Below are 72,089 nucleotides of genomic sequence, written 5' to 3'. Positions count from 1 at the left end.
CCATTTCAACCATTGTAAAATCTTAATCTTAAATGTGTATGCAAAAAATTGTTTATTGTATAAATAAATAGATTTCACTTGTGACTAAAACAGTTTATTATTCAATATTTATCCATCCTTATCTCTTTACTAACAGTTTTGATTTTGTTGGACATACAAGTGATGAGTTACAAAACTACATTTTCTAGCATTTTTTGGTAAATATCTGATATAGTTCTGGCATGTGCCTAACTCCTTAAAAGGAAGCCAGTTCAGCCAGAATGACCCTTTGACCTCTTGTTCTCCCTGGAATATGGTTGGAATATGGTTGTGATATTAGGGCTCTAATAGCCACCTGTCACCATAAAATGAGATGCACATGCTCGATAGCTGAGCAGGGAGACAAAAAGAAACTGAGTCTTTGATGGTATCATGGAGATGTTAAGCCTGATTGCAGTTGCTCATTATGGAATTTTCATTGCTTGAAGAAAACACACACTTATCTGGTTTGTTTGTTGTTTGTTTATTTATTTATTTATTATGTTTTTAATGTTTATTTATTTTTGAGAGAAAGAGAGTGGTGGAGAGCAAGTAGGGGAGGGGCAGAGAGAAGGAGACACAGAACCTGAAGCAGGCTCCAGGCTCTGAGCTGTCAGCACAGAACCTGATGCCAGGCTCAAAGTCACGAACTATGAGATCATGACCCAAGCTGAAGTCAGATGCTTAACTGACTGAGCCGCCCAGGTGCCCCATACTCATCTTGTTTATTAAGCCTCTATTACTTGGGTTTTCTGTTATATATGGGTGAGCTCCATATATTATCCTTATCCTGTGTGTATTGTTCCATTTTCAGGTGACCAAACTGAGGCTCTAGAGCTTAAATGATGTCAATGAGCATCTAGCAAGTCGATTTCAAAGTGGAAGGAGAAATTCTGGTTTTCTGAGTCCCTACCGCTGAACTTGTTTTCACTATAACACAGCTGAAGTGCCTATGGAGTGGTAAGATCTTTGGGAGCAGGAAGTTACCATTATTTTATTTCTTTTAATATATCTTTTGGTGTATGTGCCAGACTCTGTTTTTGGTACTGGATCCCCAGAGTAGAAAAGTCTCTTGTTGGCATGGAGTTTGTATTTCAATGGGTAAATGAATACACGAATGAATGTATGAGTAGCCAATACTTTTTTTTTTTTTCTGAACGACTGACCTACCAGAGATGATCATGATTTATTCATTTTTCACATTTAGAAAAGCACATGAATATGTCTACCCCTTCCCTCCTTCATTGTACCAATGAGTAATTGGAGACCTTCTGACATGCAACAGTTATGCTCAAGGACACAGAGTTCTGGAACAAACTTTGTCATTATGTGACAAGTTGATATTACCATGATCATGAAACAAACACAGTCCATCAGGATTCATGTAGCAAATTGCAGATGGGTCTACTAAGCTCGCTGAAGCTGGAAGCTGAAGGGAAGCAGGGTTTCTACTTCTATACCAGGCACATGGTGGCAAAAGAAATTTTGTATACTCTCTGCAGGCTAATAGGAAACGAAAGCCAACAAAGTAATGATGGTTTCAGAATGTCTGCAAATTGAAGGATCTACACCAAACTGCGCAGAAACAAAATGCTTTCTTTCACATCTGAGCAATAGATAACCACCTGCGACCAAAGGACCAAGCAGAGTCTAAAACAGCAGGTGGATCCACAAAAAAGCAGTAGCTTTTGCAAGAGAGAACACCAAACATCTCTTTGAGATAGTGACTCAGTACACATAGGATCAGCCCTGGGCAAAGTTTCTCCTTTAGAAGTGTCTCTGCAAAGTAACTGCTTTTTGCAGGATAGCTTTGGTTGATGCTGAGTACAAAGAAACTAACCAGAACTGGGATTTAAAAAAGTAGTTAGTCCTTAATGCAATATGTTAACAATTTGGATCAAATCTGGCACTTCTTTGTCATGGGCCAAATAAGATTTACATCAAATATTTCTCAGCTGTTTGAAGAAAATCAATACTATTTACAGTTATAGCAAAACTTAGTGTGGATTGAGACCACGTAGGTACCAAGGATTTTGAATGGAATAATAGGTTTTGCTTTCATTTTTATTTATTTATTTTTTAACTAGTGGAACCAAGTCAGGCTTAATGCATTTTATTGATTTTATGTCACACCATTTTGAATACATGTGTGCCTGGTTGGTACAATGGCATAAAGATATCTTGACCACTTTCAATTGTTTTCTTATCAAATGTATTGTATCAGTCTAGATTTCTAGGCTGTTGTTTTACATATTCCCCAAATTATGACGGAAATGTAAAGGACAGCACGGAATAACTGTGAAAGCCTCCCTGGGAAAACTTGTCCACATGAGGAGAAACTTCCAGAAGATTTACTGCTGGTGTGATATGTTGACTGAATGTTTTGTTTATGTAAAGCAACACTTTACACAGATAGATTAAACTACATTTTAAGCAAGTTCTTCATTTTGTCTCATGGCATGTGCGTGTCGTTTACATGATCACAAAAGGAGGGAAACAGCAGAGTTTGAAGTTTAGGAAGCTGATCTGAAGACATCATTGTTCTTTATGAAAAAACGTAAGATTTTCAGAATTATGAGAACTTGCACATTTTTTTGTACATAGGGCATCTTCTGTCATTTTTATATGAATTTCCATAATTAAAAATTTTGTTACAGTCATTTCATATAAACATGGGAAATGATTATCTTCATATGGAGTCTGATATTAGGTCTACAGTGTAAGCTTTTATATTTGAATCCTGCTTACAAAGTCAGATTGCATTTTGAAAGCCAACCTATTCTGTATAAATGTGAAATTTACCCTTTTAAGAAAGATGTTTATATTTCAGGCTTGTACTTCTGCATCTCCTAGAAATTATTGACCTTTGATAGATGTTAGTCTTTCATATTTAATACATTCTAACTGTGTCACAGATGTCAGCGCCTTGAGAAATATATACGTATAAGGAATACGTGACATAACATATACACATAGTAACACGTCTATGATGTGTATATGAATATATACACATGCTAATTTTAGTAACTATCTTAATCTACATATTCTTTCCCTACTGTGGCATACCCAGGGAAGATGGGTGTGGTCTATCCTTGATATAGGCATTGTCTTTAGATAATTAAAAAAAATAATAAAACCAACTCAAAATCGATATTTTTATCGACATATGTCAATAATTCTAAATACTGTCAATAATAAAACATTATTATTTTTGTTTCCTCCCTGAAAATATCTTTGGTCTGAGTAATAAACAAGTGCTAGAGTCACTGCCAAATTTAATTAATTAAACACACACGTATGTGTGTGTTTGTGTGTGCATATGTATGTGTGTGTGTTTCAAATTAGTACAATTTATTACTTAGCCTCTAACTACCAACTGTCTCATTTTCTGCGAGGCATTTTCTGTATATCCACTGCCTCATTTTCTCTGCTTTCTATCCAACCATCTATGGAATATCAACCCATTTTTAACCTCCAAAAAAATAAATACATAAAATTTACATGCAAATATTTGTGGGTGGGCTTTTCTACTGTTATGCCCAGAATTTGTGATCCCCAAAGACCACCAGGGAGCCGAGTCCGATGCAAAAGCAAAAGAGCCTTTATTCGAGCTAGCTCGAGCTCAATCCCCTACCTGCACCGACGCAGTGGTGAGATACCGGAGAGAGAGCGAGTTTCAAACGCACAAAGGTTTTATTGGGGTCTAGGGGCAGTTGGTGAGGTAATGGCTGTGGCCTCAGCCGATTGGCTGGGGAAGGGTCGTGGCCTCGGCCGATTGGCTGGGGAAGGGTCAGAGTCCTGTTACGCAGGTCACCGGGCGTGTTTTGATCGGGAAGTTTGAACGGGTGAGCGGGAGGTTACTCAAGGGGAGGAGGTGTGGTCTGAGGTTTCTGCGATTTTCCCGGAAAGGGGTCATGTCGGGGACATAGTCACTCAAGGTGGAGGACACAGAACAAGATGGAGTTGGCTGGCATAGGTCCGCCCTTTCACTACCAAAGAGTAAGTTTCTTGCAAACTCCATTCCATTTGCTCTAACATACAAAGAAGTTTAGTTCTTTACTCCTTCTGATTCTACCTTCCCCTAAAGAAGGATCATTAATGTGCTCTGCTCAAAAACAGATAAATTATCTGCTTTAGATCCCATCATTTAGCGGCACAGAAGAAATAGAAGCAGTTTGGGCATTTGCAGAATAAAGATGAATTCCCAGCTCACATGAGCTGTACTACTGCCCTGCCGTTTTGTTATAAATAATATTTCCGCTCCACTATATAGCAATTTAAAGATATTTCATGTTCATAAGAGCAGATTTCAGGACTCTGTGCCTTTGAGAGTAAAGTCAGCCTTGAGAAAAATCATTTAGCTCACTAATATTTAATTTCATTACCTGTAAAAAGGCGAGCTTATTTCAGAATTCCTTGCAAGTTTAAATACTGATGTTGAGGAATCTTGAATGGGACTTCTTATGGCTGCCGTAGTCAAGTGCATAAATCATGTTTTATTTTAAGAGTTTTATAACTACCCAAACAGCCAATGTGATAGTGCTAACAACAACAAAAAGGACATTAATTAAACATTTTCACGCTTTATGTTAAATGCTCTGTATGCATTTCTTCAATTGATCTTGGCCTTTCCAAGTTTTCGGAGGGAATGGAACCGCCCTCCTTTGACTTGTTCAAGCCCTTGAACACTTGATTCTTCTATGTCCTTTACCCCTACATGCAATCTCTCAGCGCCTCCTATCAAGCTCTCGTTGGGACGCCAGCAGTAACCTTGTAATGGTTTTCTGCTATTTCCCCTCCTACAATCCATTTTCTGTAGAGCAGTCAGAGTGAACTTTTAAAAATGCCAATTAGATCATGTTATTGACCTGTTTTAACCTTCCAATGGCTACAGAGTTGCACTAAAATCCATTTTCCTTAGCTGCATTGACCGGAGCCACCCAACGAGAGCCTGCTTGTCCGACCATCTCTGTCACTTCTCTGTACCTCCACTGTAGCCAGCAACTAGTCCTTGTTCTATTTTTCATGAATTCCATGTTCGTTCTCACCTCAGGGGCTTGGCATTTACTGTTCCTTCTTGCCAAGAAAGCTCTGGCCTGAGTGCTTCACACTGTTAGCTCTTTCTTGTTAAATGACACCTCCTCAAAGCCACCTGCTCATGAACGCTTCCTGGAGTATTTTCACAAGGATTCATTGGTTGCTTTTACAACATTATATCTTTTTGGTTTCAAAACCACCTCTCAGATGACATCAGTCCTCCTCAGGTGGATGCCCCGGAGCCATCTGTCATTAGTGCAAAGGACCATGTTGTGTGATTGTGTAAAAAGTGCTGGTTGGAAACAAACGGGTGAATAGATAGCCCTGTATAGTGGGGGGATTTCTCCCAGGGCCTGCTGTACTGTGTAGGGAGAAAATCTGTCACATACATATTTTAGATAAGATATTTTGTTATGCAAAAATCTGGAAATTCAGGATAACTTTCCTTCAGGAGCTCACAAAATATATATTTGAATATGCATCCTTTTACACACATAAAAATACAAAATCATGAATGTGTATCTTGGTCGGTTTTTATTGCATCTACATACCCGTGAACCGGTATCCATATTAAGAAACAGAGCATTGCTGGCTCCTGAGAAACCACACTGTTTTGCACTTCCAGCTACTATTACCTCTCTCCCACTCCCAGGGATAACCATTAGCCTCACTTCTAGGAGATTAGGTTAGTTTTTCTGGCTTTGAACTTTTTGTAAACAGATTTGTGCTGTGTGTACTCATTTGCTTATGGCCTTTCCTCAATTGTATGTTTTTCAAGATTTGTCCATGTTGTGTATAGCTACATATTTGGGGGGATTGCTCCATAGTATTCCACTAATTGAATAGAGCAAGTGTATTCCATTTGGACCATTTCCAGGTTTTGGGTGTATTAAGAACAGGTTGCTATGGACATTCTTGGACATGCCATTTGGCAACCATGTTAGGAGTAGAATTGCTTGGCTGCAGAGTGTGCATTTGTTCACCTCAAGTCAATGTTGACAGATTTTCAAAGTGACCGTACCAACTTTACTTCCAAAAGAAGTGTAGCCTCCTTGGAATATTATTATTTTTTTCACTTTTTATGGAAATAGGTAGGCACAGAATACAACATGTATTTAACTGCAGTCATCTTCTTCAAATTATGGTCATTCTACTATATCAACTAAGTAAGAACTTCAAAAAAAGGGGAATGTTTCCTCTCTGCAGTCATTTCCCAAGGGTTATTGGTTTCAAAACAAGATAGAACTCCAAATCTGATAAGTCAGCAGAATCTTGAGAGACAGGTAATGTGGCATATGGGAAGACCATAGGATTCAGGGCTAAAAGGCTCACACTCCAATTTTGGCTTTTCCTTCTACTGACTCTGGATTGTTCACATCATTCTGTCTCTATTTTTTTAGTTACTAATCCACAAAATGGGAATTAAAGAAATATTTTATATAGCTAAGTTTTTGTGAAGCTTCAAGAAAGCAATGTGTGGGATTATCTCTCCTTACAAAGAAGTAGAATAATCCCTACTTTAGTCAAGAAAAGATTAACAATGTGGATGGAACTAGAGTGTATTATGCTAAGTGAAATAAGTCAGTCAGAAAAAGACAAATATCATAGGATTTCACTCATATGTGGAATTTAAGAAACAAAACACATAAACATAGGGGAAGGGAAGGAAAAATAAGATAAAAACATAGGGGAGGTGAACTGTAAGAGACTCTTAAATACAGAGAACAAACTGAGGGTTGCTGGAAGGGAGGTGTGAGTGAGGGGGTGGGCTAAATGGGTGATGGGCATCAAGGAGGGCACTTGTTGGGATGAGCGCTGGGTGTTCTATGTAAGTGATGAATCACTAAATTCTACTCCTGAAACCAATACTACACGATATGTTAACTAACTTGAATTTAAATAAAAAAAGAAAAAATTAATAAAAAGAAAAAAACGACTACTATATTTGATAACACTTACAAATGCCTCAATAGCATGATTTACCCCCCATTCTCTCCTTTCACAAACTCCTGAATTGCCTTTGGAGATCTGTGTGGTTCTTTAGAAACTGATTCTATCCCTGGTCTTATGCATAGATTTGCAATATGTAGGCTTTGCCAACCCATGCTGTTATTTTCCCGACCACAGGAATTATTTTAGCAGGGAGCACTCCAATTACCTCTGAGATCTCTTCCAAGATTGTGGGAAGCCTTTTCTTCATTTTCATTTTTTATAACAGCTTTATTGAAATATAATTCAGCTATCATATAGTTTACCCATTTAGAATGTACAATTCTATGTTTTTTAATGTATTCAAGGAATTATGGAACCATCTTCACTACCTAATTTCGCAGGACTATTTCATCACCCCCAGAGGAACCCATTGGTGATCACTCCTCATGTTTTTCTAATCCCAGTCCTTTACAGACCAAGGCAGTCGCTAGATTTGCCCATTTTTTATCCTTCATATAAATGAAAAAATATAATACGTGGTCTTTTGTGACTGGCTTCTTTCACTCAGCATAATGTTGTCAAAGTTAATTCATGGTGTAGTTTGATTTTTGGTCTCAGCAGTCGATGGATACTTTGTAATTACTGCTGAGTGATCTGAGAATGCCTCCTAACGTTAGTATGGTTGAAGATCTCCTAGTAGTCTCCTCTCTTATTGGATTATGCTACACTGTTATAAGTCATGCCCTTGTACCCAGCTCTGTAGACGAAGATTTTCCCTATGTCCTAAACATTTATTTCCCGAGCTGCTGGCGACCTAAAACTATACTGGCCTTTCTTCTTTGCCCTTCTTCTCAAGCTCATTGGATATTTATGTCAATCTGAATTTTTGTAGCTTTTTCTTCATGCTGACCTTTTAACTTTGATCACTGAGTTGGTCACAAGTGTTACCGTGAATTCACAAGTTTATCACAGTGTTAATGATTATTGTAGACTCCCTAAGTTACAAAATGTTAACTTTATGTTTTCCCAAACTCTTTCATTTCAATAGTTTAAAGACTACGATGGCATGTATTTGTTTCATGTTTTGAAATTTCCTAAAGATAGGAATAAACCTGGCATTGTCAGTGTGTTCATTGTTTAAGCTTGTGCAATAATTCGAATGCCTTTCTAGACAGCAGCATCCAAGTACTCCCACTTATGGATCATATATATATATACGTATGTATATATATGTATATATACATATATACATTTATATACATATATATGTATGTATATATATGTATATGTATATAAGTATACATGTACGTACATATATGTATATATATACGTATATATGTATATATATATTTGTTGCTGCTCTTGTTATTCAAAACTGATGGTCATTTAATTCACAATGATTTTATTAGCTTTCTACTACTTATACTTACTACTTGTTCAATGGTCTAAAAAGTTTCAATTTGTAATATGAGCTCCCCCAAACTCCACCCTTCAAAAAAACCCCATAACAACGAAGGAGGAGAGGGTGAAAACAATCTACTAGACAGAATGAAAAGGACAAAAAAACCAATTATCTCTTTAATTAGATAAGTGTAGAAAATCACTTCAGATATTGCAATATAAATAAATGTCCCTTCTTCTCCATGATTTATATGGTGTTGGTATGGATTTGGTCAAGACTCATTCAACAAAACACATATAAAGTGTTTACTATAATCATGGCGTGAATGGGCAATAACAAACCAAGCAAAACAGAGGGCTTGTTTCCAAGAATGTTACATTTAGAAGTTTGGACAGTTGCCTGTTGTTCTAATTCACTTTGCCAAGACTAAGAAAAGCTGAATTTAACAACATACAATTCACTAAAAACTTTCATCCCCTCAAAATTAGAGTTAATGTTAAAAATCTCACTTCAACTAAAATTTTCCTTGGATATTGTTTTTTTGTTCTAATTTGATGACAGTAATAATCCCATTTAAGGGCATTTGGATTTGATACAAAAGACAATATTTGAAAGGACAGGCAACATCTTTATTAGAAGCAAACACCACCAAACATACAGCAAAAGGCTAAGTATTTCTCACAGTTTGGGGGTAGCTACTTAAAGGTAACATATCATTCAACTGGGATCATTACTTGAAGATCTCCAGCCAATAACACAGAATGCTTGAGACCCATTCCAGTCGTTGAACGCATGCTGGGCACTGTGCTAAGCAACGTTAACATAGTATTTAATCTAACCCTCAAAGCAACATCAAGAGTTGCTTTTTATTTTTAACCCCATTGCTTAGATTAGAAAACTGAAGTTTAAAGGGATGGGTAATTTATCTGATTGAGGTCATACAATTCGGAAGCTATAGTATTACAGTATCATAATTCAAATTTAGGTCGATTTCCATCATCTGGTGACCATGCTGTTGTAGCATATATTACATCTGGGCAGGAAATGTTTCCAGTTCATATTTCATTTCTTTCCACTTCTTCCAATGCTTTCTTTGATGTGGGTTTCTTTTCGTACACTAGGTTTCCACAGATATAACTGTGGTGTCTATTCAGGTGAAGGTAAATTTGTTGTCAAAGTGTTTTACTTCGTCATATAGAATAGTGTTGTTACTTTAAAGAAAAAAATAATTGTCAGATAATTTGTAGAAGTATATAAAATTAGGAAATAAATAGTGTAATAATTCATTGTTTAAACTTATTTTATCATAGAGCCATAGAACAGTGGAAAAGAGTGAGTGTGTACAAATAGTTTTACTTTTTCCCACTCATTTGTTTTTGGGAAAGGTTGAGATCCAAAGATTTAAAAGTTGTTTGGAGTCAAGATGCAAATAACCCACAACAGAACCAGGTCTCAATTCTTTTGACTCGAATTTCAATGATTTTTAGAAATTAATTTAATTTAATTCGACATTTAAAAATATTTTCCGGGGCACCTGGGTGGCTCAGTCGGTTGAACATCTAACTTCAGCTCAGGTCATGATCTTACAGTCCGTGAGTTCAAGCCCTGCATCAGGCTCTATGCTGTTGGCTCAGAGCCTAGAGCCTGCTTCAGATTCTGTGTCTCCCTCTCTCTCTGACCCTTCCCTGCTCACACTCTGTCTCTGTCTCTCAAAAATAAATAAACATTGCCAAGTTTGATGCCTTTGATTTCCTTTTGTTGTCTGATTGCTGATGCTAGACCTTCCAACACTATGTTAAACAACAGTGGTGAGAGTGGACATCCCTGTCGTGCTCCTGATCTCAGGGGGAAAGCTCTCAGTTTTTCCCCATTGAGGATGATGTTAGCTGTGGGCTTTTCATAAATGGCTTTTATGATGTTTAAGTATGTTCCTTCTACCCCGAGTTTCTTGGGTTTTTATGAAGAAAGGATGCTGAGTTTTGTCAAATGTTTTTTCTGCATCGATCGACAGGATCATATGTTTCTTATCTTTTCTTTTATTAATGTGATGTATCACATGGATTGATTTGCGAATGTTGAACCAGCCCTGCAGCCCAGGAATGAATCCCACTTGTTCATGGTGAATAATTCTTTTTATATTCTGTTGAATTCGGTTTGCTAGTATCTTACTGAGAATTTCTGCATCCATATTCACTTTTTGCAGATGACATGATATTATACATGGAAAACCCGACAGACTCCACCAAAAGTCTGTTAGAACTGATACATGAATTCAGCAAAGTCGCAGGATACAAAATCAATGTAGAGAAATCAGCTGCATTCTTATACACTAATAATGAGGCAACAGAAAGACAAATAAAGAAACTGATCTCATTCACAATTGCACCAAGAATCATAAAATACCTAGGAATAAACCTAACCAGAGATGTAAAAGATCTGTATGCTGAAAACTATAGAAAGCTTATGAAGGAAATTAAAGAAGATACAAAGAAATGGAAAAACATTCTGTGCTCATGGATTGGAAGAATGAATGTTGTTAAAATGTCAATACTACCCAAAGCTATGTACACATTCAATGCAATCCCAATCAAAATTGCACCAGCATTCTTCTCGAAGCTAGGACAAGCAATCCTAAAATTTGTATAGAACCACAAAAGACCCCAAATAGCCAAAGTAATATTGAAGAAGAAGACCAAAGCAGGAGGCATCACAATCCCAGACTTTAGCCTCTACTACAAAGCTGTAATCACCAAGACAGTATGGTATTGACAAAAAAACAGACACATAGACCAATGGAATAGAGAAGAGACTCCAGAATTGGACCCACAAAAGTATGTCCAACTAATCCTTGACAAAGCAGGAAAGAACATCCAATGGAAAAAAGACAGTCTCTTTAACAAATGGTGCTGGGAGAACTGGACAGCAACATGCAGAAGAATGAAACTAGATCACTTTCTCACACCATTTACAAAAATAAACTCAAAATAGATGAAGGACCTGAATGTGAGACAGGAAACCATCAAAACCCTAGAGGAGAAAGCAGGAAAAAACCTCTCTGACCTCAGCCACAGCAATTTCTTACTTGACACATCTCCAAAGGCAAGGGAATTAAAAGCAAAAATGAACTATTGGGACCTCATGAAGATAAAAAGCTTCTGCACTGCAAAGGAAACAACCAACAAAACTAAAAAGCAACCAACGGAATGGGAAAAGATATTTGCAAATGACATATAGGACAAAGGGCTAGTATCCAAATCTATAAAGAACTCACCAAACTCCACACCCGAAAAACAAATAATCCACTGAAGAAATGGGCAGAAAACATGAATAGACGCTTCTCTAAAGAAGACATCCAGATGGCCAACAGGCACATGAAAAGATGCTCAACGTCACTTCTCATCAGGGAAATACAAACCAAAACCACACTGAGATATCACCTCATGCCAGTCAGAGTGGCCAAAATGAACAAATCAGGAGACTATAGATGCTGGAGAGGATGTGGAGAAACAGGAACTGTTGCACTGTTGATGGGAATGCAAACTGGTGCCGCCGCTCTGGAAAACAGTGTGGAGGTTCCTGAAAAAATTAAAAATAGACCTACCCTATGACCCAGCAGTAGCACTGCTAGGAATTTACCCAAGGGATACAGGAGTACTGATGCATAGGGGCACTTGTACCCCAATGTTTATAGCAGCACTCTCAACAATAGCCAAATTATGGAAAGAGCCTAAATGTTCATCAACTGATGAATGGATAAAGAAATTGTGGTTTATATACACAATGGAGTACTACGTGGCAGTGAGAAAGAATGAAATATGGCCCTTTGTAGCAACGTGGATGGAACTGGAGAGTGTGATGCTAAGTGAAATAAGCCATACAGAGGAAGACAGATACCATATGTTTTCACTCTTATGTGGATCCTGAGAAACTTAACAGAAGACCATGGGGGAGGGGAAGGAAAAAAAAAGTTAGAGAGGAAGGGAGCCAAACCATAAGAGACTCTTAAAAACTGAGAATAAACTGAGGGTTGATGGGGGAGTGGGAGGGTGGGGAGGGTGGGTAATGGATATTGAGGAGGGCACTTGTTGGGATGAGCACTGGGTGTTGTATGGATACCAATTTGACAATAAATTTCATATCAACAAAAATTAAATAAAAAATAAAACTCTTTAAGAAAGTTTAAATAAATAAATAAATATTAAAAGCATTTAAAAAATAAATAAAAATAAAAATATTTTCCTCTTCTGAGCATGTCCTACATACAGAGAAAATGTGAAAATATTTTCATAATAAGGTAGAGAAATTGAGACCTAAAAGTTCTATTTAACATCATCATTTAGATCATTTTTTTTTTTATTTTTTTTCAACGTTTATTTATTTTTGGGACAGAGAGAGACAGAGCATGAACGGGGGAGGGGCAGAGAGAGAGGGAGACACAGAATCGGAAACAGGCTCCAGGCTCTGAGCCATCAGCCCAGAGCCCGACGCGGGGCTTGAACTCACGGACCGCGAGATCGTGACCTGGCTGAAGTCGGACGCTTAACCGACTGCGCCACCTAGGCGCCCCTAGATCATTTTTATTACATCACCCATAAAACTTGTTTCATAAAGTCAAGGGATGAAATTATAAGCTAAATGTAAACATCTTAATGGAGACTTTTTGAATGATGCTTTAAAAATACACTATTTGCATGTCTCAGCATAATTGACATGTTAGAATTTAATAATAAATCTTTACTCCTTTTCTTCTATATTCTTAACATGGATTAGAATGATTGTCTTTGTTCCTGCTGTTTTAGAAAAATGCTTCAGTTGTTGTTTGGGGTAAGTGCTTTAATTCTAAAAGAACAATTTACATTTCTAACTCTAACGTTTAAAAAATGATGTGTAAAATGGCAGATATTAAGAAGAGAAATTCAGTTTTGACAGCCTTTCTTTAATTAAGGTCCATTAAATGAATCTACTTATAAGAATGTTTAATCAGCTGAGTTTCTCCTGACTTAAAAGCCACGTGCTTAGGAAATATCAAGTTAGAACAAAAGAGAAAATTCTGCATGCCCTTTTGGTTGGACCTATATCAATACTTTAAAAGCTTTTTCCTGCTTTGAAACACAGCATTGGTTTCCTGACAATGATTTATGTACTAATATCCCCAGCATATTGCCTCTTTTTCATAATCATAAAACTGTTCAAGTTTGGATACTAGAGGTAAACATGACAATATAAAACACGCTGACCCTAAAAGAGGTGTTTCTCTCACATTCAAACATAGAATACATAATAATAAATGGTAGAGGTTAAAAAAAATGGAAAGACAAAATCTTTGAGCCCTTTAAAAGCTTTTTTTGTGGGGGTAGGAAATAACAATATTTTAAATTAATATTTTTGGACTAAGGGGATTAAATGTATGGGCGCTGTAGGAATATTAATAATTGGGTGCCTCACACAAGCCAAGTAAGATGCCATCCTTCTAAACACAAGTTAGACTGTTTTTGTCCTAGAGGCTGAGGCCAAGGCAGAATGGCAGGACCCATGGAGATAGAATCAGTGGTTTCCTATATTGTAACTAAGAAATTAGTTCTGTCTGAGAAGTTGCATGCTTTTTTTCAAGAAAGAACTTGAATATAATGGGACTCATCTTTCTCGAAAGACCGTTTAGTGTCCATCTGTTATTGTTCAAGAATGGTCCATGGGATTCTCATTAACCTCCACTCTGACCCTACATGATTTATCAATATCTTCCTTTCAGCTACATCCAATATTCTGCTTAAGATGAGTTTTGGTAAGCCCACTGTTGTCCATCCTACTACACTCCAGGGTCTGTGTCCATTTCCTTCCAGCTTGGTATAATTTGGTGGAAGGGGTGACACTCTTATTATCACTGAATTTTCTCACTTTTACCCCCCTTTGACTCCAGTGGAAAGTGTGAAAAGGTACATTAGGGGAGCCTTGTTCAAAAATATTTGAGAAGCAAAGCCTTGGAGAGTGATACTACAAAGGTCACCTTGGCATTAATAGTCTTTTTCAAGGCATAGGGAATCACTACTTTATATTTTCTTTAAACTATGTAGTTCTAAGACAGCTTCTGTTTCAATTACCTTAATATCTGTGATTTAAATATTAACATTTGGTACCAGCCTTATTTAATCATCTGTAGTAATTTCATGAAAATCTCCAATAATGTAAAACAGAGAGAAAAATAGACTTAAAAATATTTTTTATTCCACAATGGGAAAATCCATAAAGCTTTTCATAGGAACTTCAAATTCAGTATAACTTTCTTTCCCTCAAACTCTCACTAAAACTCAAACCAAACTTATATCCATTTTATATTTCTAATCTTGTTAACATTGTCCTTTCATTAGTTCTTCTTCATCAGAAGAACTTGATCCTAGATTTCTCCTCTTCGTTACCTTCCAGAGTCAGTAACTTGGCACTTTCTCAGTCTTAAAAATCTCTCTTCTTGGTCCCCTCCTCTTCATCCTCACTGTACCTACCTACCCTAATTCTCTTCCTTTATTCTTCTCAGTTGATTAATTGTATTGCTCTCCTTAATTATCTTCTTTTTCTCAGGGCGCCTGGGTGGCTCAGTTGGTTAAGTATCCAACTTTGGCTCAGGTCATGATTTCATGGTTCATGGGTTTGTCGGATGCTCTGTGCTGACAGCTCAGAGCCTGGAGTCCGCTTCGGATTCTGTGTCTCCCCCTCTCTCTGCTCTGCTCATGCTCTCTCTTCCTAAAAAATAAACTTAAAAAACATTAAAAAATTTTAAATTATCTTTCTTTCTCTATGCTTATATTTCTCTAGTCCATGCTCGATATCATCTCCAAGATGATCTCTCCAACACAGATATCTGACTGGTCAACTAAGAATGGAAATATAATTTTGGAAAACTTAATTAGAGAATAATCTGATGTTTTGCAAAATATATCAAATTTTTCTTAGCATGAGGCTTCCTTAAATGTTTTATCTCAACTGATTCAACATTCCATTTTCCCCTTCTGAATTACTTAGTGTTCACAGACCTTGTCAAACTCATGCTTTCATACCTGATATTCCTTTCATCTGTCATGTCTGCTGCTGATTGTCACCCAAGTGCCTCTTCATCCTGTCAGTCTTAGCTCAAGGCTCCTCTGCTCCTTAAATACATCTTGGATTCTCTCAGATAACAATCAGCAATCTGCCTTAAGTTCTTCCTGCATCTGGCATATAACTTTAATATAGCAAGAATACATTGCATAATAATTTTGGTCAATGTGCCTATACTTTCTATCTCCATCCTATAAAGTCCTAGAAGGTAGAGGCCAATCCTGCCCCCCCATATTTGTGTCCTGAGTACCTAATATACAGCTTGAATGGAGTAGAACAGGTACAAATTTGTACAAATAAAACAAACTTGTACAGTACAAATAAACAAATTTGCCAAATAATCTCTTGTATGGCTCCAAAAATATAAAAAGACATTATAGGTTTTCCAAAGTGTGATTAATATTAAATAATTCCTCATTCATAACTGCATTATGATCCCTAGCTCTTAAAATGATTTGTTTGTTTGTTTTTTTCAAGAAACAAAGTACAACAGAATGCTGAGATTTCCACAATTTTTGCCAATGGTGATAAACAGTAATAAGGGAATTGCTCCCCACTGGTTGTGAGACCATCAGGTAGAAAATCTTATCTATTAAAATGTAGAAATCCTAAATTCAAATATTTATACTTGTTCTGTGACACCCAAATTGTAGTAGAAACGTACATTTTATCTCCCTAAGGCATTAAATGAATGATAAGATACTCATCTCTGTTTTCCCCTGCAAGGAATAGGACAAGATATGTATCAATTTCAAAAACATAGATTTTGATTATAGCAGGTGGATAGTGAATTTCCTGATGAGATAACATAGAGTTAGGTGGTTGTTAGGGATGTAAAAGTGAGCATCGTTTTATGCATCCTTCTATTAGTTTTGTTAATAAATATGAAACTTGAATTTCTTTTATTTGAAGTGGCAAATTTCACCAACATTTTAATACAAAGTGATAGTGTCAACTAACTATGACTTGAAGATTCCTCACCTGACAAATTGCCTCTTTTGCTAATTGTTATCATCCTCCTGATAAACTAAATCTATGCATACATAGGAGAAATATCATTAAAATAATTTACTCTTGGATCTTTCCTGATCCAGAGAATATTTTAAAAAATTTCTTATGTACCACCCAATGCAAAAACAAAGTTAAGTTAGTTTTAAAAAGCCTAAAGCCATCACATATCTTTAACATACACATATCTTTAAGTATAGACACATAAATGTAATTATAGTCAAGATTAAAATAAGAGGATGGGTGTTTGAGAAGTAGTATGAGTAAGATTAAATTGGATACTAAATTTTTACAAAAACTTTCAGAGTTCAAGCACACATGCTGGCTTAGGTGTAGTCATATGTGAAAATGATTCTCCCAAACAGTTGCATTTAGTTTATATGTTTAGAGATTCCCTTTCCTTGTCTAGGCACTGACATCACCAGCCATGTTCACTCTTATGCTTCTCCCCAGTGTTTCACGTTGACAAATTAGAAGGAAACATATACTATATTTCCCATTCAATAGTCATTTGGAGTGACATGAAGTATGTTGGAGGGACCAGAACGCCTAGATAGGAGACATATTTCCCAGGAAGTGGGAGGGAATCCGTGGACAACTTACCATATTCTCACAGTAGACAGAAGTAAGACTCTCTTGACCCCTTGCTTCTTCTAGCTGGAAGGAGGAAGAGGGAGAAGGAGGAGAAGAAGAAAGAGAAGTGTCAAAGAGCTTCCCCCCCATCCCCTTCTGCCTTCAGCAGACCCAAGGAGTGGGAGGGAGTAATTGTGCATTTTAGAAAAATGTGGAGTTTGGTTATTACTCTGCCCGAACACAACAGTTACTGAAATGGATCATTTGCATCCATTGGAGCCATTAATGTGACAGGAGGCTTTTATAAAGCAGATAATGGCTGGAAAAGTTATGGGCTCTGCTTGAGGATTCATCCAGAAAAGGAGAAAATTAAACCTCACTGAAAGGGTGTGTACGAAGAGCGGAAGAAAAGTAAATAAATTTCATGATGGCATCTGAGAGTCAGACTTGTGTGGTGTTCCAGGTGGAAACTATGGCTGGCAGCAGCCTCAGACATGGCTGCAGTGAGGAAGAAGGGAATTTTGTTTTTACCCGAGTTTATACAATTCTCTGCATGTGGAGCAAACTAGTAGTTACGAAAACAATTCCAAGCATTGGTTTTATTTATTTATTTTCCCCCAAGCATTGGTTTTCAATGCGGATAAACAATTTACTGTTGTACATAGGAGATGCTAATGTGGTCCTTTTATTCGTCTGGATCTTTAGTGAGGTCAATTGTAAGATTGGTATATTTTTGAAATCTGTGTTTCAGCTAATATTTACAATGCATTTTAAAATGCAACATTTCGTCCCTAAGATGTTTATATTTGTGGAATATCGGGGATTTGGGGGTAATTTCCATTAAAATTTTATTATATTCATCTATAATTTATAGGGCTGTTATGAAGCTCAAATAAGATAATAATGTACAGTACAAGCCCTTGACAACTTAAAAAATGTTGGATATTATAAATACTATTATTACATTAGTACTAACAATTACTTTACATTTATGACACAAAATACTTTAATTTTATGCCTTTTTAGCATTAAGAATATTAAGACATAAAGTTATAAAAGCATCAATTTATTAGGCTGTATTATTCTGTTTTGAATTTTAAAAGCCATTTGGTAATGGCTTTTATATTTGAATAAGTATAGAAATCGAAATCTAACCATAACACAAAAGGTTACTAGTTTTACCACACTGCTTGACATCTTTTATTTAAATATTTCACAATTTAAAATGGTCTATTGAAAAAGTGGTAATACATGTTTCAGTATATGATAAAATAATGGCACACAGAGAAAGATACAGAAGGTACATTATATGAATAATGGTTAAAAAAGTCAGTCTTTATTTTTTTTAAATTTTTTTTTTCAAAGTTTATTTTTGGGACAGAGAGAGACAGAGCATGAACGGGGGAGGGGCAGAGAGAGAGGGAGACACAGAATTGGAAACAGGCTCCAGGCTCTGAGCCATCAGCCCAGAGCCCGACGCGGGGCTCGAACTCACGGACCGCGAGATCGTGACCTGGCTGATGTCGGGCGCTTAACCGACTGCGCCACCCAGGCGCCCCAAAAAAGTCAGTCTTTATGATTATCGCTTCCCTTTCCCACAATTAGTCAGTTTTGTATGATAGAAACATGGCTTATAAATAACTTAATTTATACAATAGAATCATTCTTAACCTACCATTCTGTGATTGGCCCTTCATTTTATGTTTACTGGTCACTTATTACAATCAGCTTTTTGTGCCTTTTCATGTCAATTTACCATATTTTTCTTAATCCCTTGCATAATACTCCATTGTACAGCTTTATAGTAATATACTAGATCTGTCTCCTACTTCTTGATATTAACATTGTCAGTTGAATTTTCAAATATTTTTATCTTTGAGAAAGCTGTTGGGTATTTCCTTATAGTGGGCTTGTGGATGTGTTGATTTGCAATATGAATTTTTGTATCTATACTTCTAAATTGCTTTCCAAAAATAGACATTTCCATCTATAAAAATGACAATACCTATTCTGTCATAGCTTCACTAACATAAGATCTTATAAAATATTTTGTCTGGTATCATTTTGGCAGTTTGGAAATGGGGTATTGTTGCTGTTTGATAGTATATATTTTTTTGTGTGTGTATGTGTGTGAATGATCTGACCGTTTCTAAATTTATTCCCATCTTGTTTTTATTTTTTGTGAAATTGTTATTCATATAATTTGCATTTTCTTTAAATGAGATTTAAGAAATATTATTGATTAGTAAGAGTAGTTTAATAATAGATTAGTCCTATTACTCAAGCTCTCCTTTTGTATAGGCAAGAGTTGTCAACATTGCAAAACTATACATAATTTTCTACATTAGAATAATTTTTTACTGAAATATGCTCATATTCAAAATATCTCCTTACATGAAATGACCATAAAAAATAAGAAATAAACATGTGAATTCAGGAGAACAGAGAGAATGGTACTAGGTAATTAAAACAGAATGCTAAAAAGTAAAATGACAGAGAGGCACTTGGGTGGCTCAGTCAGTTAAGCGTCCGACTTCAGCTTAGGTCATGATCTTGTGGTTTGTGAGTTCGAGCACCACGTTGCGCTCTATGCTGACAGCTCAGAGCCTAGAGCCTGCTTAGGATTCTGTGTCTCCCTCTCTTTCTCTGCCCCTTCCCCACTCACACTGGCGCGCGTGCTCTCTCTCTCTCTCTCTCTCTCTCTCTCTCAAAAATAAACATTGAAAGAAGTTAAAAAAATAAAATGACAGATCAAGAGATTAGGATACAAAGCCCAGGGGTAGCCTATGTTTATCATAACATTGGATAAGTGTGTCATTTGGAGTCAATAGGGATATTATGGGCTGTTTTATTTTATTTTATTTTATTTTATTTTATTTTATTTTATTTTATTTTATTTTATTTTATTTTATTTTGTTTTGCTTTGTTTTGCTTCATTTCATTTTACTTTATTTTATATTTTATTACATCTAAACTAGTTAACATATAGTGTAGTCGTTTCAGAAGTAGAATTTAGTGATTCATCATTTACATACAACACCCAGTGCTCATCCCAAGTGCCCTCTGTAGTGCCCATCATTCATTTAGCCCATTCCCTACACAGCACCCCTCCAGTAACCCTCTGTTCTCTGTATTTAAGAGTTGCTTATGATTTGCTTCCCTGTCTGTTTTTGTCTTATTTTCCTTCCCTTCCCCTATGTTCATCTGTTGTGTTTCTTAGAGTCCACATATGAGTAAAATCATATGACATTTATCTTTCTCTGACTGGCTTAATTCACTTAGCAAATACACTCTAGTTCCATCCACATTGTTGCAAATGGCAAGATTTCATTCTTTATGATTGCTGAGTAATATTCCATTGTACATATATACCACATCTTCTTTATCTTCATCAGTCGTTGGACATTTGGGCTCTTTCCATAATTTGGTTATTGTTGATAGCACCATTATAAACATTGGGGTGCATGTGGTCCTTTGAATCAGAATTTTTGTATCCTTTGCATAAATACCTAGTAGTGTAATTGCTGGATCATAGCATAGCTCTCTTTTTAATTTTTTGAAGAACGTCCATACTGTTCTCCAGAGTGACTGCACCATTTTGCATTCCCACCAGCAGTGAAAAAGTTCCCCTTTTCCCGCATCCTCGCCAACATCTGTTGTTTCCTGAGTTGTTAATTTTAGCCATTCTGACAGGTGTAAAGTGACATCTCATTGAGGTTTTGGTTTGTATTTCCCTGATGATGAATGATGTTGAGCATCTTTTAATGTGTCTGTTAGCCATCTGGATGTCTTCCTTAGAAAAGTGTCTGTTCATGTCTTTGGCCCATTTCTTTACTGGATTATGGGTTTTTTGGGTGTTGAGTTTCATAAGTTTGTTTTATAGATTTTGGATACTAACCCTTTATCTGCTATGTCATTTGCAAATATCTTATCCAATTTATGGACAATTAAATAACAGATTAAAAGCTATTACCCAAATATGTTGCTACTTGTATCAGAATTAACTCTGTATCAATTTACATGTATAAGTAAACAATAGAAATGCTAGAAGAAAACATAATTTAGTTTCCCATTTTTTGAGTGCTGGTTATCATTTTAAAGATACTATAAAACAAAAAATTCCTACAGAAAGAATATATGACAATAAAATAGACATGCCATTACTGAAACACATCAGAAAATGAGAGACAACAAACTCCAAAAATATTTGTAACACATAAACAATATTTAAAGAACATATAGAAGTGAATTTGCTAAAATAGCAAATGGAGTCATCATTTTAATAAAATCATTTTTATTTTTTTGAACATTGCATTTTGATTAGTCTGGGAAAAAAACCACGTTCTGTAAGCAGATCATCACATGAAAATAGAGAACACTGCATTTTATGTAATTTACCTTTTGGAAACTGGCCTGAAGGGTTCTATGAGCATGAGCTGTAGAGAAACAGCCCTTTCTGTATCATCTCATGGAGTTTCTGCCTAAACTCCAAGCAGATGAAGGAGGTTCTTCTCTCTGACCTTTTCAATGGCTTACCATCAACCAGCCCCACGTCCCATGTCAGAAGAGGAGCTATACAGCTAAAATGGCAGGCCACTGGGGCAGGCTACAATCTTGCAATGAAAAAGGACAATGGGGCTCCACTGATAAACAGAGATGTGTCTGTAAGAGAATGCTTTATGAAAAAACAATGCAGGCAGGCACACCAGCTGTACATTAGAGGGAACTTGGAAGCATGGAAGGAGGTGAACAACCAGCAGTCTTTTCCTTCTGGAGATTGGTGGTGGTGGTGGTATGGCTATAATTACTGAAACTTTTTCAAAGTTTTTGCTCTAAATTCTGCATCTATTTGAAATGTACATTTGAAGTGTTTGTAACTTCTGATTTTTTTTTCTAAGATATTTGTAATATGTGTTTCTTTGAACTAGGCTTCTCCTCTAGTGTGGGTTTCCTTGGAAGTAAATTTAGTTTCCCATCATTAATTAGCAAATGAGTTGTTTTTTTCCTATAGCTTCCTTGATTAAATGCAAGGACATTGGAATGATGAGTATCCCAGGAGAGAGGAGGAGTGGGAGAGAAGGAAGGAGGGAGAGAAAAAGTGAGGAAGGAAGGAGAAAACACAAAATAGTAGAATATGAAGTTGCTTGCTTTAAGAAATTCAAATCCAAGCCTACAAAAGGAGAAATGTCTGCTGTTTTCTCCCACTTTGTGGTCACGGAAGAGCTGAGTCGGCTCTCATCTAACTGGCAGGAGGAGACCTAAGCTCAGAAGAAACTCATGTGAAGAGGGTTAGTTTGTTGGTCCACACGGGAAAGTTAGCAGCCAGGGAATGCACTGAGAGGGTCCAGACTCTGGGGTGCTTCACTCAACCTTACGCAAGTTGTGAAAGTTCTGCATGGTCCTTTCTATGGCTTCATCCATGGTGACCAGTGGCTGGTGGCCCATAACCTTTTTGGCTCTCACAGCTGTAATAGTGGAATGTACTGGCCAATGCGACTGGCATTGGTATGAAAGTGGGCTGGAGCTGGATGACAGGACTGATCGCCATCACCAGGAGGGAAAGCAGGGGGGCCAGGTAGCAGGCCACCCAGTAGGGGATGTGGTACTTGGGGGCCTTATAGTTGAGGTCTGTCAGGATGTGGGACAGGAATGTCCAGAAAGGGGTGACTTCATGGTTGGTTGATGATGTGAAGTGCCTTCTCACTCAGCCACATCTCAGGAGAGGTACTCTGCAGCCAAGATATGTCTGTGCACCGGGTTCTCCACAAAAGTGAGGTCCACCAAGTTCTCTCCATTTCCAATCACAAACTTCACCTTGCCTTTCCCAGCCATCTTGATGAGGATGGGGACCAACTGAGGGTCTCTTGGGCTGAAAAATGCCATGACAGCAGGTGGCCATGGCTAAGAAATGCCTCTCAGGATTGTTGATGCCCAGGACTGCTCTCTCCTGTAAGATTTGGTCTTTGTGTAGTGGTCTGCGGGTTCCACGGGACAAGGGAGATCTTCAGTTCCATTTTTGATGTTGACACCCTCAAAGATGACACTGGTACTTCTGGTTAAAATGAGTTTTGAACCCCAGCCTCTGTGCAAGTTTCAATGGCATTCTTCGTGCCAACGCAATTCACTCTATAAAAGAGTTTTTGTTGTTACTGGTTGGTGGGGGTGACACACAGTGGACAACTGTCCTATACCTTTAAGAGTTGGGTACAGATCCTATTAGCTACAGGGGTCGCCCAGAAAGAACTGCACCCAGGGATTGTGAAACCCTTGCTGCATATCAAATACATTGATAGAGTAGCTGGCTAGAAACTGCTCCACCGCGTGCTGCCCCAGGAATCCAGAGCCTCCTATCACTGTGCACTTATTGGCCCTTCAAATAATGGTTATTCACTTCCCAGTCTCCCACCCATGGGAGCTCCTCTGGCCAGCCTCAGAGGGCTTTCAGCTTGCACCCAAAGACCTCCAGCTGCCAGTGCCACCCTTTACTCTGACGCAGTCATTTTGATGTCAAGGACCTTATTTTTCCATAAACAATTAACTTGTTAATTAATTCTATTTTTCCAGAATAGAAATGTCTTTATTCGCTTGTTCTTCTGACATTGAACCTAATGCACCTTCATTGTAAGCTATTAAATAAAATTTTTAAATAAAAATTTTAATGAAGAAGATTATAATTACCCACAATCCAAGAGTAATCATTTTCAATGTATTTGCAGAATGTCTTTCTAGTTTCTGTTGTTTTTCTTTCTCCCCTTCTTTTCCTGACCCATCCCTTTCTCTTTCCCTCCTCTTCAGCTTCTAAAACAAAAATAACCTTCATATGTTGCATTTTTTTAGGACTTTCATTTTTCACTTACTATAGTTTGAACACATCCAAAAGCCAACTACATAATCATGTTTAATTTCCACAGAGTATTTTTTTATTGTATGCATCTAGACTATGTATCTAAATACTGTTGATGACCATTTAAGCTAATGTTATTTTGCACTACTCTAAACAACTCAGGTGTACAAATCCTTGCACCCTTTCCTTATAATATGTCTGATTATTTAGGTTAAATTTTCAGAAGTGACATTTATAGGTCAAAGTATCCACACATTAAATACCATGATGCCTATTGTTAAACTGCCCTCCAAAATGTTGCACCTGGCATTGGGGTGCTATCATTTTTACTATCATTTTTATTATGTCTTTTTGTTTTTTATTATCAATTTTTTATTTGCCAATCTTATTTTCAGAAAAAACTAATTTAATTTGCACTTATTGAATGGCTAGTGAAGTTGTATATTACTCATATTTTAATGACTATATTTTTAAAATGATCTCATAATTATGTCCTACACATTCTCATTATCTATTTTCTCCCCTCTTTCTCTCTCTCTTTTTAATTTTATATTTCTCTATTTGACTTAAAAGATTTATTACAATAATCTTTTTGTCCTATGCACACAATAATTTTCTCTATTTGAAGTCTACCTTTCAATTACTTATTTTACTATATAACCTAAAATATTTCTCTTAATGATATCTGTATTGGTTTCATGTTTTAGAAAATTCACCCCTTCACCATGATTTAAAAAATAGTAACCCAAAACATTCTTCTAGAGCCCTGAAAAACCATAATAGATGTAGTTTAAGTCAGATGCCTGGACAGAATTCCCTCTCTTGGGAGCACTTGTCTTTACTAGTATCTTTTTCCTTCCCAAATGTAATTTACCTGTTATTCTTTAAATGGAACAAGTAGATCATATAACAAATATGATGGCAAAATAATTAGTGAATTTCCAATGCATTTGGAAATATTGAGTAAGATATAGGGAGGCATTAGTTTTATAGCTTTCTTCCTTCTACCCTTCCTTCCTTCCTTCCTTCCTTCCTTCCTTCCTTCCTTCCTTCCTTCCTTCCTTCTTGTATGTTTATTGAGTGCCAATTTAATGCCATAGGCCCAATTCAAGATTTCAGAGTTATAACAAGGACGGGTAAATTGAATAAAAGACTAGACTAGATTTTTTCAAAGACAACCTAAGAGAATCATGGAAAGCTCACAAAAAGAAAGACGTATGCAGTATGAACACAGTTCCAGGCTATGAGTCAAATGTGCTCAATGGTGACATTTTTGTTCTTCAATAGAAATGTTTCCATTCAATTTGATGAGAGAAAACATAATATTTCTTAGTCAATTCATATAAAGTTAGTCAATTTGAGATTTAAAAAAATGAATTTAGGTTCTTCCTCAATTTTGCATTTTTGGGGGAGACATTTTTCCTGGATGTACCAAAAATATCATCATATCTGAAGGAGTGGGAGGCACCCAGTCACTGCTATTGACATCTTTCCCATTAGCTTGTGCTGAGAAACCTCTCATCGATTCATTCTCCATGGCCACCAACGCATGTCTTTGTAACCACTGCAAATCTTTTTCAGCCAACCAGCTTCGGGTGTTGCACCTGGACACTCCCAGCCAAGGAGCATAGAAGGGTCTGAGGGACTGCGTGCTCCTTATGTCCTATCAGAGCATGTGAGGACTCTCCTGACACTGCCTCAGATTGCTTCCTGACATGCAAGAAACATGTCTCCTCCTGAAGCAGCAGTGAGATCAATCTACCCCTCATGTGTGCATACATGGTGAACTTAACATTAGGTAGGGCAAGATTCAGTGCTCCTTCAATGACTCACTCTCTGACTCTTCTGACTTCTTCCCAACTTGCAGTTTCAAGTGTCTAGAGATATCACTTACTGATCAATTATCTATTCACTCTATGCCTATATTGATAGCAAGAACTTGGCTTTTGATGCTGTAAGGATCTAGCTTCTTGTGACTTAAAAAGCTAAATAATCTGCCAAAAGTTTGATTTTTAAACTTTTTATACCAAAGCTAAACATTCATTATTTCTATCTTCATTTCTGCAGTTATGATGGTTACCTAAAAGAGACCAGCCTGCCCAAGGCTGATCTTTTTCTGGTTCTTTTTATTCTGTTTCACTCTTTTTCTCTGTTTACTCTCTTTTTACTTCACACACACACACACACACACACACACACACACACACACACATACACACATTATAAATGGACAAACTAAATCATATATAATATCCTCCCTCAAAGATCTTAGGCTTGATAACAGGAAGAGCTTAGGTAACACTTAAGTGTTGTGTAAAATCTTTCACTATAAAGAGATACCAAGAGTAAAGAATTTATAAAATTTAATACGCTTTATACTCATTTTCAAGATTAACATATCTTGGGGAGATATTTACAGCGAACTCCTTATATGTTTTGCTTGTTATTTATACTCACAGTTATTTATACTCACAAAATTTTAATTCTGTAAAACATGCCTTGTAGATTTTGCTTCATTAGTTATTAAGTGGGAAAGAAAGGTCAACCAAAGAATGAAACATAGTGTTCCAGCCTCTAGACATGAAAAAATGGGAAGGAAGGACTAAAATCTTTTTAGGAAGGGCGTTTTCTTTATCTTTTTATATTTTTCCTATTCTCTTTCATCATCCTGCTTTCACATCTCCTGCAATTAAGCATCAGCAAATTAAATATACTCAACCAGTTTGCAGTTCTGCCCTTTGAAGATGCTCTTAGTAAGATTTTTTTCTGTGTATACAAATGTACTAAAATTAATAAATGCAGAATATATAAAAAAGCATATGATGAATTGTCAACTTGTCCAGTTTATATAGAAATGTACCTTTCTTTGTTGCATTTAATGATTGATTTTCTAGGTTAATGTAACTGTAGGTGATAAAATGCCAGAGAGATTAGTATTGGATCACATTTGAGATTTTTTTTTTTTTGGTATTTACCCACAAAATATTTATTGAGCACCCACTATGTGCCAGGTACAGCTGTAAGTGCTTGGGATACTTCAATGAACAAAAGGCACACAAATTTCTACAAATCCTGGTCTTCCTCAAGCTTACATTCTAAGGGAGACAGACAATCAGTATCAACAACCAGTCAATTCTGTGTAATTGGAGGGGATAAGTCCTATCAAAAGAGCAGAGCAGGGTAAAGGGGGACAGAAGTTCAGAAGTGGAAAGAAGGTTGAAATTTAATATGAATATGCAAAACATATTTGCAATTATATATACAGCATATGCAATTGCATACATAGTATATGCAATTGTACACACACACATGCATATATATATATATATATATATATATATATATATATATATACATACATGAAACAAGCAAATGTTTTTGCCATCTTTGCTTAGGAAGGATCACATTTGAGTTTATTTTTTATTTATTTATTTATTTTTATATATGAAATTTATTGTCAAATTGGTTTCCATACAACACCCAGCGCTCATCCCAAAAGGTGCCCTCCTCAATACCCATCACCCACCCTCTCCTCCCTCCCACCCCCCATCAACCCTCAGTTTGCTCTCAGTTCTCAACAGTCTCTTATGCTTTGGCTCTCTCCCACTCTAACCTCTTTTTTTTTTTTTTCCTTCCCCTCCCCCATGGGTTCCTGTTAAGTTTCTCAGGATCCACATAAGAGTGAAACCATATGGTATCTGTCTTTCTCTCTATGGCTTATTTCACTTAGCATCACACTCTCCAGTTCCATCCACGTTGCTACAAAAGGCCATATTTCATTTTTTCTCATTGCCACGTAGTATTCCATTGTGTATATAAACCACAATTTCTTTATCCATTCATCAGTTGATGGACATTTAGGCTCTTTCCATAATTTGGCTATTGTTGAGAGTGCTGCTATGAACATTGGGGTACAAGTGCCCCTATGCATCAGTACTCCTGTGTCCCTTGGATAAATTCCTAGCAGTGCTATTGCTGGGTCATAGGGTAGGTCTATTTTTAATTTTCTGAGGAACCTCCACACTGCTTTCCAGAGCGGCTGCACCAATTTGCATTCCCACCAACAGTGCAAGAGGGTTCCCGTTTCTCCACATCCTCTCCAGCATCTATAGTCTCCTGATTTGTTCATTTTGGCCACTCTGACTGGCGTGAGGTGATACCTGAGTGTGGTTTTGATTTGTATTTCCCTGATAAGGAGCGACGCTGAGCATCTTTTCATGTGCCTGTTGGCCATCCGGATGTCTTCTTTAGAGAAGTGTCTATTCATGTTTTCTGCCCATTTCTTCACTGGGTTATTTGCTTTTCGGGTGTGGAGTTTGGTGAGCTCTTTATAGATTTTGGATACTAGCCCTTTGTCCGATATGTCATTTGCAAATATCTTTTCCTATTCTGTTGGTTGCCTTTTAGTTTTGTTGGTTGTTTCCTTTGCTGTGCAGAAGCTTTTTATCTTCATAAGGTCCCAGTAATTCACTTTTGCTTTTAATTCCCTTGCCTTTGGGGATGTGTCGAGTAAGAGGTTGCTACGGCTGAGGTCAGAGAGGTCTTTTCCTGCTTTCTCCTCTAAGGTTTTGATGGTTTCCTGTCTCACATTCAGGTCCTTTATCCATTTTGAGTTTATTTTTGTGAATGGTGTGAGAAAGTGGTCTAGTTTCAACCTTCTGCATGTTGCTGTCCAGTTCTCCCAGCACCATTTGTTAAAGAGACTGTCTTTTTTCCATTGGATGTTCTTTCCTGCTTTGTCAAAGATGAGTTGGCCATACGTTTGTGGGTCTAGTTCTGGGGTTTCTATTCTATTCCATTGGTCTATGTGTCTGTTTTTCTGCCAATACCATGCTGTCTTGATGATGACAGCTTTGTAGTAGAGGCTAAAGTCTGGGATTGTGATGCCTCCTGCTTTGGTCTTCTTCTTCAAAATTACTTTGGCTATTCGGGGCCTTTTGTGGTTCCATATGAATTTTAGGATTGCTTGTTCTAGCTTTGAGAAGAATGCTGGTGCAATTTTGATTGGGATTGCATTGAATGTGTAGATAGCTTTGGGTAGTATTGACATTTTGACAATATTTATTCTTCCAATCCATGAGCAGGGAATGTCTTTCCATTTCTTTAAATCTTCTTCAATTACCTTCATAAGCTTTCTATAGTTTTCAGCACACAGATCCTTTACATCTTTGGTTAGATTTATTCCTAGGTATTTTATGCTTCTTGGTGCAATTGTGAATGGGATCAGTTTCTTTATTTGTCTTTCTGTTGCTTCATTGTTAGTGTATAAGAATGCAACTGATTTCTGTACATTGATTGTGTATCCTGCAACTTTGCTGAATTCATGTATCAGTTCTAGCAGACTTTTGGTGGAGTCTATCGGATTTTCCATGTATAATATCATGTCATCTGCAAAAAGCGAAAGCTTGACTTCATCTTTGCCAATTTTGATGCCTTTGATTTCCTTTTGCTGTCTGATTGCTGATGCTAGAACTTCCAGCACTATGTTAAACAACAGCGGTGAGAGTGGGCATCCCTGTCGTGTTCCTGATCTCAGGGAAAAAGCTCTCAGTTTTTCCCCGTTGAGGATGATGTTAGCTGTGGGCTTTTCATAAATGGCTTTTATGATCTTTAAGTATGTTCCTTCTATCCCGACTTTCTCAAGGGTTTTTATTAAGAAAGGGTGCTGGATTTTGTCAAAGGCCTTTTCTGCATCGATTGACAGGATCATATGGTTCTTCTCTTTTTTTGTGTTAATGTGATGTATCACGTTGATTGATTTGCGAATGTTGAACCAGCCCTGCATCCCAGGAATGAATCCCACTTGATCATGGTGAATAATTCTTTTTATATGCCGTTGAATTCGATTTGCTAGTATCTTATTGAGAATTTTTGCATCCATATTCATCAGGGATATTGGCCTGTAGTTCTCTTTTTTTACTGGGACATTTGAGTTTAAATGTTAGAATTAGATTTAAGTCCACCACCTCCTGTTACTGCTTTATCCCAAATCCAGTTGTGTTGTTCCAACCTTAAATTCTCCATTTGATCCAATATCCTACAGCGCTCACACTAAATATTTTAATATCAGTGCTTTTTAAAAGTCTTGGACAATCAGTAAGAATCTCATTGTAGGAGAAACACGCAGGAGGTTAAGCCTTGGGTTCCTCCTTCCTGTAATTTATGGTAGTGTAATCGTGGTGAAGTAATCAGCTCACTGCAATTTGTTTTTTCAAAGCTATTAATGTTACCCACACCTATAATGAAAAAGTCAAGAATTTTTATTTGAAGTATACTTAAGTGTCTTGGAAAGAATAATTGATTAGTATGTTCATCCCAAATAGAATATCTACAACTTTTTAAAATATTCTCTTTAAATCATTGAAATGTTGCTAAGAAAACATAGGAACAGCTATTGAGTAAAGTATTAAATTTAGAGCAAGTTCATACAAAAGTGGTGATTTAGACATGACTTTTGGCATAATTATCACTGAAAAATTCTATAAAGCAAATAGTACAGAATAACTTTAAATATATAAGTCCTGAAAATGCAATTACCTACCGAAAAAGGTGCAAATTAGAACTTCTGTGTATGTTACTCTTTCTTTTGGGATATGGTAGTGATTCTACAATCCTATGTGACTTGGCTTCTTACTTGCCTATTTGGTTTTATCTTAACACTCTATTTTTTATTCCTTTAACTCTAGAAATTTAGAGGCAAAGCCTTATAATATATTTACAGTATATGCATGCAAAAATGCTTTTCAAAGAGTATGCTTTTCAGATTTTTAATGGAAAAGAAGCTGCAGGTAACTTATTAATTTATTCATCAAGTATTCATTTTACATGTTTATTGAGCTCCTAACTTGTTCTATGGGTTCTGGGTAAGGTGATAGGGTGTCATTTTGACATAGGTAGAACATCTTAGTATTGGAGTAATAAGTGAAGAATTACTGGGTAAAGTGAAAGTTAACTTTTGTTGTGTTCCCAGCTTTTTAAAACACTTCCCTGCCTTTATTTGGAGATATGGAAAGAGAGAGAACATTTTAGCAGAGCTGTAGAGATCAATATTATTTTATTTTTGAAAATAGTGAACCCTGTCTCAATGGAACCTGTATGTTTTATCTTGAAATCTCTTATTGCCATTTCCATACATTCCAGAGAGTTGTTCAGACTGACAGCTGGGGTATCTGGGAAAATGCCTAACTTACACATATCATCTCCCCAATCAATTCTGCGAAACTCTGTACTTTATACATTTGCCTATTGTAGGCACATGTTTTAAATTAAAAGTAAAAGTAATGATATTTTCACCAGAAAGATGTACATAAGTGGCAGCAAAAAATCTAAATAAATGGCGTGAGAAGACTTGCCAGGAGGAACTCCCTCAAAGAGGTGAATATTGAGTTTGTCATTAACAGAGAGAAGAAAAAAGATGCCGCAGAATTGCCCATGAACCAGCACAGCAATAACAATTTCTAGCTCCTTATGTGCACTCATATGGACGTCACACCTACCTCTAGAAGAGCTACTATCCTGTTTTCATCACATTTATTTTAAATTTTTTTTTCCAACGTTTTTATTTATTTTTTTTGGGACAGAGAGAGACAGAGCATGAACGGGGGAGGGGCAGAGAGAGAGGGAGACACAGAATCGGAAACAGGCTCCAGGCTCTGAGCCATCAGCCCAGAGCCTGACGCGGGGCTCGAACTCACGGACCGCGAGATCGTGACCTGGCTGAAGCCGGACGCTTAACCGACTGCGCCACCCAGGCGCCCCACATCACATTTATTTTAAATGCTTATGTTCCCCTCCTAGTCTACAGGAAAGAAGCCTACAGGGAAGGAAGAATGCTCTACTCATTTTCAAAAAATGAAGGCATAGATGAACAAATGATTGTATGTGTGTGATTAGTTTGCTAAAGAGAGAAGAAAAGCCGACCTTGACAACCATTTATAGTGATGGCTTCTTTGAAACAAAGCTGGCTTAGGTGGATGTGTCAGATTCATATCCTGGAAAGTCAACTGTGAGATGGAATTTGTTAAGAAGGGTGATTTTTAGGGGCAGCCCTTGGGATCCACAGTTGTGAAAGAAAGGCACTCAGGCAGGAGCGGGAAGAAGGAGATGTTGAGAATGCAATTCCAATCATAGCCTCTGCCAAACCCATGGAGAGAGCTCTGGAGCTAGAATGACCTTTCAGCTTTATAGGCCAACTTGATCCGGACTCTGTATGCCTTCGTTGATGAGCCATTGGGTGTTGGGAAGCCTGGGAAGGGGGCATAACATCTGCAGTGACTCTGTGCAATAAGGCAATCTCTGATGTTCCTGGAAGTTGAGAGCTGTCTACTGTCAGCACTCTGTAACTGGGGCAACTTCAATGATGTACTCCTTCATCGGTAGGGATCTGGGTGGTGTATTACAGTGTTGATTGCAGTGGGGTGAAACTAGATTATAACGACTATGGCAAGTCAGAAAGAAGGATTATCAATGGTGAACAGGTGTCTTTTTTTTTTAAGGCATAATAGCACCATAAAGTTCATTCTATTACTAGTATGCTGGATGCGTAGGACTGGGTGGAGAGATCAAAGCTGAGGGAGTTAGTTTAGAAAAGTGTTTGAGTGATTCTGTCGTGAGGCAATGAGGGCTGAGGCCCTGGTAAAGCTAAAAACCATGGAGATAACCTGAATTGAAACTGGTGCCCGAATGAATTGAGGGGTTGGAGAGGTCCGCCCCAGAAACTTTTGAGCTTCTATGTTTCAGACTCTCTGTGTATATTTTGCACTTAATATGAGGTACACATTATTATAATGTTATTATATAGCACAACAAATAGATACTTTGAGAGTTTAGATGCATTGTCTGAGTCTTCCCGGACTGGGAGGAAGACTAGATTTGTCTGATGGTAGAGACTGTACATTTTTACACCTAATCACTGATAGGATAGAGCATACATTTCATCTTTGAAGTGAAGGTTGGCTAGAGGATGTGGAAATATGATGATAAAATAAAATGACACGTGAAATCAAGCCCCGTGTCGAGCTCTGCAATGAGTGTGGAACTTGCATAAGATTCTCTATCTCCCTCTCTCTCTGTACCTCCCTGACTTGTGCACACACACACTCTCTCAAAATAAATAAAAAACATTTAAAAAAAGAAAATGAAAGGCAAATATTCTCATTTGCATTAGTGAGGAATGAGGATTTCTAAAAAGATACAAAAGTTTATCAGGTAAGAGAATAAGAATAACACCCTCATTATGCACTGGAACTATGCTTTAAAGAAAATATACTTAAGTCTTTATGAAAACTCTGTGGGACAGATATTATTATAATCTTCATTCTACACATAAGGAAACTGGCTCTTGGGAAAATCAAATAAACTGCTTGACCTCAAGCAGTTAGTTAATGGTGGAACTGGATGTTTTTACATCAAGATTGCCTGACTTTAAAGCCACCAAACATCATATCTTATTAAAATTTGCCTCCTTATCAACAGGGTGTATTTTTCTGTTAAGTCATTTAAACAATTGCTAATCTACATCCTCCCCTTTTGAATATTCACCAGTAATGTTGCTAATCTTGCTTTTTAAAAATTTGTGTCTGGCTAATTATTTTATGAAATGGGCACCTTTAAAGTCGCCACCAAATCTTCATATAGAATATAAATGTATGTGTAAGTTGCTTATATTCAGTTAGATTGAGACGTGCTGTGTTAGCTGTCTAGGGCAGCCATGACAGAGTACCTACCATGGACTGAGTGGCTCAAAACAATAGAAATTTATTTTCTACCAGTTCTAGGAGCTGGAAGTCTCAAGTCAAGATGTTGGTAGAACGATGCTGGCTCTGAAATATATAGAGGAGTCATCCCTTGCCTCTTTCTAGCTTCTGGTGGTTTGCTGGCAATCCTGGATGTTTCTTGGCTTATCCATGTGTCACTCCAGTCCTCTGTTTCACATGGTCTTCTCTCTGTGTCTCCATCTTCAAGGGACCATCTTATATGTACAACAGTGATGTTATACTGAAGGCCCACTCTACTCCAGCATGACTTCATCTTAATTAGTTACATCTGCAATAACTTTCTTTCTTTCTTTCTTTCTTTCTTTCTTTCTTTCTTTCTTTCTTCCTTTTGAGAGACAGAGAGAGAGAATGTGTGTACACAAGCAAGGGACGGGCAGAGAGAGAGAATCCAAAGCAGGCTTCAGGCTCTGAGCTGTCAGCACAGAGCCTGATGTGGGGCTTGAACTCACAAGCTGTGAAATTATGAGCTGAGTCAAAGTCAGACGATCAACCAACTGAGCCACCCAGGTGCCCCCCCCCCCGCCCCATAAATTTACATTCTTAGGTACTGGGGAATATGACTTTAATATATCCTTTTGGGGAACACACAGTTCAACTTATAATACTTGCATACACAAAATCAAACTGTGTGATCAAAATAATTTTGTTTTGTGCCATGTTTGTAAAAAAAATAGATAAAGCTTTGCTAGGCATTTCCATTATAGCATTCTTTAACTATTTAATCTATCTGAACAAGTTAGAATCGGATAGATAGCAAATTATTCCTAATGGACCAGAATCTAACACTTTATCTCTTCTTGTATGGAATTCCAACTGATATTATTGAGTGTGCTCTTGTGGGGAGCAAACAACTTTACTGATATTACTTATGATTTTGTTATTCCCTGTGGGTTGCATTTTCTTTTTGCTCATTTAGATAAGTTCCCCTGGAACACAGAGTTGAAACTTGTAGGGTAGGCTTGGGGAATTTGTTCTTCCTAAAGTGCTTTATTCTAATTATATTTTTTATTACTCATATTGTAAATGAGACAGGCTGAAGAGGCATTGCCATACTAATTTTTTTTCAGCTTTTGTCATTTGAATTACTCTCCTTCCATATGCATCTAATTATAAGAGTTTCTTAGATGTAGATATCAAAGAACTTTAATATTTAATTTGCCCCTAGGAATATGATGAGCAAGGTCTTATGTTTATTAAATTGATCTTAGGGCAGGCAGCCCTAAAGTCAGATGCTATGATGCATGATTTGTATTTAGATATCATTAAACCCACGTATAAATTATGTGATTATTTCATATGTCTGTAACATGGAAATTAGACCTCTTACTTGTCAAACGTAATTATCTATTTCTGGGTTTCAGCCTTATTTACCTTTCTGTACATCTTACAACTTCTTCTCTCAAACTCTTTTATTTCTGGTGCCCACCATATACTCACTTGTACTTTATACACTTTAGCATCCTCTTCTGCCTTGTCATCTACTGTCTACCCCAATGAATTTGTATTTATTATAACATACAATCTTTTTATCCTAATGATTTTGTATGTACTGCAAAATTGTTGCATATCCATATACCAGTGTTGCCCAAATCTACTTCTCTAGCTTTGATATCACCAAGTCTTTGACCTCAGTTGCCTCCTGGATATACCCTGGATGTTTATATGTATTTTTGAGTATAAAATGCATCATATTCATTATCTTTTCTGCAAAACTACTTTAGTAGTAAAGTAGGTATCATTGCTTCCTCAGATGGCATTGTTTCCATGTAATTTTGCAAATCCTCCCCCAAAACACAAAGTATGTTTGCCCCCTTGGATTCTGGGCTAGCTAATAAAGTAACTTGGTGTGGCCAATGGGAGGCTAAAAGCAAGAGCTTTTTCAGCATGTAGGGACTGAAATGTGCTTGAACATATGCTTTGGCACTTTTATTATTTCCGTGAGAATACCATGCCCTGGCTAGCTTGCTGGTCCAACGAGGTTGTGAGAATCATGTAGAAAAGCCACTCCAGGGACCTTTGTTTGAAGTAGCACTACCCAAACTCAGTAGTTCCACTGACGTGTGAGTGAATTCAACTGGCAAAAGTAGAGGGAACCTGGTAAGATGTGTGAGAAGTAAATTATTGTTTTGGTATCTCGCTGATTTTTGTGGTTGTTATAAAGCAAAAGTCATCTGATGCAAAAAGTGGTACTTGAAGTGGAATGCTGATAAAAAAACTAAAATATGGGGCACTGATTTTAAGCCTGGATGGCAAGAGAAAGAAGCTCATATAGGAGGCTTAGAAAATGATAGCCCATATGATGCTGTCATTAAATGTTTGTAAAACGTGCCCTTTTTGATTCTTGGGAAGACTGATATCACATGTAATAATTTGTAGATTTGGATAAGATGGACTCCAGGCAGAGTGCAGAATGAGAGATCTAACTTCATTTAGGTGGATGTAATCAGGTAATGAAAGTGAGACATGAGCTCAGTAGAGGACTATCCAGTTAGTAAACAGAATGAAGGGGCAATAGAGAGTTTCCACAATGCACTGGTTTATAAAAGTCTTTAAAATTCTTCAGGCTCTCTAACCCTGCAAACCGGTAAAATATTATCAAATTAAGATAGATGCAGTTTGGGGGCAAAGAAAAAATCAAGGGCCTTTAAGATGTAGCTTAGGGATGTAGACCCTAAGGAGTAGTCCTCCTGTGCTTTCCTAAACTATTTAAAAGATTTAGGGTGAGACCTAGTATGTCTTGCAGAGAATAAAAGGGCCTCTAGAAAGCATAGCCCCGCAGACTCCTAATGGGCCATACTACTCAAAGCACCCAAAGGTCTGTGGCCTTAGAAATACGGTTCATGGAAACAGAATACATGATAAAGCCCACACATTTGTTCTTTTATAAATGTAGTTGACTGGGATCAAGTAAATAAAACCCCTGGATTTGGGGATGCTTGGCTAAAGTACCACTAGCCAGGGCTAAAATGGACTGAAGCTGTTTAATATCTAAAATAACTTTTGGGTTCCCAATTTTGCAGGCAGAAATTAGTCAAAGGAAAGAGGGCGCATCCTTTAACAACCTCTTTAGAACTGGAGAAAGATGATGACAAAAGACTAATCCCCTTAGGTGGCTGAGAACCACTCCCAGGAAGCAGAACTGGGACCTAATCAAAGAACATTTTTGACTTCCAGAGGACAGAGGCATGGAAACACTTGCATAGCAGGAATTCTGAGTTGCCAAGGAGTAGTGACTTCTATGCACTTTTTTTTTCTTCAAATGGGAGTGTGTTTTAGAGAGTTCTCTGGTTTCTATTTCCAAAACTAAGTGATGTATGCATGAGGTCAAAAAATTTACTTGTATGTTTGCTTTTCTCTCTCTCTCATTAAATTTACAGGTCTCTAAATCAAGAGAATACATGTTTAGACTTGATATACTTTACCAGATCCAAGAATTTAAGCCTGATATTATGTTTCGTTAAGACTTTCAAGGATTTTTGGATAGAGTGGGGATGAGGGTTTTTTTTTTTTTTTTTTTTTTTTTTTTTTTTTTTTTTTTTGCATGTGGGATAAGTGTGTGTTATTATGGCTGAGAGGACATCTCTCAGGTATACTTTGAGGAAGAGGCAGAGAACATTTGTTAGGCATCTTCAAGTTCTGAAGGTAGCATATTGTGTACTTGAGAATATTACTCCAACTAATTTACCCAGTGACATGGAAGGCTGAGAACTAGCTTCCAGTATGGCTCTGAGGCAGATCCAAGGTGTGTTGCAAGGAGCTCTGTCTCTTGAGTCACAGATATAGGAAGCCTTTTTGTATGTGTGGTGGGAAAAGATGTCATGCAAGCTGTAATAGAAAAGTTATAACAAATACTTTTGTGTTTCTAGAGAAAGTCCCCATGCCATCTGTAGCACCACTCATAAAGCATAAAGCATTCTGTTGTTTTGTTAAGAACTAATATTGATGAACTGTGTAACCATGAGACATCAAGCATCTATGCCATCGGAGATATCCATCATGGGTAAAATGAATCAAATCATAAATTTAGGTAGGCTCAGTAGCAATCCCCTGTTAGATAAAAGTGATATGTCTAGGATAAGCATGATCAATGTCAAAGGCACAAGAAGATGGGGTGCCTGGGTGGCTCAGCTGGTTGAGTGTCCAACTCTTGATTTCGGACCAGGTTCTGATCTCACAGTTCGTGAGTTCAAGCCCCACATCAGGGTCCGTGCTGACATTGCAGTGCTTGCTTGGGATTCTCTCTCTCAGCCTCTCTCTCTGTCCCTCCTCCACTAGTCTGTGTGCATGCATGCTCTCTTTTTCACAAAATAAATAAATAAGCTTAAACAAAAAAAGGTACAAGAAGTTACATTAGCAGATGGGCCAGGCCTTAACTATAGTCATCCACCACAGTTACATGCTGCTTATCTGCCTATCTTCATCTTACACCTATGCCAAAATGGAGTGAGTTCTCTTATAACAAGCTGACAGAAATGGGAAAAAAATCAAGGCTGGTTCATAGATATGTCAGTTTGGTGTGTTGGGGCTAACTGAAAATGGAATGCTGATGCACGATACTCATACTTAGAAGTGGCTTTGAACGATGATGCAGAAGGAGAATCTGTACAAAAGTTTCCACACTATGCACGTAGTCATCAACATGGTGGAGCAAGAGATGTGCCTAAAGCAAGAATGTAGACAGATTAGTCAGGGGACTGGAGGATAAAGTTTGGAAGATAAGGGTAAGGAGGGCTGTGAAGAGGTGTGTGGATGGACAGATAGGAGTGGGTACAAAGTGTGTAAGGTTTTTGTATCACTCATATAAATGAATGCCTTGTAGAATTGATCCACCTTTACCAATAGAAGAAGTACTAAATAACCAAATAGATAAAATTACACCGCACAGCATAGTTAGCTATTGGCAAACCATTGCTGGCAAATTAAACAAATGGATGCAGTAACCATGATGACAGGGACGAGGGCTATACATAAACCCGAAAGCCTGGATCACCTCATGAAGACTGCTACTCATCGCTGCTGACTATCCCAACTGCCAGCAACAGAGACCAGTGGTAAGCCCCTGATATGGCACCATCTTAAGAAGGCCAATTTGGTGGCAATATATTCTCTTGAACCCCTTCTACCCTGAAAGCAATTCCTCTTAAAAAAAAACAAAAAACACATTTATTTATTTATTTTGAGACAAATAGAGCACCAGCAGGAAAGGGGCAGAGAGAGAGAGAGAGGGTGAGACAGAATCCCAAGCAGACCCCACACCCACAACGCAGAGCCCCACAGGGGGCTCCATCCCACAAACTGTGAGATCATGACCTGAGCCGAGACCAAGAGCCGGATGCTTAAGCGACAGAGCCACCTAGGCACCCCTGAAATCAATTGCTCTTGATTGAAATTCACACATTGTCTTAGTCTGTTTGGGATGCTATAGTAAAATAAAAAAGACTGGGTAATATTTAAACAATAGGACTTTATTTCTCACAGTTCTGGAAATTGGAAGTCCAAGATTGGGATGACAGTATGGTCTGGTACTGGTGACGGTCCTCTTCTGTGCTGTAGACTGTGATTTCTTGCTGTGTCCTCATATGGGAAAGGATTGAGCTAGGTCTCTGGGACCTCTTCTATAAGGTCACTAATTCCATTCATGATGGCTTTAAGGACCTAAGCACTTCTCAAAGGCCCCACCTCCTAATACCATCACGTTGATATTTCAACATATGAATTGGGGGGAACACGAACATTTATAAAACACATTCCAAGTATGCATTTTCCTTTGCTTCCTGAACTTTGAGAACTTACAAAGACTTTCAGCCATTGACACTGAATGCTTCACAACATCATCTCAAACTAAGGCATCCACTTCTTAGCAAAGAGGCACAGCAATGGGCAGAAGAGCATGGGGGGGTTCCACACTGGTCTATCACATACCACACTCTGAAGTTGCCAACCTGATAAAATAGTTGAATGGTCTTTTCAATATTCTGCTGATGTGCCAGTTTGAGACATTACCCTAAAAGAAAGGATATTGTCTTTCAGGATGAAGTATACACTCTAAATAAATAAGCAATGGTAAACTATTGAGTTCAGGAACCAAAGTGTGGAAAGTAGTTGAGCAGAAATTTTTAAAGAAAACCTACAAATAAGTAAAAAAAACAGTAAAAAAAAAAAAACAAAACTCTGAAAAAGTATGCGTAGTTTTATTCCTAAGATTCAGTGAAGCACAGTTTTATTTTCTAATATATGGTAGGCTGAATCTAAAATAGCTCCCAGTGATCTCTGTCTACTGGTATTTATGCCCTTGTGTAAGGTATAGGCTTAGTGACCTACTTTTTATGAATAGCACATGGCAAAAATTATAGGATGTTGGTTCCTAGATCAAATTAAAGAATATAGTGACTTCTGTCTTGTTACTTATTTTCCCTCTCCCCTTTGCTTACATAGTAGTATGTTCTCCATGGCAGGGAAACAAGGATCTGAAGCCAAAAGCTTGTGAGGCGCTGAATCTTATCAAAACCAATAATTCATTATTGTGAATTCACTCCAATTCAAGTCTTAAAACAAGACTATATCTTCACAGGATTAATTGCCATCTTAACAGTGTAAAGTAGTGTCTTATTGTGGTTTTCATTTGCATTTCCCTGATAATTAATGATGTTGAACATCTTTTCGTATACCTGTTGGCCATTTGGATGCCATTTTTGGAGGAATGTCTGTTCAAGTCTTTTCCCCGTTTTTAAGTTATTTTTTGTTTGTTTGTTGCTATTGAGTTGTAGGATTTCCTTATATATTTTGGATATTAATCTCTTATCAGGTACATGGCTTACAAATATTTTCTTCCATCCCATAGTTTGCCATTCATTTTGTTTATTGTTTTCTTTGCTGTGCAGAAACTTTTTTGTTTGATGTGTATTTTTGCTTTTATTGCCTGTGATTTATTTTGATGTCCTCCAATAACATCATTGCTAAGACTAATGTCAAGAAGCTTTTACTTTTTCTTTTCTTCCAAGATTTTTACAGCTTCAGGTCTTACATTTCAGTTCTCAGTCCATTTGAGTTTTAAAACAACTTTTTAATGTTTTATTTATTTTTGAGAGACAGACAGAGACAGAGCATGAGTGGGGGGGGTAGAAAGAGAGAGGGAGACACAGAATCTGAAGCAGTCTCCAGGCTCTGAGCTATCAGCATAGAGCCCAATATGGAGCTTGAACCCACAAACTGTGAGATCATGACCTGAGCAAAAGTAGGATGCTTAACCAACTGAGCCATCCAGGCACTCCCAATTTGAGTAGATTTTTGTGCAATCTTGTGGTCCAATTTTGTTTATTTATTTATTTTTGCATGTGGATATCCGGAGTTTTTTCTATCCCACTTATTGGAAACCGTCCTTTCCCAGTGTGTATTCTTGGCTCTCTTGTCAAAGATCAACTTTTGTCAAAGATCAGCTGACCTTATATGGATGAGCTGATTCCTAGACTCTCTAACCTGTTCCATTGGGCTCTATGTGTATCTTTATGCCAGTGCCATACTGTTTTAATTACTATAGCTCTATAACTTTGAAATCAGGGAGTGTGCTGCCTCAAGCTTTTCTCAAGATTACTTTGGCTACACTGGGAATTTTATCATTCCATATGAATTCTGTATTTTTTTTTTCATTTATGTACAATATACCATTGGGATTTTAATAGGGGTAGCATTGAATCTATAGATCGCTTTAGGTGGTATGGACAGTAACAATATTAAATCTTCCAGTTCATAAACAAGGAATATCTTTCCATTCAGTTGTGTTTCCTTTAATTTCTTTTATAAATATTTATAGTTTTTAGTTTAGAAATCTTTCACTTCTTTGGTTAAGTTTTTCCTAAGTATCATATTTTTTTTGATGCTATTGTAAATCAGTTGTATACTGTTTGTGGGAACATAAAATGCTGTGGCAGCCTTGGAAGGCAGTAGGGAGGGTTCTTAAAAAATTAAAAATAGGGGCGCCTGGGTGGCGCAGTCGGTTAAGCGTCCGACTTCAGCCAGGTCACGATCTTGCCGTCCGCAAGTTCCAGCCCCGCGTCAGGCTCTGGGCTGATGGCTCAGAGCCTGGAGCCTGTTTCCGATTCTGTGTCTCCCTCTCTCTCTGCCCTCCCCCGTTCATGCTCTGTCTCTCTCTGTCGCAAAAATAAATAAACGTTGAAAAAAAAAAATTAAAAAAAAAAATTAAAAATAGAACTACCATATGATCCAATAATCCCTCTTTTGAGTGTATATTCAAAAGAACTGAAATCAAATCTTAAAGAGACACCATGTCTCTTTTCCATGTTCAGTGCAGTATTATTCACAATAGCCAATATATGGAAATGACTTGTATGTGTCAACCAATAAGTAAAGATAATATGGTATATACATACAATAAAATATCTTTCAGGCATAAAAAAGGAAGGAAATCCTGCCATTTTCAGCAACACGGATGAAGCTGGAGGACATTACGGTAAGTGAAATAAGCCAGGCATAGAAGGACAAACACTGTATGATTCCACTTGTGTGAGGTATCTAAAATGGTCAAACTCATAGAGGCAGAGAACACAATAGTAACAGGGACTGAGATGAGGCGGATATGGACAGCTGTTTTTCAAAGGACATAGTTTCTGCTATACTAGATGACTAAGTTCCAGAATTCTACTCTACAACACAGTACCTACAGTTCGCAATAGAGGTATTGTGAGCTTCAAAATGTGGTTAAGAGGGTAGATCACGTGTTAACTGTTCTTGCTACAAAAATAAAAACAGAAACAGGGACATGAGATAATTTTTGGAGGTGATGTGTATATTTACCTTAATTGCAATCATGGTATCACAGGTGTTTGCTTATGTCTAAACTCATCAACCTGTACACATTTAATATGTACAGTTGTGTGTAAATTGTGCCTCAATAAAACTACTAAAAATAATTTTAAAAGTAAGACTACAGTTTTGTCCAACACCTTCATTGCAGCCTTGTGAGAGGCCCAGAGCCAGAGGAACAAGACAAACTATGCCTAGATTCCTGACTCACAGAAATGGTGCAGTAAAAATGTTATGTTAAGCCACTAAGTGTTAGGTTAATTTAATGCAAAAACCTTAGGGGAAAAGCTTTATTTTTTCCCAGTGAGAATGATGTTAGCTATAGGTTTTTCATACAAAACCTTTTTATGTTGAGCTATGTTTCGACTTAACCTACTTCGTTGAGTGTTTTTTATCATCAATGGATGTTGTACTTTGTCAAATGCTTTTTCTGCTTCTACTGAAATGATCATATGGATTTTATTCTTTCTCTTGTTGATGCGACGCATCACACTGATTGATTTGTGAATATTGAACTACACTGGCATCCTGGAAATAAATTCCTTTTGATCATGGTGAATTAATTTTTTAAATGTATTGTTGGATTCAGTTTGCTATTATTTTGTTGAGGATTTTTGCATCAATATTCATTCAGAGATATTGGCTTGTATTACTCTCTTTTCTGCTATAATGTCTTTGTCCGGTTTTGGTATCAGAGTAATGCTGATCTCATAGAATTAACTTGGAAGTTTTCCTTCCATTTTTGGAATAGTTTGAGAAAAATAGGTATTAACTCCTCTTTAAATGTTTGGTAGAAATCAGTAGGTTGTCTTAATGCTTTGTTGAGTATGTCCTTTGCTGTGCAGTAGCTTTTTATTTTGATGTTGTCCCTACAGTTTATTTTTGCTTTTGTTTCCCTGGTCTCAGGAGACATGCTTAGAAGTATTTTGCTATGGCCAATGTCACAGAAACTACTGTCTGTGCTCTCTTCTAGGATTTATGGTTTCAGGTCTCATATTTAGGCCTTTAATCCATTTTGAGTTTATTTCTGTGTATGGTGATAGATAGTGGTCTCGTTTCATTCTTTTGCAGGCAGCTATCCAGTTTTCCCAACACCATTTGTTGAAGAGAATTTTTCCCATTGGATAGTCTTTCCTGTTTTGTAAAATATAAACATATTTGACCAACAAACATAAACATTTAATTGTGGGTTTACTTCTGAGCTCTCTATTCTGTTCTATTGATCGATGTGCTATTTTTGTGTCAATACCATACTACAGCTTTATTGTACACCTTGAAATTTGGGATTGTGATACCTCTATGTTTACTCTCCTTTTTCCTCTTAAATTTTTTTTCATTTATTTTGAAAAAGAGAGAGAGAGGGAGAGAGAGAGAGAACAGGGTAGGGGCAGAGAGAGAGGGAGAGAGAGAATCCCAAGCAGGCTTTGTGCTGTCAGTCCAGAGCCCAATATGGGCTCAGTCAAAATCAAGAGAAAGACACTTAACCAGTTGAGCCACCCAGGCACCCCTTGTTCTTCTTTTTCAAGACTTTTGGGATCTTTTGTGCCTCCATACAAATTTTAGAATTATTTTTTCTAACTCTGTGATAAATGATGTTTGTATTTTGATAGGGATTACGTTGGATAGTATGGACTTTTTGGCAATATTTTTTTTCCCAATCTATAAGCACGGAATATTTTTCCATTTGTTGGTGTTATCTTTAATTTCTTATATCAATGTTTCATAGTTTTCAGAGTGCAGGTCTTTCACCTCCTTGACTAAGTTTAGTCTTAGGTATTTTATTCTTTTTGGTGCAATTGTAAATTGAATTGCTTTCTTAATTTCTCTCTCTGCTTCTTCATTATTTGTGTATAGAAATGCAAGTGATTTCTTTACATTGATTTTATATCCTGCGAACTTACTGAATTCAATTAGTGGTTCCGGTAGCTTTTTGGTGATTCCTTAGGGTTTTTTTATACATGGTATTACATCATCTGCAAATAGTGAGTTTTACTTCTTCTTTACCAATTTGGAGGCCTTTTATTTCTGTTCGTTGTCTGATTCCTGTGGCTAGGACTTCCAGTACTATGTTGAATAAAATGTCAGCTCGGTTCCCGACTGCGTCTCAGCCCTTCCTACCATTTTTGATGTGGCCTGTCTCTATGTGGCTGTGGAGAGTCTGTTCTGCCAGCCTTTGGGTCATTTTCTAAGTTATTTATGCTAATGTGGGTGTTATCTAGTTGTATCCATGGGAAAAGGTCAGTGTAGGGTCCTCCCTCACACTGCCACCTTTCCCAGAAGTCCTACATTTTCTTCATTCAGGATGTTTCTACCATTTTGAAAAATTTCTAATAATTTCATTCCATCTGCATCATCAATAACTGTATAGTCAGTTACATGCATCACATTTTAACTATATTTCAACTCAGAAGTTAAAAGTTTAAAAGTTTAAAGTTTAAACTTTAAAGCTTAAAAGTTTAAAAGTTATTAAAGCAAACACGATCTAAACTTAGTTCTGCATACAGGCAAGACTGAGGTAAACAATAAATTGTTTTTCCTTAACTAGACATTCTCTACTAGTCATACTTGAGGATTTTATTTTTGAGTATTCAATCAGGTTTAATAGGACCAAAGTGATACACGTGCAGGAATGCTAAACACGAAGCAATGATCTAAATTTGAAGTATTTCTTTTCTGGTCTCTACATCTGAAATGAGAAATGTGCTCCTTCATTTCTCTTGTGTGCTGGGTGACAGATGGGAGAAGAGCTTCTTCGTCTCTCCTGCAGTCTCAATGCCCGAGGGTAGCGTTGCAGTCCCCAAATCTCTAGCTTCATAACTTTCAGATGTGCTATTTCTTTGAACACTTCAGAGACATGCAGTGAAGTAACTGAAAGGATGCTCAATTCCATATCTCAGTCTACAAGATGGCTTGGGATGTCCTGTCCTTACCTCTGAGGTAGGCCATGCCTCTTGAAAGGTGAACCTTTGTGCTACCTCTTAGTGACTTCCTTCCCTCCATAGCCCCGTGAAAAATTTTCCCCTATGGATGTATTACTCCCTGCTTTCCAAATTGGTCACGGACACGAGTCATATTTATAAAATTCTGTTTCAACCTAAATGGAAATTTCTGGCATGTAATCAGGCAAATATTTCTGGCATGTAATAGCAAATATCAAAAACTGACCAGAGGAGAAACCTTGTAAGATGAGATACATATGAGGGTTATATGGGAGGACTATTTCTATGCTAATCAAGCTCAACAACTGTTTGTTAAATGAATGATTTTTTTCCCTTTTCTTATTTCCTTTCTGAATCTTGGAAAGTTTAGCCTGTACAATTTGTTATCCAAAACTTTGAATTTTTTACAGATATTAACTTGAAGGTTTTGAAATTGAGACCAGGTGGTTCAATCCAGGGCCTTACATTTGGAATATTGGATTCCCCTAGGGTAGCAGTCTGTCAGGAAAACATTTATGCAACACAAAGATAAGTCCAGATTCTTGTGCCAAGACTTGAGGGGAATGAGGCTCTCTGCATGAACTAATATAAAGTTCTGACTGCGTTGATGAACAGAAAATGGTGAAATTGTAAATGCATAGCTATTATGGAGATGGAGACACTGCCTTTTAGAGATTTCTTCTGGTTTCATTCCACTCTGGGGATACAAGATCAGGAATATTTTTCACCAGTTTAACATATCAGAGCAGTGTAGAAATACTGTTCTGGCAAGAAAGGTTTTCCTATCTGTGAAAGTTTCTAAGTTAACAAGATTTATTTATCCTTTAGTTCACCAGCATTATATTGAACAGAGTTTGTCTCCACTATCTGTTTCTGCACACGTACTGTCAAACCTCTCCATATTTTTCATATTCCTGTTCATGTTTGGGGACTTTTTTTTTTCTTCTCTAAAATCTCTGGATTTTTCACTCATATTGATTGCTTCTTTTTCCAAAAATTTTAAGTTTATTTATTTATTTAAAAAAAATTTTTAATGTTTATTTATTTTTGAGAGCATGAATGGGGGAGGGTCAGAGAGAGAGGGAGACACAGAATCTGAAACAGGCTCCAGGCTCTGAGCTGTCAGCACAGAGCCCGATGCGGGGCTCAAACTCACGGACCGTGAGATCATGACCTGAGCCGAAGTCGGATGCCCAACCGTCTGAGCCACCCAGGCGCCCCTTAAGTTTATTTATTTTTGAGGGAGGGAGGGAGAGAGAGAAAGAGAGAGAGGGAGAGAGCTTGTGTATGCGAGCAGGGGAAGGGCAGAGACAGAGGCAGAGAGAGAATCCCAAGCAGGCCCTGTGCTGTCAGCGTGGAGCCCAAGGCAGGGCTCAAACTCACAAACCATGAGATCATGACCTGAGCCAAAACCAAGAGTCAGTCGCTTAAGGGACTGAGCGACGCATGAGCCCTCGCCAAATTTATTTTTGACTGAAGCGTTTATTCTAAAATACTTGCTTTCTGAATGCCAGAGTGGACAATGACTGTGCTGTGGATTTAGGACTTTGCACTGCAGCTCCAAGCTCTGAGTTCCCAGACAGAGTCCATGTGCCCATCCTCAGGATACCCAAATTCTTAGCCTGTGGCTCAGGCCCGAAATAGAACTTGTTCATCCCAATGAATTTGCTTTCCAAAAGGCAGAATGTGACCCTGCCCACTTAGCTGGCTCCATCACGATATGGCGGTCCTCCCAATAGGCAAAGAGCACAGTTACTACATACTCTTAGAGAAATAGAAAAAATAAACTTTTGGTCATGAGTCATTATTTAGAAGTATCACTTTGATATTCTTTAACACACGTTTATCTTCTAAATTAATAACCCAGCCAAAAAATACAAAAAAAAATCAAGTTTTCTATTCCTATGTATTACATTAAGTTTCTTAGCATTTTATGCAGAATTCTAACCCTGTTTTTATTTTTTTTTTAATTTTATTTTTTTCAACGTTTATTTATTTTTTTGGGGACAGAGAGAGACAGAGCATGAACGGGGGAGGGGCAGAGAGAGAGGGAGACACAGAATCGGAAACAGGCTCCAGGCTCCGAGCCATCAGCCCAGAGCCTGACGCGGGGCTCGAACTCACGGGCCGCGAGATCGTGACCTGGCTGAAGTCGGATGCTTAACCGACTGCGCCACCCAGGCGCCCCTCTAACCCTGTTTTTAAAACAACCACCACTTTTCTATACAAACCCAATGCTCTGGGTTTCTTATGCTTTCACATTTTGTTACCATTGCTATGTCCTCTGATATTTATAATACTTTGGTCTACTGGTTCTTTTTTTTTTTTAAGATCATTTAATTTTTATTTAAAAATGTATTGGAGTACAATTAACATGCAAGGTTATATTAGTTTTAAGGTGTACAAATATTGATTCATCATCTCTATATATTACTCAGGGCTCGCCGCTATAAGTGCAGTGGTTGTTGTTATACGTTATTACCACATTATTGGCTATATTCCATATGCTGTAGTTTTCATCTCTGTGACTTATTTTATAACTAGAAGTTTGTGCCTCTTAAGCTCCTTTATCTATTTCACCTACCTGCCCCCCATCTCCTGCTTCTTCTTTAGCCGTATGTGGTCTTACCTTCTCCATGAAGATTTCCTAAATGACTAAAGCTCTCTGTATCACACCGATTTAGATTTTAATATACAGTGTATCATGTTGTAAAACTCAGAAGACTCAGCACAATCTTCCTACCTTTGCTAAACAAAAAATGCCTTAACTACCACATACGCATAATCAATAGTCTTACTGATTTTTCTGGAAGAGTTCTATAAATCAATCTCTCAAGTCATTACATTGGAAATTTCTGACAGAAATAGTACTTCTTTGCCCAACATTATCATAATTCTCTTGAGTGAAATCAATACTGTAAGCTCCTTGTCTAGTCTCTTAGTTTGTATTGGAATTATCACAAAAATCCCAATTACTGTAGTGAGCAAATTGAAGAAATACATCCAGGACGTCAAGGTAACCTGAAGTTGGTGAGCAGAAGAAAATAGCTTCATCTGATCAAAGTTTAGGCTTTCCTAAAATTGGCTTCTTGGCAACGAAATCTTAATGGTGGAAATAGTGGCAATTAAGAAAATAATTCATTAGCTATGTTCACTTCTATGACAGATAGCTCTTTAAAGAAAATTACTTTTCCTTACTTGAAGTTAAGGCAGTAGTGTGGCACTACATATGTCCATCTGTTCTCTGAAATGCTCTGAAATGTTTGTTTTTCACTAATCAATTCTACCAAATCAGGATTTATATGTGCAAAGTTGTGTCCCACCTATTTTTCTAAGTTTAAATTTGGTGCAGTGGTTGAGCCTCTTTTTTTTAAGGACAATAAAAAATAAAGATGAGTTTATAAAAAAAATTGTTTTTTTTCTAACTTTTGTATTCATTCTGAAAAGAGGCAGTCTAAAATCAAAATTAAACAGTTATATCAGAATGACACAGGACTAAAAGATCATTGTTCTGAGCTCTTTAGAAGAAAGAAATTGTGCTTTTTTGAGAAGACTACAAATGAAGTGTTCTCTGCTCTTTAAATAAGAACGGATTAAAAGATGACTTAAATAGAAACTCTAAAACAAAAGTGGTTGCAACATTGATAAGAAGAAACAGATGTAGCTGGTATTCCTTGAGTTAACACAATTGAAATTCTAATACTGAAAACCCACATTAACTGTTATATTTTACAAATATATATATTAAAAAACAGTCTATGCCCACATGTTTGAATCTTTCAGATTGACCTTATTGACCAAAAATGGATTATCTATATCAAAACATTTATGAAAAAATTTACTAACATGATAACCATTCCAATGAGAAGAATAGAATGAATATAAGTATAAAATCTATAGATAATTCAAAACCCAGTAGTATTTTATAACAAAGTAGACATTCAGTTATTTATTTCATGCCTTCCATACTAGAATGTGGGCAGATTCTATGTCTTTCTCATTCATCATTATATTCCTAACACTAGATCGGTGGCTGGCTTATAATAACTACATAAGAATATTTGTTCATTGAAACAAAACAGACTCATAAATACAGAGAATAATTTGGTGGTTGTCAGAGAGGAGGAGGTGGGGGAGATGGGTAAAATAGGGGAAGGGGGTTAAAATTTTAAGGTAGAAGATTTCTTTTCCTTTCCTTTCCTTTCCTTTCTTTTCTTATTTTATTTTTTAAGTCTATTTACTTATTTTAAGAGAGAGAGCAAGTGGGGTAGGGAAAGAGAGAGAGGGGAGAGTGAGAATCTCAAGCAGGCTCTGCACTGTCAGCACAAAGCCCCATGTGGGGGCTCCAACTCAGGAATGGTGTGATTATGACCTGAGCTGAAATCAAAAGTCAAACACTTACCCTTAAGATTGAACCATGCAGGTTCCCCAAAGAAGGTTTCTTAAACAGAATAGAAAAAGCGTCAGCCATAAAAAAGATTGATAAGGTGGACAATGTTAAAATTAAAAGCTCTGTTCGTCAAAATACACATTTAGGCAATGAAAAGACCAGACCCAGATTGGGAGAGGCACATGTAACTGGCAACACATGTAACTGGATGTAACTCGCATCCAGACATATAAAGCATATAAAGAATGACTACAGGGGCGCCTGGGTGGCGCAGTCGGTTAAGCGTCCGACTTCAGCCAGGTCACGATCTTGCGGTCCGTGGGCTGATGGCTCAGAGCCTGGAGCCTGTTTCCGATTCTGTGTCTCCCTCTCTCTCTGCCCCTCCCCCGTTCATGCTCTGTCTCTCTCTGTCCCAAAAATAAATAAACGTTGAAAAAAAAAATTAAAAAAAAAAGAATGACTACAAATCAGAAAAAAAATAAAATAAATAAAATAAAAATAAAATAAAAAAAATAAAATAATTAGCAACCCAATTAAAAAAAAAAAAACGGGCAAAAGGCTAGAAAACACTTTACAAACAAGGGTACCAGAAAGGCCACTGACAGATGGACAGGTGTTCCACCTCCAGAAAGGCCACTGACAGATGGACAGGTGTTCCACCTCCTCATCAGGGAAAACCGTACCGGAAGCATCAGGAGGTGGCACCGAGCACTGCCAGAGTAGTAAAAACTGCAGAGCTGGCCGGGATCTGGAGCAGCTTTTGGAAGCTCCTGTGGGAGTGTGAACGTGTGACCGTTTCGGAACGCTGCCTGCATTTTCTCTACAGCTGACGCTGGCAAACCCAGCGGTTCCACAACTAGGGGTGCCCCCCAAAGTGCATTCACGTGTGCGCCGGAAGACATATACAAGAATATCTGAATAACATTCTTCATAATCGTCTCAAACTGGACACATCCCAAATTCCAAAAACAGTAGATTGGTTGGAGTAATTGTGCTGTATTCAAACAATGGACTACCATAAAGCGAGCGTGGCACAAATAATTACATATTGTGATTCCCTTTATGTAAAACTCAAAAATCAAGAAACAGTAACTTCTGGGGTCAGAAATTAGGACAGTGATGACTTTGGGAAGGAGAGGTAGTGAACTTCAAAGGTACTTGGTCTGGACGTTGGCTACCATGGTGTGTTTATTTTGTGATAATTCAGTGAACTGTAAAACTTGTGACTTGCATACATTTATGTGTGTGTAAGAGAAGTTTTAAGGAATATTTATTGATTAATTAATGGATGAATTAATGAATGAATATTAAACAATTGTAAAAATAACAAGACCTACTGTTTTGTGCTCAATAAAAGACCTGTACACAGTCTTGTATACACCAGCTTTCTATGAATTATGGTGATTTTTTAGGTAGAATCAAAACAGCTCTCTCATACGATAATATTTAATTAGGTTTTGTGTTTCGTAATTTAAATATTTGAAAACAAGTCTAACCTAAATTTAAAAATAATAGATTCTATACAATGATTACAAGAATATTTTATTTCTCTTCTTTCTTCTTTTTTTCTCTCTCTCTAATTTTTTTAATATTTATTCATTTTTTAGAGAGAGCAAGAGACAGAGCCGAGTGGGGAGGGGCAGAGTGAGAAGGAGTCACAGAAACCCAAGCAGGCTTCAGGCTCTGAAATATCAGCACAGAGAGCCCAATGTGGGGTTCAAACTCACTAACCCTGATATCATGACCTGAGCCTAAGTCATACACTTAACTGAGCCACCCAGGCTCCCCTTTTTTCTATAAATGTATTAATTAGGGTTTTGAGGAACATACAAGTGTGATTTCAAATTTATTGACCATAGTTTACCAAATTGTAAATCTTTTGGTCCTATTGAAAGATAGCTGTATTTTTCTTTAAATTTATCTTAAACCAACTCACTATATTGTTTTAGCCTCAAATTAGGAGAACTCTCAAATCAAGGACAAATGCCCATAAAATCATAGTTTTGAGGTAGTAATTATCATTGCTCTAATGGAAAAATAAAATAAGTATGTAACTATTAAAATAAATGCCCTTCCACAGAAACTGGGAGACTACAGTGCTATTTTTCTTGGTGTTTACTTTTTAATGGGATATTTCCCAGGTCCTTGAAAAAGACATTTTTGGGTCCTTAAGGTGGCAAAAGCCTAATTTAACTTTTAAAAGGATTTACAAATTTTTCAAAGAGACAGAGTAAGAACTTATTATAAGTTTTCTAAAATAAGTGGTATGATATGGGAGGTGAGGAATCTCTTTCCTTATTTTTATCAGGGAGAATAAAGCCTTTTATTTTTAATTTGCATTTGCCTTTACATAAGTATAGCACAAATTAATAGTAGCAGAGTAGGGATGAAAGGCTACTAGCAGAAATTTCTGATTTTGATTCCAAGTTTCCAGTCCCAAACTTCATTAGACTCTTTTCCCCTTTAATCATATTTTATTTATTCTTCAGTGAGTTCAGGTCCTATTTCAACAGTCAAGCTTGCACAAAACCCCTTAGGCTGGGTTACCTTTCCTCCATGACTAAATCTGTACATATTTATTATAACAGATGGTGCATAATAATTCTTGATAATTAAAGTGTGGTCACTGGAGCCGAATAAAGACAGGATAAATCGTTGCTTATGTTATATAATGGAAAGAATGCAGAAGATGATACTGAAGGTTGCAGTTATGTTCCAGCCTTGCTGTACCAACTTGCTAAGTAATTATAATATCTTCTTCCGTGGGTTACTGCAAAGATAAAATGAAATTATGTGATTAGCACAGTGTAAACCAGAGAGCAAAAGTAGGTCTGAATGGAGCTCAAGGAATGTTGCTGGGTTAAATACATTTTCAAAATCCTTCCAAGACCTAGGATTTCATGCTTTGCTGATTTTGGATTTAGGATAATATTGCAGGATTTACTTCTTCAATTTCAGCACTTCTTTTCCTTCATGTCATTTTAAGTATTTACACTTCGGTTTTATTTGTTGAGTTCCTTCAATTTTTATGACATGGATGCTCACCTTTGTGTGTGGAATCAGATTAATTAGGATCCATTGATGTCTCAGATTTATGTAAAATTGGAAATGGGCCTAATGGACATCTGGTATGAAAAACAAGTTGAAAGCATGTTATTTCCTTGGTGACAAAATAGATTTGATTTAGAACTACTAAACGGTATTATTCTTTAGAGGTTTTCCTTTTATTTATTTTGTATTTATTTTTAATCCAAACACTTGATTTTACCTGATAGAGAAGCAAAGTGATAAGTTGTATTTGAGGATGCAGCATTAATTGATTCTTAAAACCCTTCTTCTCCATAAAACTTGAAAATATCATATAAAATACCAATTTCATTTCTAACCACATATTGGAAGATGCTAACATTTTCTGATACAATAAAGGAGGACTTTTCCACCTTCTAGAGAGTGTATTTTCTTGAGCATTAGACGCATGCTTAGATACACCAAGCAAATTAGAACCCCTGCCCTGGAGATGCCGAATAAACACTGTCCGAGAGAGAGCCAATAAGCATATTTTCAAGATATGTTTATGTAATAAACTATTTTTGAAAACTATAAATTATTTCTGCCTCAATTTCTTTCTGATTGTCTGGCACAAATATAATATCTGAGAGTGCAGTCACTTATGCATATTTACACGAAGAGTAATCTGGTCAAATATCAGTATGATTAAATATAAAGAAGTATTTTCTAACAGCAAATATATTTAAGTTCTTATACAGTACCCCGTAGGAAAAAAAAGAACAAAACATATCTTAAAAGAGGGCTTTAGCAATATATATTTTTTTGTTTTTAGAGAGTTCATCTTTATTACTAGCACAATATTATTAGCACATACATGAGTTTTAATATTATCATTTTTGTGTCTGGGTTGAAGTCAAAAGTATATATGTATTTTTATTATTTTATTTTATTAAAAAATGTTTATTTAGAGAGTGGGGGAGGGGCAGGGAGTCAGGGAGAGAGAGAGAATCCCAAGCAGACTCCCTGCTGATAGCACAGAGCCCAACTCAGGGTTCCATCTCATGAACTGTGGGATTATGACCTGAGCTGAAATCAAAAGTGGGATGCTTAACCAACTGAGTCACCCAGACACCCCTATAAACATATTTTTAAAGTTGAAATTAAAACAATCAAGTTGAGCTGTAATTGAGTAGAGAATGTAAGAAAGTGATTCATAAGAAAAATTGGTTAAGTGATGAAATCTATTAAGTTTAGATAATTTAAATTAAAACACGAAATGATATAATGAAAGATAGTTTGAAAATAAGGTGACCAATACTTTACATTTAAATGTAGCAGGTAGGGGCGCCTGGGTGGCGCAGTCGGTTAAGCGTCCGACTTCAGCCAGGTCACGATCTTGCGGTCCGTGAGTTCGAGCCCCGCGTCGGGCTCTGGGCTGACGGCTCAGAGCCTGGAGCCTGTTTCCGATTCTGTGTCTCCCTCTGTCTCTGCCCCTCCCCCGTTCATGCTCTGTCTCTCTCTGTCCCAAAAATAAATAAAAAGTTGAAAAAAAAATTTTTAAAAAAAAATAAATGTAGCAGGTAAAAATTCCATAATTTTAGTTTTGAAGTATCAGACACCCCTCTGGAGACCAAGTGAAAATCAGATGGGCCTGGGTATGTCTAGCAAAATGGACGAGACCAGAATCCTGATTTGTTGCCAGTGTTCTAGCTACATGAGGAATGAGGAGCCTCTGAGGAAAATTCATTCAACCAGAGGGAAGAATAAGCCATAAATACTAAACATGAATTTCTGAAAAGAATAGATATTTCAAGTACATCCTTTTTGGTATTATTGAATTATTGGCCTATGACCAGTACTGTGGGAGCAGAAGAAATACAACCAAGAGGGCCCATTAATAAACCATTATGGGAAAGTAGAAACCAAGCATTCCTTTCCCCCACTTTACCACATGCTGCTGTCAGAGCACTGTAAGTGGCTAAAACCACAGAAGTCACCAAAGGGACACTGTCATCATGGTAGCATGCTGGGAGACTCTGTAGTGCTCAGAAGGAGCTGCCTACCCATCCTGTCACCCCCTACACTGCTTAAGCAACACTGTGCTAGATGAAATAGACATATTTCTAGGTGTATATGAGGAACCCCTGAATCAAAGAAATACTCAGGTGAAAAATTTCATGCGACCAATAATCCTTCATCAGAAATATTAAGGCAGGGGCACCTGGGTGGCTCAGTCAGTTAAATGCCCAATTCTTGATTTCAGCTCAGGTCATAATCTCACTTTGTGAAATTGAGGCTCCCCCCTCCTCCCCGTTGGGCTCTGCACTGATAACATGGAGCCTGCTTGAGATTCTCTCTCTCTCCCTCTCTCTGCCCCGCCTCTGCTTGTGTTCTCTCTGTCTCTCAAAATATTTAAGAAAGATATTAAAAAACAAATATTTAAGAAAGAAAGAAATATTAAGGCGATGGTAAAGAAAAATGAAGTTATTCTTCTTAGTAAGACTCCATCCCTAAGTACAGGTGAGGCCTAAGGAAAGTGGAAGAACTTTAGAGTAAGTGATTGAATATCCCTATCCTCTAAGAGGAAATAGTTGGAGAATATGTTTTCTTTACCCCAGTAAACCTCGCTCTGTGATTTCCTTTGAGAAAGTTATGAATGAAGAACATTGTAGCTTGGTCTCTCCCAGAACCTCAGGGTCATAAAAGGATTTTTGAAAGTATCAATGGACTCTGGTGGATAAGGTTAGAAAACAAATCCAGTAACAGAGCTGCTTCATACAAGAAGTAGCTTGGAGTAGCAATCTCTAAGTCTACATGGGTGTTATGGACTTGGTTTCCTTTTGGTCCAAGGGTCCTATTAATAATAGCAACTCAATGAAAAATTTGGTAACCCTTAGTATGTGCCTAACAATCTGCTAAGTACTTTATTCACACTATCTCCTTTATTCCTCGTGATCACCTCATGAAATAGCCATTATTACTATCCCCTTTTAACAGATGAAGAAACTGAGGTTCATAGATGATGGATGACTGCCTAAATTCTCACCATCTTTTAGATGCCAAGCACTGTGCTAAAAATTTCACCTGCATCATTAAATTTAATACTCAGATCCACTATTTAAAATGATGATTTCTAAGACTTGAGCTATATTAAATGTCCTTAGATATGGTTTTATTTCTTTATTTATTTTTTTAAATGTGTTTCTTGGAAGCTCAGGCTTACAATTCAGGTGTGTTACCCAGGGGGCTATGTTAGGATAGGAACTAAACTTTTCTGAAGTTGGTGGGTCAGAAATACATCTATTTCCTTTCTACAGAATTAGATCTCTGAATGTATTTGAACAATTTTTAAATGATAATCTCTAAAGATGTTATGTAATATAACATTGCCTTATAGCAAGTATTTAAAAACAAGGAGGCTTGCTTATAAATAGCTGGTTATTTTCTCACTTCTTTTTTTCTCAGCACATTTCTCTTCAGTGTTTGGTATCTTTCCAGAGCTAATTACCCATTGTTAAAGAAAACATTGCACCAGAAAAGAGGAGTATGCAGAAGTTGATGTTATTCCAGTATTATTGCCAGCAAGAGGGGAGAGAACACAGACCAAGTCTGAATAGTCAATTCTGCTGAAACAAAGGGTGGAGTGTTTCTTTAAGTGCTAAGTGAGTTAGTGGAAAAGACCTGGAATACATTGTGGGGAAGTTGATCAATGGTATAAGTGAAACGCACTGAGTTTTCCGAGTTTGTAAATGTGTTTATGACTAGGTCATCTGTGTTTGTAACTGACTCTCATCCAAGGTAGGCTTCTGACCTCCCACAGAGACTGGGAGGGTGTTGAGTCCTTTCATAATGTTTATGATTTAAGGAGATGGTTTTCAGGTCTTTGAGAAAGGTGTTTCCTGAGTTGTAAAACTTGCAAGAGATGGGGAGAAGATTTACATATATTTCAAAGAGGCAGAGAGAGAAGTTACAACTGTAAGTTTTCTAAAGTAAATGCTCTAAGAAAAGGGAGATCAGGGGTTATAGTCAGAAAGAAATCTGTCTAAAGTTTAGTCAAGCTGAGAGGACCTTGAAGACCATCTCGATCACCATCATCCTGACGTTTTTTGATGTATCTGCAACCTTCTCAGGAGTGTTTTTTGCAGTTTTGGTCTTTTTCTTTCTTTCTTTCTTTCTTTCTTTCTTTCTTTCTTTCTTTCTTTCTTTCTTTCTTTCTTCCTTTCTTTGTTTATTCATTTTGGAGAGAGACAGAGACAGGACGCAAGTGGGTTAGGGGCATAGAGAGGGAGACACAGTATCCAAAGCAGGCTCCAGGCTCCGAGTTGTCAGCACAGAGCCCGACGCGGGACTGGAACTCATGAGCAGTGAGATCACAACCTGAGCCGAAGTCGGAAGTTCAACTGACTGAGCCACCCAGGCACCCCGAAGAGCTCTTTCTTTTTAATGTTTATTTATTTTTGAGGGGGGGGTGGGCAGAGAGAGAGAGAGAGAGAGAGAGGGGTGGGGGACAGAGAATCTGAAATGGGTTCAGCACTGACAGCAGTCAGCTGATGCGGGGCTCGAACTCAGGAACCATGAGATCATGACCGAGTTGAAGTTGGATGCTGAACTGACTGAGCCACCCAGGCACCCATAAGAGGAGCTCTTAATATTCTTATTGTCCAAGCTGAGAGAGCATTCCAGCTATCAGCTTTCCCACAAATCCAGGCAAACAAGTTTGAGACTTAAGATTTATCTTTGCTGCTTTTTAAAAACAACCTCTTTATTTCATGCTACATTTAATCCAGTTGTGGTTGGCTGTCCGGGAGGCAGCCTCTATTTCCCCTCTGTGCCAACACTGAAACAACATTTTTGTAACATTAAAAAAAAACTGATTTTGCAACATGCTAGTGAATGATGTAGATTTTACTAAAGAATTATCAGGAGACAAAGGATAAGAATTTAGGTCACACAAAACATACAATCCTAAGTTCCCTCAAAGGCCCCCTTCCCTCCATCCTTTTTGTACTTCCTGTGAACATCTGCCCTTCTGGAACAAAGAAAAGGCTTTCTTTCAGGTTTATCAAAGATTACCCCAGGGCCAGGAAATGGAGACACAGTCTTTGTGTATGCCTACCAAAATAACCGCTCCACTCTCCTCAGCCCCCAACACAGTGGATTCTTCCATGAGGAGATTTCACTGCTAAGGTGAAGAAGATAGTTCCATATCAGTAGTTATATTAAGATCCTTCTTCTCTAAATGTGAATAGTACTTTAGCAGCTGAATAACTTTTTTCAAATCTATAAAAACTTGAAAGAAAAGTCCTGAGGAAAGAAATGCCTACATAAAGTTATCATTTCCAAGACCCTGAAACTTTCAGCCAGAGCTAAATCACTGACGCGTGATTTTACTGTGAATTCTGGCTCTTCCTTACTCATGCATAATTAAGTTACATTTCTTAGCTCCTCATGATTCTGCCAAAGCTCTCGGGCAAATCAACTCAACTTTCCCTGAGTCCTTCCTGGTATGTGGCTGAAGCTCAGTTTTGTTTCCCTTTAATGAAGAATGAAATCATAGAATCCATAAACTAAGCCAGATCATAGAAAATTTAAAGCAGGTCATTATAGTCTAGTGACTTCACCAATCCTTTGTGCCTTTCTTCCTTTTCGTAAAGCAGGTGATAAAGTAAGCTTTTGCTGTTCAAGGATAAGTAATTCTCAGGTATTATTTTTGGATCATAATACTAGTTCAGCAGCTACAGTGCTATAGGGTTAGATTCTAAGAAACTTCTTAGCAATAAGTTGTACACAGACAGAAAACCATGACTTTCAAAGAAAGAATAAAACCCATCATCACCATGTTATGAGCTTCTTAGTGTCAATAGGCTCCTACTTAGGGAATGAATGTAAGATACTCTTTTAATACTAAAAAAACCCAGATCTTTTGTTGTCTTTAAAATAGAAAGTTGATAAGACTATTAATTAACGGTTGGTTTAAAATCTCCTACTAAAAATTTCAACTCCCAGTTTGTCAATTTGTATTCTAATCAAGCATTGTATCATTAATGGGTTTAAGTTCCTAGAGAAATCCAGAAAGGCTGTTTTAATCTGTCATATAGCTAATAAAGTGTATAGATACAATAAAGTGTAATGGAACAAAACCTATTATTTTTTTTCTTCCAAGTATCACTATCCAGTCAAGGTATTAAAGGCATGAACAAGATAAATAATGTACACATTGTCTGGATGGACTAGTTCCACATAAAAATTGTTAGAAAGTTTCAGAAGGATAACTGAGGTTAAAAGGTAGCCTAATCCCTTAAATCTCCTGCTGAATATCAGAAAATAGGAGGAAAGATATAGAAACAGGAAAATAATGATTACAAAGGAGAAATGGTATTGTAGAAAATTAAACAATACTGTGGATTTTTTTACCCATTGCTTATTTATTTATTTATTGAAGTAATCATTTCTTTTTTTAAATTTTATTTATTTTTTTAAATTTAAATCCAAGTGAGTTAACATTTAATGTAATAATAATTTTAGGAATAGAATTTAGTGATTCATCACTTAAATATAACACCCAGTGCTCATCCCAACAACTGTCCTCCTTAATGCCTCTCATGCCCTCAGCCCTTCCCCCCCCACCCAATACCCCACAAGCAACCCTCAGTTTGTTCTCTGTATTTAAGAGTCTCTTACGGTTTGTCTACCTCTCTGTTTTGATATTACTTTTGTTTTCCTTCCTTATGTTCATCTGTTTTGTATCTTAAATCTACATATGAGTGAAATCATATGATACCTGTCTTTCTCTGACTGACTTATTTCACTTAGCATAATTCACTCCAGTTCCATTCATGTTGCAAATGGCAAGATTTCATTCTTTTTGATCGCCGAGTAATATTCCATTGTATATACCCATTTCTTATAAGAAAATTTAAAGTAACATTCATCCCAGTTAAAGTAACTGTAAAAGTAGAAATAGACATAGAAGTAGAAATTTGCAGGAGAACAGGGTGGAGGGCACCTATCCATCTTCCACTTCCTACCCATTCAGTTAGCCATGTTTTTAGAGGGGCAATCATAAAAGTTGGAACCACGAAAAAGAATTTCTGCCAAGGAAAGGAGATGGATAAGCCATGATCAGTGAGAGTAATTCTAACAGCAGTCCCTTATTGAAAAGAAGGTAGACAGAGAGAGAATTGAATAAAATAAAAAACACAATTCTTCAAGGGCAGCACATCTTGGCTCAAATATCTTCCTAGCAGTTTTGTAATGTGGAAAATGTAAAGGAAAGACACACAGAAGAAATACCTCTGTGGAAGCAGTCAAGGGGAAGTGACAGCGGCACAGGGAAGAGGTGATGGCCAGAAGACTGGAAGGTGGGGACATAGCGTCTAAGATGGTGTGGAGTGTTTTTTTGAGAATGGATCCCATTTGCCATGTTAAGAGCTGCCTCATGTAAGGTTCATTCTAGTAATTTGGACATCATTAGCTGTTTTTTGATAAATAGTTCTCATATATTGACAGGGCCTAAAGAAAATATTACAAAAGTTCCTAAGTACATTTGTTAGAATTTGCACCATTTCTGAACTGTATTATATAGCAAAGTGGAAAATGTAATGTAGAGCAAGAAGTTGGGAATCTAAAGATAGCACAAAATTAATAAAATGTTGCACAAAGGACATTCTCATATATTTCACATGTTTTGAAATAGTTTTGGGTTATTTTTTCTCATATTCTTTTTACGGAAGGTTAACTGTAGCATGTTCAAGTATTTGGAATATACCAATTGCTTAGATGGAAGGGTATTTAAATTTTCATGCCTTGACTATCATTATATAAGTCAAAACATAGTGTTGATGGGTTTCCACTTATATTTTTATTATCTCTTTTTCAACATTGTATGTGGACGTATCATTATTTTGACAATTTTAAACAGTTCTTCAATTTAGGCTCAAGTAGGAGAAATATTAGAAGCTGCAACAGATTTCAGAATTTAAGTACGATTCATACTCTCTAAGGCAAAAGAAAATGACATGATAAAAAATCAGTAAAGAACTCTGAAAATATTAATGTGTTCCCTACATAATCTTTTATATGAATGTAATGAAAATTTAAAAAATCATGGGAGGGAATAATTGCTTTTAAAATTGCTAATGAAAATTTGCTTTGTAGGTATAGTCAATTATGCAGATTTTGACTACAAAAAGACACATGTCCACTTTTGAAATATTGGAAGGGTTTGGTTTTTGCCTTTAGCTTTTGGCCCTTTCAGTGCTAACACAGCTGAGGTGGATATACATATCTTAATGACTCATTCCCTGATGAATGCAACTCTGTCCAATAAAACAAGGGGTGTTTAGAATTTTTCATAGCAACCAGATTCCACAAGAGCTGCCTGATTTAGCAAAGCATTCAGTCAGAGAATGTGGCTGTCTTTGCAATAAGAAACAACGTTTAGAAGAATACATTGTAATTAAACTCTAGGACTTGAATATAGCAATTATATGTGGAAACTCAACTTTTCTCTCATAAAGATGAGATGTAAGTGACCTATGACTGCCAATCTCTTTTATGCTTTTAATAAATAGCATGTTCAACTTTACATTTTTACAAAAAGTTTATTTATTTAGTCAAGTTCCCTATATGGATGCTTAAATTAAATTTATCTCTAAATTCCACATAGATCAGGGTCAGGTTTTACACCTACTCTAGTGGAAGAAACTTGTTCGAGCATAGAGACAGACATTCGTCCAATGAATTTGGTGATGGCAAACAGAGGTGGGTGGTACTTTCATGATGGCATGCCCCTGCCCAAATTGTCTTTGTATAAAATAGGTCATTATGTCTTTTATTTTTACTTAAAATTTTTTTAATGTTTATTTATTTTTGAGAGAGAGAGAGAGGGGGACAGAATGTGAGTGGGAGAGGGGCAGAGAGAGAGGGAGACACAGAATCTGAATCAGGGCCCGGGCTCTGAGATGTCAGCACAGAGCTCGACATGGGGCTCGAGCCAATGAACCGCGAGATCATGACCTGAGCTGAAGTGGGTCGCTTAACTGACCGAGCCACCTAGGCGCCCCTTATTTTTACTTTAACAGCAAATAGAATCTATGTGTCTTATTATACTTCTTTGCTAAGATTGTTGATGATAAAAATATTCAATTAAATCTTTAACTGCCACTAGGGGCATAGATAATGAGTAATTGTATTCTCCTATGAAAACCAAAGATTTATATTTTAAAATTTTTATAATTTTATTGACTTTTAAAGCTTTAAAACATTGTTCCCACATTGACAATAAATTTCATGAGTAATCATGAGTTGGCATTAGATGCTCTTAAGTCTTTTGTCTTTTCAATGTCTTTATTAGTTTTTGCACAATAATAATAGAAAATCCACTCGCAGTAATTCAAGCGGTATATATTAATGCCTAAGAAAGCAAAGGAGAGATCTCATGACAAAATAAATTAGATTAGTATAATCATCATATTTCTAGTAATAGAGAAATTTCTTTTCATTATTGGCTGGTTAATCACATATGAATAAAAACAGGGACTATAATCAGTATAATATTTTGGAAGTACATCATGCCTGTATTCTCATATAATTGAAATTAGAGATTCTAAATAATGTATCACCTCAACTGTGCTATTAAGAAATTTATTTAATGTTTATTTATTTTTGAAAGAGACAGAGACACAGACTCTGAGCAGGGGAGAGGCAAAGAGAGAGGGAGACACAGAATCTGAAGCGGGCTCTAGGCTCTGAGCTGCCAGCACAGAGCTGGACACAGGGTTCAAACTCACAAACAGTGAGATCACGAACTGAGCCAAAGTCAGGTGCTTAACTGACTGAGCCACTCAGGCGCCCCTTGGCTGTGCTATTTTAAAAGTCACAATTATGTTTAAATGTCATGATTTAGAGTTACATTAGGATACACGTACATGACATACGCAATATTTCCTATTTACACTGAAACGTCCACTGACTTAAAAACTGATTATCCTTAATTTTTTTTTCATTTGCTCCATAAAATGTAATAATCTGAATTACTTGGCCTAACCTATCATGCTGTGGATGGAATAACAATGACTTGCAACAACTTACACTAGTAGATCTCTAGTCTTAAAAAATTAGAATATGTTAAAAAGAAAAAGGCTTGGGGCATCTGGGTGGCTCAGTTGGTTAAGCATCTGACTTCAGCTCAGGTCATGATCTCATGGTTCATGGGTTCGAGCCCCGCATAGGGCTCTGTGCTGACAGCTCAGAGCCTGGAGCCTGCTTTGAATTCTGTGTCTCCCTCTCTCTCTCTGCCCCTTCCCTGCCTGTGCTTTGTCTCTTTCTGTCTCTAAAAAATAAATGTGAAAAAAATTTAAAACAAAAAGAGAAAAAGGGTTGACAATTTTCATCCACAGTTAGAAACCAGAAAATGATGGAATGTCAAAGCATTTAAATAATCTTTCAAAATAGTGGGTGGCATGGTTAATAGAATGTATGGTATTTGGGCTCATATAATATTACATTATATAGATATACTATAGTATACAAATAAGACTATTTTTCTACAGTATCCTCATAGTAGATTTAGGTTGTGTGCATTTTAAACTTTTTTATATATATAATGTTGCAATTTACGCTTATGTAACATCCTTTCCATGCACATGTGGGATTATGGCATTGCTTGGTCAAGTTTTGTACATTTTCAGTTTGGCTAGCTGAAAAACATACTCTCCAAAGTTTTACTTATTTGTACTTCATAACAAGTGCTTGAGAATTCGAATTACCCCATATCTTCACCAGTACTTGGTTTTATGTGACTTTTTTGTTGTCATTGTTAACAGATGGTTGTGAAATACTATCTCACTTTTAAACTTTTTGTATTTATTTTGAGAGAGACAGAGAGAATGTGAGCAGGGTAAGGGCACAGAGAGAGAGGGAGAGAGAGAGAATTCCAAGCAGGCTCCATGCGAGTGCAGAGCTCGATGTGGGGCTCGAACTCACAAAACCGCAAGATCATGGCCTGAGCCAAAATCAAGAGTCATGTGCTCAGCCGACTGAGCCACCCAGGCGCCCCAGTACTATCTTACTTTTGTTTTACCTTTGCTGATTACTAGAGAGAATGTCATTTACCTTTGCTGGTTACTAGAGAGAATGAGAGAATTTACTTATTGGCTATTTGGATATCTTCTTTCTGCTAATTTCTTGCTAATAGGCTTCTCCCATTTTGTGATAGGTTTAGATTTTTCTCAGTATTCATATGACTCCATTATATAGTTTGATAATTAATTTTCTTGTAGACTAGAAGTTTTAAAAATATTTTTTCTACAAAGTTGTTATGAACATTTTGTATCTAAGTTTTTAGGTTCATAAACTTTGAGGATTGTTACATTCTTTTAATAAATTGACTTCTTTATCATTATGAAATGATCCTCTTTATCCCTGGCCATGTTCTATGCTTTGTACTCTGATTTATTAGATATTTATATAGCCAAGTTTCTTTGGATTAATATTAGCATGATATATCTTTTCCATTCTTTAAATGTTAATCCATGTTTTTACATTTAAAGCATGTTTCTCATAAACAGCATACAGTAATGCCTTGCTTTTATTATCAAATTTGAAAATATCTGCAGTTGAAAGGGATTCCTAGGCAGTGTATTAATACAATTATTGATAAGATTGGTTATCCTTCTTTTTGATTTTTTTTATTTGTTCTAAGAATTCTTTATTTCCTTCCCCTTTTTTCTTCTTTTAGGTTAAATATTTTTTTATGATTCTATTTTATCTCATTTGTTGTCTGGTTAGTTATAATTCTTTGCTTTGTTACTTTTGCATTTGTATTAGGGTTTATAGTGTACATCTGACGTCTGAAGTTATCACAGTATATCTTCAAGTGGCATTATAGCATTGAATGTACAATATGAAAACTCAGTAGTATACTTGCATTTCTCCCATCCCTGTCGTGATGTTATCATATGTTTTGAATTAAATATATAATAAACACCACAAAAATTAACACTAATTTTGTTTAAACAGATCATTACTTTTATTTATTTATTTTTATTGTTTTCAAACTTTTCTTTAAATTCAGTTGGTTAACATATAGTATAATATTGGTTTCAGGAGTAGAATTTAGTGATTCATCATTTACATATAACACCCAGTGCTCATCCCAACAAGTGCCTTCCTCAATGCCGTTCACCCATTTAGCCCATCCCCCCACCCACCTCCCCTCCACCAACCCTCAGTTTGTTTTCTATTGTTAAGAGTCTCTTATAGTTTGTTTCCCTCTTTTTTCCCTTTTCCCCATGTTCATCTGTATTGTTTCTTAAATTCCATATATGAGTGAAATCATATGGTATTTGTCTTTCTCTGACTGACTTATTTTGCTTAGCATAATACACTCTAGTTCCATCTGCATGGCAAGATTTCATTCTTTTTGAGGGCTGAGTAATAATCCATGCTATATACAATGGTAAGTACTTTAAAAAAGTAAAATAATAGGCACAAATTATATATCTTTCATGCTGTTACCATTTCCAATATATTTCACTCCTTTTTTCCTTTTTGCTGTATATTAGGATTTCCATATGGAATCATTTTTATTCTGCCTGAAGAAATTTTTTTTCACATTTCCTGTAGTGTGAGTTTGTGGTTATCAACTCACACTGTTTTTCAGACTTCTATGTCTGAAAAACATATGAAGTGGCTTTGTTTTACTATAATTTTTTAAGATCGTTTTTGTTGAGCATAGAATTCTAAGTTGACTTTTTTTTCTTTTTATACTTAATGATGTTTGCTGCTGTCTTGCTTGTTGTTTTGTTTCAAACAACAAATATGATATTTTTTACGTTTGCTCTTCTGTGTTTGATGTGTCTTTTTTCTGTGTGATTTTAGGATTTTTTTTTCTTTATCACTGGTTTTGAGAAATTTTATTATAATCTGTGGTGGTATAAATTTTCTCATATTTTTTGTGATTGATGTTCATTGAAGTCTTGTTTTTATAGTTTTCATCATATTTGGAAGATTTTCAACCATCATTTCTTCAAATACTTTTTCTATATTCCCATCTCCCTCCTCTCTTTCAGGAATTCTAATTATATGTATCTTAGGTCGCATAAATTTGCCCCACACTTCACTGATGTTCTGTTCATTTTAAAAATTTTATATTACCTCTGTGTTGCATTTCAGATGGTTTACATTATTATTTCCAAATTCACCGATTTTTTTCTCGATATTCTAATTTCTACTATCTCACTAATCCTATATAGTATATTTTTCTCTCAGACATTATGGTTTTCATTTCCAAATTGGATCTTTTATAGTCTTCCATGCCTCCACTTAACTTTTTGAACATAGAGGATATAGTTATAGTGACTAACTTTATGTGTTAGTGTTCTAATTTTAATAGCTGTGACAGTTATGAGTTGGTTTTGATTGATCAATCTACTCCTTATTATGGGACATACTTGCTGTCTTTATGCAAGCCTGAATTTTTTTTTTTATTGAATTTCAGACATTGTTAATTTTAACTCATTCATCCTGGGTATTTTTGTATTCCTATAAATAGTTTTCAGCTTTGTTGTAGTATGCATCTAGATACTTAGAACAGTTTTATCCCTTAAGTTCTTGATTTTAAGATTTCTTACATGGGACCAGGCCAGGACTCAGAGTGTGACTATTTTCTACTTCAGAGGCAAGATTCTTCTGAGTACTCTAGCCGATGTCCAGCAAGTCATGAGTTTTTCTAGTGTAGCTAATGGGATCAGGCACTCTTCTCTATCACATGTAAGCACCAGTACCGTTCTCTTCAATCTTTTTGGACTGCCTTCTGCCTTAAGGTAGTTTCTTTATGTGTGTTTGCTTATCGGTACTCAGGTGAATAATTATTGGGGACATATCTTGAATACACTCTATGAGCAGCCCTCTGCTCACTGGTACTCAGTCCTGCCAGCTCTAGCCATTTTGGTCACCCTGAACGCTCAGCTCAACACAGGTATCCTGCTGACTTTCCTGTATCTGCACTGTGGCCTGGAAATATTCTCAGGTTAGTAAGTTGGGACAATCATGGGACTCATAATGTTTGTTTTCTCTCAGGAATCACCTTCCATTACTAGCTGATATACAGTATCTTTAAAATAATTATTTCACATATTTTGTGTTTTATTTATTTATTTTTGGTTGTTCAAGACAAGAGGGCAAACATGTTCCACTTTAGTCTATCTTGTTTAAAAGTGTGACTCATGGGCACCTGTGGCTTAGTTGGTCGAGCGTCTGACTTCGACTTAGGTCATGATCTTGAGGTTTATGAGTTTGAGCCCCTTGTCAGGCTCTGTGCAGACAGCTCAGAGCCTGGAGTTAGTTCCAGATTCTGCGTCTCCCTCTTTCTCTGTTCCTCCCCCACTTGTACTCTGTCTCTGTCTCTCTCTCAAAAATAAATATTACATAACAACTTTTTAAGTGTGACTCAGCATTCTTTCCTTATCTAGTCTCTAAATAAGTTGCAGAATATTGCATTGTGATCTGATTCTTGAGTGTTTTGCAAAGCTCACCTCTAAAACTATCTGGACTTGTCAGCACCTCTGTGTGTGTGTGTGCGTGTGCACGTGTGTGTGTGATTTTCTTTAAATTCCATTTCTTTTATTTATATGACATATAGATAGATGAATAATAGTGTACATTCAGGCATTCCACTGTTTCTTAATCAGTTTTAGCAGGTTGTATTATAAAGAAGCTTGGGAATATAATTTGTTATTTTTCAAATTTATCAAAATAGATTTTCTTATTTTTAAAATTTTACCTTTAGCTATGGTAATGTCTCTTCCACTTCTGGTAGTGAGTATTGGTTCCTTCTCTTTGCCTGGATTCCCAAAAACATAGAGTCTGAAACAATGGTTAATTAAGTTCAAGTACCTTATTGGGGGGTGCCATCCGGAAGACAAAAGTTAAGGGTAGAATGAGTGCAGCAAGAAGGAAAAAGAGCTAGTGCAAAGATAACATTATTTAGTTGCCTTCGATCTTAGAAGATTGGTTACTCCGTCTCTTATTACCATAACAAATGCGCCTCTGGAACACCCATCTGGGAGAAGATCTAGGGAAGGACTTACCTATCTGTTCCTTTTACTCATCATAACTCGTACAAATAGTAGCAAGCACTACACACAAACACGAATTTATTACCGTTGTCAGCCAACAAATTGCCAGCTCTGATTTACATTTTTCTCTTCATTTTCAGCCCCAAGGACTTTGATTGCATTAAAGGGGCTTAACTTTGCATTCAAAAATAAGCTTTCTTATGTATTATCTGGCATAACTAATTGTCTTCTGAGAAAGGGTTTTCCTGCCATGTTGTTAGGAAATGAAGAAAAACGTACATATTTAAAATGGTGTGGGTATTCTTTTTCACTTTCTGGCTATGAAAACAAATGAGAACAAAATGTTCTAGATATAGTTTACTTTCCATATCACTTTGAACTGAAAAGCTTTCAGTGAGCAAGCGGACATGCTATGCGAATCGGTGTTTTGTGACAGGAAGGTGAAATAATCTTCCATGCTTAAAAAAGGTTTTCTTTTAAATAACATTAAAAAAATTTCATTTTCGGGACGCCTGGGTGGCGCAGTCGGTTAAGTGTCCGACTTCAGCCAGGTCACGATCTCGCGGTCCGTGAGTTCGAGCCCCGCGTCAGGCTCTGGGCTGATGGCTCGGAGCCTGGAGCCTGTTTCCGATTCTGTGTCTCCCTCTGTCTCTGCCCCTCCCCCGTTCATGCTCTGTCTCTCTCTGTCCCCAAAATAAATAAACGTTGAAAAAAAAAAAATTCATTTTAGAGAGAGAGCATGAGCAAGGGAGAGGGGCATAGGGAAAGAAAGGAAATCTTAAGCAGGCTCCATGCCCCAACACGGGGCTCAATCCCACGATCCTGGGATCATGACCTAAGCCAAATTCAACAGTCAGACGCTCAACTGACTGAGCTATCCAGGAGCCCCTCTTTTAAATAACATTATTTTTATTTTTTTTTGATATATTTAATAAAATCCTGCTCATTCTAGTCCTTAAATACTCTGACTCACACATTGGAACATAGTTTTCAAATTTCCCTTAATTTTATTTATACCGTATATTTGATCGACATTCCATAATTCTGTCATAGATTTTAAATAATCTAAAATCTCTGCAGAGGTTGGTTTTTAAATACCATTTACTAACAAGATTCCAGAACTCCGTGGTGAAATGGTTGATTCTAGGGAATATAGAAGATATGCCTAGAAATCAGAAAGTGAAGAAGTGCTCAAAAAAGGATGCAGGATGGCCCATGTTAAAGGGGCTCAGGAGTGAATTTGAACATGCTTCCAATGGTCAAGTCTGGATCAGTTTGTAAAATAAAATAATGGTAGCAATAGAAAACTACCCACAGAATAACCTGGATATCTAAGACTCTCTTGGTATAAATAAATAATTCAAGAAATAATAAGAGGATAATGTTTAGTCCTTTCTTACCGTAGAATTCCAATCGATAAATGTAGAAGACGTAGGAGGTGTCTGCCTGGCTGAGTCAGTAGAGCATGTGACTCGATCTTGGAATCATGAGTTTGAGTCCTACACTGGGGATAGAATTTACTTAAAAATATGTAGAAGAAATGGAAACAGGGAGTTATAATTAAATAAACATCATGGCAATAAGTTTTGCAGGCAAAATCATCACTGGATGCTGAAAATAGTGAGCTAAAAATGATGAGGGACAGGAAATTTATACAGGCCCAAAGTATCATCCCACACTTATAATTACAAAGGGTAAAATACTAACTTTACAGTGAGGAAATCTGGTATACACCACCTTTAGTGTGAGTTAAATTAATATCACCAGTAATGAGACATCTTCCCATTCTATATCTCCTAATATATCCACTAAGAAGGGCCCAATATCAATTTAATTATGAAAAGCTCTCAAATATTCCAAGTTGAAAGAAATTCTACAAAATAATTTATTAGTACTCTTCAAAACTGTCAAGGTCACAAATGGCAAAGAAGGACTGAGGAACTGAAGGAGACTAAGAAGACATGCCATCTTAATTCATCTTGGGATCCTGGATTCGATCTAGACCATAAAAATGGCAGTGTAAAACTGATGAAATTTGAATTCAGTTCTGTGGATTTTTAATAGTGATGTATTAATGTTAATTTCCTGGTTTCAATAATTGTATTCAGACAAAGACGTTAATATTATGAAAGGCTGTGTGAAGGCATATAGGAAGTCTTTCAAAATAAAAGGGAAGGTCCTTAAAATATATATATAATACATATATATTATATACATATAATATATACATGTATCACATATATGTATATATTTAATTTAAGATTTTTCATTTAAAAAAATTATGTCGAGACTCTTGAGAAAAAGAAAATCTTAGAATACCTTATCATCTTCGGCAGAATAAAAGCCAAACCATGTAGTCATCTAACCCACATCTTGGGTTATCCGATTCCTCCACATTTTGACAGACTCATCTGCTATCAATCAGTCTAGGCACAGCTTCACCTCTGGCTAAAACAAATTGCTTGCAATTTTCCCAATGCTCGATGCTTTCTCTTACCTCTAGGCTTCTGTCCAACTTCTGTTCGGAGGCTTATTTGTTCCATTTTTTTCCCCCATAGTTAACTTGACATATTCTTTAAGACTCAGTGAAAAGATTCCCTCTTTTCATCAGGGTTACGTAAACCATCTCTGTTCTCGTAATAGCTGTGATTACATGTGCCCTATAACTTACAGTGGTTTGTAATTTATGATTTGCTTCTCTGTTCCTTCCACCAACCTATGAATGATTTTAAGACAGAGATAGTGTCTTTTGTTATGGGATTTTGATACCCAGTAGTACCTGGTATATAGTAATGACACAACAATGATTCGTATAATGAATGTTTGAGCCTTACGTAAAGTGAACCAATAATAGAGAGTAAAATTATTTTTATCCCATTATTTTTATCAAGGAGGATGGTATGTATTATTAGGATGTCACTGAAGATGCAGCTGAACATCGATTTAATATATTTCTAGGTTTTTCTTCTCACTAATAATACAGCTTTGAAACCATGTGATCCTACCTACAGACAAAAAAAAAAAAAAAAAAAAAAAAAAAAGAAAGAAAAAAGAAAAACTATTCTGGAAAAATCATGAATTGGAGATTAAAAGTTTAAAATTCAGTTGAAATTGCAAGTTAAACATACTGCTATGTTAGCTGAACTGTATTCTTTGTATGTTAAATAAACATCATGGCAATAAGTTTTGCAGGCAAAATCATCACTGGATGCTGAAAGTACTGAGCTACAGTATGTGCTAACTTTATTTTCTTGTTTGTTCCTTCTCCTTGTCCTCAAATATTTGGGTTATTGATTGACAATTTGCTTAATTCTTTGGGGGCCCTGCTTTGCTCCATTAATCTTCTGGAAGTTATCCAGTATGGCAGAGAGGAGAAGCATATGTGCCACGGAGTTAGACTGCCCTGGTTAAAATTCTAGCTTGGCCAGTTACTGTGTGGACACGAGGGACTCAATTAGCCTCTCTGTGCTTCAGTTTCCTCATTTATAAAATGAAAATAATAACAGTAATTAGCTCATAGAATTACTGTGAGGATTAAATATTATTACACAGGACATACTTAGAATAATGCGAAAAAAGCTCCCGGCTCATAGTAAAGAATCATGTAAGTGTAAATTATTATAATAATTGCTATTTGTCTTTCATCCAACCTTGCTACTTATTGTTTCCTTTCAATACATTTCCTAATTACCTTTGTGGCTACAAAAAACTATGATTAACAAAATCAAGTAAAAATATCTATTTAGAGTATTATAGGAATGGAAAATTTGTGGGAAATGGAGGGCTCAGTAGCAGACTTCAACCATCTGAAGGGCTCTTATGTGAAAGAGATTGGAATTATTCGCTATTTTTCAGGGACAGTATGCTAAAGTGTATGCAAACTGCAAGGAGACTTACTTTGAATTTCTCATCAATAGAAATGACAAAAATGTAACTCCAGGAGAAAGGTTTCCTTTTCTAGAAGTACAGGAGATAACCTTTAAACTAGATGACTTCTGAGATGTCTTTTGTTTCTAAAGATCTATATGATTGTGAGTAATATTTTTAGGCAGAGAAGAATCTATTTATCCCTTCAATAATGCTATAGGTCTCCAGTTCTGTTTATCAAGAAAGAGAAAATCTGTCTTATAGTGAACATTGAGAGTGGAAAACAGGGAAGTTTTGGCATATAT

At 36.8% G+C, this 72,089-nt stretch overlaps 1 pseudogene; it reads right to left on the bottom strand.

Annotated features, from left to right (window-relative positions):
- Positions 1–22,192: 22,192 nt before the first annotated feature.
- LOC112868207 (sterol-4-alpha-carboxylate 3-dehydrogenase, decarboxylating-like) lies at positions 22,193–50,760 on the bottom strand (annotated as a pseudogene).
- Positions 50,761–72,089: the final 21,329 nt, after the last annotated feature.

The sequence above is a fragment of the Puma concolor genome, chromosome D3 (genome assembly GCF_028749965.1).
Source record: "Puma concolor isolate L17-30 chromosome D3, mPumCon1.1.hap2, whole genome shotgun sequence".
In the NCBI taxonomy this organism is placed as follows: Eukaryota; Metazoa; Chordata; class Mammalia; order Carnivora; family Felidae; genus Puma; species Puma concolor.
Note: the sequence above shows the minus strand (reverse complement) of the source record. Positions and strands in the feature narration are given on the sequence as shown.